The sequence below is a fragment of the Heterodontus francisci genome, chromosome 1, assembly GCF_036365525.1.
Source record: "Heterodontus francisci isolate sHetFra1 chromosome 1, sHetFra1.hap1, whole genome shotgun sequence".
NCBI lineage: Eukaryota > Metazoa > Chordata > Chondrichthyes > Heterodontiformes > Heterodontidae > Heterodontus > Heterodontus francisci.
The window spans coordinates 134,298,256-134,370,344 of NC_090371.1; the positions used below are offsets into that span (position 1 = coordinate 134,298,256).

Sequence of the window (72,089 nt, forward strand, 5' to 3'; positions counted from 1 at the left end):
AGATCTCTGATGGTCTCGTGCTACTCAGAAATACAGTCGCCTATGTACAGGACAGGAGCGTGGACACCTGCCTCATCAGCTTGGACCAGGAGAAGGCTTTTGACAAGATATCGCACACGTACATGATGGACGTGCTCTCCAAAATGGGGTTTGGGGAGGGAATCTGCAATTGGATCAAACTGCTCTACACAAACATCAGTAGCGCAGTCTCAATCAATGGGTGGGAATCAAAAAGTTTCCCGATAAAATCTGGAGTTAAACAGGGCTGTCCTCTCTCCCCTGTCTTGTTTGTTTGCTGTATCAAACCTTTTGCTGAGTCCATTAGGAAGGATGTGGGCATAAGACGGGTGACAGTCCCAGGCACTGGAGGCACTCAGGTTAAAACCTCCCTGTACATGGACGACATCACCGTCTTCTGCTCAGATCCACTGTCCGTTCGCAGACTGATGATCATCTGCGACCAGTTCGAACTGGCCTCGGGAGCCAAAGTCAACCATGGCAAGAGTGAGGCCATGTTCTTTGGGAACTGGGCCGACCGATCCTTTGTCCTCTTCATCGTCAGGTCAGACTACCTGAAGGTGTTGAGGATATGGTTTGGAAGGGCCGGGGCATACGCCAAAACCTAGAAGGAGCGAGTAGCCAGGGTACATAATAAACTGAGCATGGGAGCAGCAAATTCTCTCCATTGTGGGTAAGAACCTGGTCATCAGGTGTGAGGTGCTCACGTTGTTGCTGTATGTGGCTCAAGTCTGGCCCATGCCCCACTCCTGCACCGTGGCGGTCACCCGAGCCATTTTTCGCTTTATCTGGAGATCCAAAATGGACCGGTCCGGAGGGACACGATGTTCAAACCTCAAGATAAGGCTGGGAAAAATGTACCCAATGTCGCCCTCATCCTGATGACCACTTTCGTGTGCTGCTGCATCAAGCTGCGCGTAGAGCCCCAGTACGCAAACTCCAAGTGTCACTATGTGCTGAGGTTTTATCTGTCCCCAGTGTTACGAAGGATGGGTCTGGTCACATTGCCGTGGAACACTCCATCCAGTTGGACCGTGCCGTACCACCTATCCTTCGTGGGAAAGTTTCTTTTTTTTAATTATTTTTTTTTTATTTTATAAAAAATAAAATTAAAAAAAAACCTTTGACCACCAATCCATCAGGCAGTGGTCTGCACGGAATGTCCTCAAGGCCTTATGGGAAAAGGAGAAGGTGGATCCTGTCGGATGGATCCCCGAGCAGACTGCCAAAGTCATTTGGCAGAATGGCTCATCACCAAAGCTTTCAAACAAGCACCAAGACGTAGCTTGGCTGGTGGTGAGAAGGGTCCTCCCCGTCAGATCCTTCCTGCACGCCCGGAGTCTCACCCCCTCCACCCGCTACCCTCGAGGTGGCTGCGGTGGGGAAGAGACAGTCGCCCACCTCCTTCTGGAATGTGTCTTTGCAAAGCAGGTGTGGAAAGAGATGCAGTGGTTTTTGTCGAGGTACATCCCAAGCAGCTCTGTAACACAGGAGTCTGTACTCTACGGGCTGTTCCCAGGGACGCACACCGAGATAAACATCAACTGCTGCTGGAGGACCATCAATTCGGTGAAAGATGCTCTTTGGTCTGCCCGAAACTTGCTGGTCTTCCAGCGCAAAGAGTTGTCCACGACCGAGTGTTGCAGACTGGCACATTCCAAGGTCCAGGACTACGTGCTGAGGGACGCACCAAAGCTTGGGGCAGCCGCTGCAAAGGTTCAATGGGGAAAGACCACTGTGTGAGGTCCTCCCACCAAAGTGAACTGAGGGGCAGAATCCATGGGAAACCCCTCAGGCTGTAGACATCAGATATGTGTTTGCTGTAACATGTACATGGCATGTAAAATGCAATGGAAGGGTTGTGAGGCAACTCACTCCTGTAACGAAGAAAACTGATTTCCTTTGCACTTTTTGGAATGTCAACTTGGTGCTGTTTTGAACTGTTTTCTAATGCATTTTTTTTTACAGTTTTTTATGAATAAAGTATATTTTTGGGAAAAAAAAGGCCTTGACAGTGATGCCCACATCCCATGATTTCTTTTAACAAAAGCAAGCTGGCTGTACCAGAAAACAATGCTGCTGGGGCCCCCTGCTGTGTGCTGAGGCTGCAGGCAACTTGGAGGACACAGAAGCAGCGCTGAAGCCCTTGGGCCTACAATCATGCAGATGAGGTGGGTATATGAAAATTGTGTGGTCACCAACTCCATCTGCATGGGCGCTGGCAGATCACAAATTGCAACCCCTGAGCCCTCAGTTATCTTTTACTCCAACAATTTAACATTTGCTTAAACCAGTGTTAAGAATCACCTAACCATTGTTTCTAGATTCATCTCATCTTCTCTCCCACCCATTATCAAACTAACGCTGTTTTGCACTATGGACCTTGGCCCTTCTGATAGGGTTTTAATATTTTAAACTGGAAAAGGTAGAGGAATTGCTAAGACCAATAATGCATGACTGAAATCAAAGCAGAGAAGACTAGATAAATGCTGAATAATTACTTCGTGTCAGTATTTACAGTGGAGAGAAGTCAGCATGCCAGACATCCAATGGAACTATTATTGAATCAGCAACTGGGACTCAACAAAATTAACACAAGCAAGATAAGGATGGAGAAATAACAGCACCAAAGAGTGACAAATCCCCAGGACTAGATGGTTTCCATCCTGTGGTTTTAAAAGAAGCAGGCGAAAACATGGCAGATGCCCTAAAATCTTTGAAAATTCTCTCAATTTGGAACCATTCCTTTAGATTGGAAAGTTGTGCCTGTCACTCCGCTAGTTAAGAAGGGTGAGAGAGGGAGACCAGGGAATTATAGACCAGTTAACCTAACATTTGTTTGTCTCCCTCTGTGTGTCTCCCTCTGTGTGTGTCCCTCTGTGTGTGTCCCTCTGTTGTCAGGAAATTACTAGAGTCTATAATAAAGGATAGGATGACTGAATGCAATGAAAATTTTCAGCTGAGCAGAGAGTCAGCATGATTTGTAAAGGGTAGATCATACCTGACAAACTTGATGAATTGTGTAGTGGACAGGAGAATGTCTATGGATGTTATTTATATAGATTTCTAGAATGCATCTGATAAAGAGACTGTTAGCTAAAGTTGAAGCTCCTAGACTTGAAGTTAAATTATTGACCTGGTTAGGAAATTGGTTGAATGGAAAGAGACAAAGGGCTGGATTTTACAGAGCCCCAGACGCAGGCTCTCTGGTAGGGGGATGGGGGGTGGATGATCATTCAAGCAGTGACCCGCCATGGAGCCCGATGCCAGGAAGGCTGGGCCCAATCTTCCTGGCGGCGGCAAGGCTCTGTGGTGGCCCCCTCCCCAACCAACGTCGCTGGGCAATGAGAACTGGATTAACATATGGTAATTAATTAAATGCATATATTTAAATACACTTACTTGCGATCAAACAGTTGGGCCATGTTCAGGGCAGCTGCCGGCACTCCCGTGCCTTCACTTTCCGTCGATGGAAAACAGGTGCTGCAGTGGTGGGGAAGGGGGCAATGTGAGATCTTTAGTGCAGGGGGTGGGGGGAACAGTGTTGTTATTAGGGTAGGGGATGGTGGGAAGGGGTGAACTGTGAACTTTGTTCAGTTTGGGGGCAGAGGGGAAGGTCACATTTGAAAGCTAAGTGTTTTGCGGGAGAAGGGCAGATACTTAAGTTTATTGTTATTGGGGGCTGAAAAAGGGGCAATGGAATTTTGATTTAAACAGTGTGGGGGGGGGGGGGGGGGGGGTAGTTCCCTTGAAAAATTTAAAATAGCCAGCAGGGCTGGCTGCCCTTTAAAAATGGCACCAGCACCTGTGCACAGGCAGCTGACGTCATTGCCAGTGTCAGAGAGCCCATCCCCTCCACATGATTGGGCGGGCAGGCCTACTGGGGTATTTAAATAGCTGCCACGTGGGACATTGCTGCAGCATGGTGCCATGCAGCTTGCGCGTGTAGGCCGCCATTTTATTCACCCTCCGCATTCCCAGTGGCAGGCGCTTAAAATCCAGCCTGGAGAATAGGGTTAAGGGACAAGTATTCGTATTGGCAGGATGTGGTGTCCTGCAAGCATCTGTGTTGGGGCCTCAACTATTCACTGCATTCATTAATGAACTAAATGATGGGCAAGAAAGCCACATTTTCAAATTTGCTGATGACACAAAGATAGGTGGCATTGTAAGCAGTGTAGATGGAAGTGTAACATTACAAAGAGATATTGATTAAATGAATTGGCAAAAATGTGGCAAACGGATTTCAATTTAGGTAAATATGAGATCATCCAATTTGGACCTAAATAGGAGAGAACAGATACTAAATAGTACAGAGCTCGAAACAGTGGAGGTCCAAAGAGACTTGAGGGTCCAGGTACATAGATCATTACATTGTCATGAACAGGTACAAAAAATAATCAAAAGGCTGATCGACTGCTGGCCTTCATATCTACTGTTGTTATGTTCATATATCAAGAATCTGGAGAACAATAATAAACAAGAGAACACTTTGGAAGTGATAGAACTCTCTGTTTAAACTTACTGGCTTATCGTCTCAATAGAGGGCTCTGAATATTGCCCGTGGGATAGGCCTGCTGACATAAGCTTTTCTTGCGTTCTCTCCTTCCAGTTAAAACAAAAAGTAAACAATTGCAAATCTAACAGGATGAGAGAAATAGAAAAAAGAGAATAAAAGAAAATATGCAGAGTGAGGAAAGGACAAAACATTAATTCTGCTCCTCATTCGGTGAAGCCCATGTGACGGTCACAGCTTGTCACTTTTTAGTCTTGTTTATATTTTTGGCAGAATTAATGCGTCATGTGATTGAAAATCTCACACCTGGAATTTGTTCAGCCTTGATAGCTCTGCTAACAATACTTGTGCAATCCAAGTAACTAAATAGCTCTGTTATTAAAAGCCAGTGTTGAACATTTTAAAATGCTTTCTCCATGAAATAATTTATTATAAAATTATGTTGCTCCCTTTCATTTAGTGGAGTAAGCACAGGTAATAAAAGAAACTGGTGCAATTCAACACAGCAGAAGGATAGTCCATTGAGAGCAGGGAGAACAATGCAAACTGGACATAGAATCAAAGATGTATTATCAGTATATTGCTTTGTAATCTGAATAAAGGATCCTTAACAGAAATTATAATTATCAACTGCAAGTGTATTGCTTGATATTTCTGTCCTAGAAGCTTAGCTTAAATATTACAGAAGTAGAACTACAAGCATATTTACAGTATGTTAAACATTAAGAGTTCTGCCTAAAAACCAGTTAATGCTGTGCTTAGATTTAGAGGAGCTTCGACACAATTATTTTCTAAATAGTTGCAGTTGTGGTTTTCAGTAATGAAGATTACACGGTTTCAGTATCGTGTCCGGCACAGGGCAGTATTTCCTGCCGCTGCTTTCAAACACACCGAAATTTAACAGGAAGCAGAGTTTGATAGAAAATTAACTTTTTCAATATTTTGCGAGATCCGCGTAAACTATTCAAAGCTGTTCGGCTTTAGTTCATCGCTTTGAGATGCCTTCTCCTATCTGTCGCCCCCACCCTTTCCATTGGCACAGATCTCGCAATCTTGCACGTCTGCGGCAACAGTGGAAATTGAAAGCTGGCTGGTTATTATTTTTTCGGCATTCGTTTGAACATTTCAATAATACAGTATACACTTGTTTTGCGATTAATCTGCAATTGTTTAAAGAACATTATGATATGAAGACAGACTTCCAATGTGTGTGCGTCTGTCATTGTTGAACTCTTGCTGACAGGCATTGTGTGTCAGTTTCAGCTTATTGGAAACACAGGGAGACAAGAGAGACATAATATAAAAGCAAAATACTGCGGATGCTGGAAATCTGAAACAAAAACAAGAAATGCTGGATTCACTCAGCAGGTCTGGCAGCATCTGTGGAAAGAGAAGCAGAGTTAACGTTTCGGGTCAGTGACCCGGTGACAAGAGAGACATACTGATACAGAGGGAGACACAGACACAGACACACAGAGGGAGACACACAGAGACACAGAGGGAGACGGACAGAGACACAAAAAGGAGACACAGACATAGACACAGAGATGGAGATGCCAGACACAGAGGGAGATGCCAGATACAGAGGGAGACACACAGACACAAAAAGGGAGACAGATACACACAGAGGGAGACACACAGAGACACAAAAAGGGAGACACAGACATGGACACACAGAGGGAGACACCAGACACAAAAAGGGAGACACACACAGACACAAAAAGGGAGACAGATACACACAGAGGGAGACACACAGACTCGAAAAGGGAGACAGATACACACAGAGGGAGACACACAGAGACACAAAAAGGGAGACACAGACATGGACACACAGAGGGAGACACCAGACACAAAAAGGGAGACACACAGAGGGAGACACACACAGACACAAAAAGGGAGACAGATACACACAGAGGGAGACACACAGAGACTCAAAAAGGGAGACAGATACACACAGAGGGAGACACACAGAGACACAAAAAGGGAGACACAGACATGGACACACAGAGGGAGACACCAGACACAAAAAGGGAGACACACAGAGGGAGACACAAACAGACACACAGAGGGAGACACACCGATACACAGGGGGAGACACACACAGATACACAGCCACACAGAGGGAGACACACAGAGGGAGACAAACAGACGCACGCACACACGCTGATATACTGAGGGACACAAAGACACGCTGAGACACACTACAACACAGACACATACTGGGTCACACACGCACAAACACACGCTGAGATACTGAGACACAGACATACGCTGAGACACCCAGAAACACAGCTGAGACATTGAGAATGAACTGAAACGGGCACACAGACACAAGCTTAGACACAGGGGCACACTGAGAAACACACAGAGGGACAGATCCATGCACCAACGTGCTGAGACAGACACTGAGACAAGTACATTGACAGCAGACTAAGCTGCAAGCAGAAGTTCCGCCCTTGCATCTTTCTTATTGGGTCGCTCTGGGGGTCTGCGTGTCATTTTCGCTGGGATGTCTCCTGGGTGTAGGTCAGCGGCGCTGTCAATCACCGGTGGCCCTTCCGACTGCAAGCTCGACTGAGTGGAAGCGTCAAACCAGAAGGGTAAGAAAAATCGCCCCCTCCCCCTCGCATAAGCGATCTGCAATGGAGGAGGAGATGAACCAGGCGGAAGACGAAGGACTGCGATCGGGCACCATCTCCAAACTCTGCAAACAACGGAACCCCTATAGTGTCCTCAAGCCATTCCCCGGCAAGAAAGTGATGACCAGAAGGTATGAGAGACCCACCATGGTCGAGATCCCGCAACTGGCCATTGGGACTGGAGGAGGAGGAGGAGGGGCTCATCATCAGAATCACCATCATCCGCCGGTTAACATCAACACCGAGCAACAGCAACAACAGCAACATCACTTCCACCATCAGCACCACCAACAGCAGCAGCATTATCCATACCAGAGTGTCTCTAACAACAGGATAGCCCTTGCAGCAACATCAGCATCAACATCTACGTTAGCTTCAGCATCGCAAAGCCACCTTGGAACAACGGCACAAGACCACCCTTCTGTCAGGTACAACAACATATCCGCAAACCAATCAGGAGCTGAAAACATCAACCTAAGTGCAGGTATTGGTATCCCTATTCACAGTGTCAATATGTTGTGTTATATTTAACACACTAACAGCGAAAAGTTACTCTTTGAATTCAGTAATTTTGTTCTTGGCAAGTTTTCCCAAGAATGGCTGAACTCCAAGTTAGTTTTTTTTACAACCTGTGTCTGCTTGTGGAAGTACCATAGACACAAGGCAGGAATGATTTTAATCCATGAGTTGGTAAATCTGCACTGCACCATGGAGATAGGATTTACTCACAATTTAAATTACATTATAAGTGGCATCAAAACATAGACGCAAATTGAAACTGAATACTCAAAACTTGAAATAAAAAGAGAAATACTGAGAATATATAAAGCAGATTTGTCAGCATCTGAAAGAAAAGACAGGGTAATATTGCAGGTGAGACATTTCATCAGAATAGCAGCTTGTGCATTTTATATAAAAGATACAGTGTTCATAATCATTGTTACTTTGTTCTTGTAGTTGATAATTGTACTGCATAATACAGTGCAATTACAACATTTCTACTCTCTATATAAATATAGATGATATGTTAAACAACAATTTATATTTATATAGAACTTTTAACATAATAAAACTGCCTAAGGCACTTCACAGGAGCATTGTAAAACATAAGGAGATATTGGGTCAGATGACCAAAAGCTTGGTTAAAGAGGGAGGTTTTAAGGAGGGTCTGAAAGGAGGAATGTGAGGTAGAGAGATGGAGAGATTTAGAGAGGGTATTCCAGAGCTTAGGGCCTAAGCAACTGAAGGTGCGGCCACCAATGGTGGAACCATTAAAATTGGGAATGCTCAAGAGGCCAGAATTAGAGGAGTTATAGAGTCAATTTCGGCACAGAAGGAGGCCATTTGGTCCATCAAGTCAATGCCAATTCTTTGCGGAATAATCCAGTCAGTCCCACACCCCTGCTCAATCCCCGTAGCCCTGCAGGTTTATGACTTTCAGGGGCCCATCCAGTTTCTTTCTGAAATCATTGATTGTCTCTGCTTCTACCACCCTCGTGGGCAGTGATTCCAGGTCATTACCACTCGCTGTGTCAAAAAGTTCTTCTCATATTCCCCCCTGCATCTCTTGCTCAAAATCTTCAATCTGTGTCCCCTGATCCTTGTACCATCAGTTAATGGGAACAGTTTTTCCTTGTCTAACTTATTTAAACCTGTCATAATCTTGAATACTTACATCAAATCTCCCCTCAATCTTCTTTGCTCCAAGGAGAACAACCCCAGCTTTTCCAACCTAACCTTGTAACTAAAATCCCCCATCCCTGGAACCATTCTGGTAATTCTCCTCTGCACCCTCTCAAGGATCCTCACTTCCTTCCTGAAGTGTGGTGACCAGAACTGGATGCAATACTCCAGTTGGGGCCTAACTATGGTTGAAAAAGGTTCAGCATAACTTCCCCGCTTTTGTACTCAATGCCTCTATTTATGAAGCCCAAATTCCCATATGCTTTGCTAACCACTCTCTCAATATGTCCTGGCACCTTCAAAGTTTGATGCACATGCACCCCCAGGTCCCTCTGTTCCTGCACACTCTTCAGAACTGTGCCATTATGTCTACATTGCGTCACCCGATCCTTTCTGCCAAAATGCATCATAAGAGCACAGATATCTTGGAAGGTTGTGGGGCTGGAGGAGATTGCACATATAGGGAGGGGCGAGGCTGTGGAGGAATTTGAAAACAAGAGTCAGAATGTTAAAATCAAGATATTGCTTAACTGGGAGACAATGTAGATCAGCGAGCACCGGTGTAATAGGGGAATGGGAGCTAAGACAGGGACACAGAGTTTTGGATGACCTCAAGTTTACGGAGGGTAGAATATTGGAGACCAGCCAGGAGTACGTTGGAATAGTCAAGTCTAGAGGTAACGAAAGCATGAATGAGAGTTTCAACAGCAGATGAGCTGAGACTGGGGTGAAGTTGGGCGATATTACAGAAGTGGAAATCGGCAGAGTAAGTGATGGTGCAAATATGTGGTCAGAAGCTCATCTTAGGATCAAATGCGACATCAAGGTTGCGAACAGACTCGCTTAATCTCAGACTGTTGCCAGGGAGAGGGATGGAGTCAGTAGCTAGGGAATGGAGTTTGGAGCAGGGACCGACAACAGTGGCTTCAGTCTTCCCAATATTTAATTGGAGGAAATTTCTGCTCATCCAGTAATGGATGTCAAATAAGCAGTCTGACAGTTTAGCAACAGTGACGGAGTCGAGAGAGGTGGTAGTGAGGTAGAGCTGAGTGTCATCAGCATACATGTGAAAACTACCGCGGTGCTTTCGGATGATGTAGCCGAGGGGCAGCATGTAGATGAGAAATAGGAGGGGGCCAGAGAGAGATCCTCGGGGGACACCAGAGGTAACGGTACAGAAGCAGGAAGAGAAGCCATTGCAAGTGATTCTTTGGTCGCGATTAGATAGATAAGAATGGAGTCAGGTGACTACAATCCCACCCAGCTGGACACATTGGAGAGGCGTTGGAGGAGGGTAGTGTGGTCAATGATGTCAAAGGCTGCAGACAGGTCAAGAAGGATGAGTAGGGAAAGTTTATCTTTGTCACAGTCACCTAGAGTTTATGGTGAGATTAAAACACAGGGTTCGCTTTTTCAACTGAATTAGCAAAACTGGTTGTGAATTGGGAATTCCTCACGAGAATGTCCTTATCTTTGTATTCTGCTGTTTCTTTCAGTTATTGATTGAAAGGTTGTAAACCAGATGCCTTGTATTAACAGACACTGAATTGCATATTATTACTGCTCAGCCAATAGCGAATACTAGAAATTAACAGCAGGTTCATCAGCACCTGAAAAAGAAAGGTAGCAGAATGATCTGGACACAACCCATCATCCAACTGACACTATTAAGTTGGAGAAATCCCATTTTGGATGTTCCAAGGCAAGTCAGGACATAGCAAAGAATATAAAGAGGGGACAGATGATTAACAGGTAGTGGTCAAGAGTCAAAATCTAACTACTTTCACAAAACAGCTGATCAATTTAGCACCTAGCTGCTGTCTATTAGTAAAAGTAATTTGATCTTAACTCTTTATCGTTGCCACTTTTTCCTGCTGTGGCTAAGTTGGTAGCACTCACACCTCTGAGTCAGAAGGTTTGTGAGTTCAAGTCCTGCTCCAGGACTTAAGCATAACAATCTAGTCTGTCATTCCAGTGCAGTACTACACTATCAAAGGTGCAGTCTTTCAGATGAGATGTTAAACTGAGGCTGTGTCTGACCTCACAGGTAGACATAAAAGATCTCATGGCACTATTTCAAAGAAGAACAGGGGAGTTATCCCCGGTGTCCTGGTCAATATTCATCCCTCAGTCAACATCACAAAAACAGATTATCTGGTCATTATACATTGCTGTTTGTGGGATTTTGCTGTGCACAAATTGGCTGCCATGTTTCCTACATTCCAACAGTGTCTACATTGCGAAAGTGCTTTGGGACACCCAGTGGTCATGAAAGATGCTATTTAAGTGCAAGCCTTTTTTCTTTCTCTGTCCCCTCTTTGATAAATAAGAGCAAACCCAGAACACAATCAGTGCCACAAGAGGGGCTTCTCTAGCTTAACTGTACCATATCAGATGAAAGGTTACACCTGAATCATTGACTAACTTTCTTTTTCAGATGTTAGTCAACCTTTCACTCCTGGACACTGGAGTGAGCACAATTAGTGGTATAATTTCAAACTTTATTTAATTCTATTCTTATCACCTCAGTATGATTTCATTACACTGGACTAGCTTATAGTCCTTTATGATTGCATCATAATAAATGTTTGTTACTGTATTAAGTGAAGAGTTAAATTACTCTATCATAACACACTAAGAGTAGTAATAAAGATGTTTTAAACCTGAGACTGTTTACAATATCCTGGATATTGAAGCTGCATGTTTGGGTTTCCCAACCCTATTTCCTTTTGTGGCCACCCTGAAAAAAGCTCTCTCCCAATTCACTTACAACTATACTTTCATAATCCCAAATGTCTAGCCTTTGGCCTTCCATTCACAACATTTCCGCACTTACCAATCGACTGAACCACATGCTCACCTCCACCTTCAATGCCACAGTCCCTATTAAAACCATTCCTCTCTCTCACCCTGGCTATTCCCCAGTTCTTCCTCAACACCCATCCCTTAATTCCAAAGCAAACTTGAACAAATATGGCAGACAACTGATTTAGCCATTCACTGCCAGACTGGTTGGACCACATAAAATATTATGCTCTCATCTGCTAAAGCTGCCCAATATTCCAGGATGATCCTGGAAAGCAAAGATAACCGGATTCTTTTGTCCATGGCTCTTTAATCAATAGTGCAATGCCACCTCCTCTTGTACCCCCTCCCTATCACGTCTGAAGATTCTATACCCTCGGATATTAAGCTGCCAGTCCTGCCCTTCATTCAACCATGTCTCAGTAATAGCAATAATATCATATTCCCATGTGTTAATCAACACCCCCAATTCATCTGCCTTACTAGTAAGACTCCTTGCATTAAAATAGATACATTCCAGCCTTGCATTATCTGCCTGAGCCTTAACAGGTCTACATTTACTCTGTCCCCTGGACTGACTTAGCTTCACATTAATATTTGATTGTACAACACCCCCTACTGTGCATCCACTCTGTATCCCATCCTCCTGCCAAATTAGTTTAAATCCCCCCCAACAACAGTAGCAAACCTCCCAGCAAGGATGCTGGTCCCGTTCTGGTTCAGGTGAAATACGTCCATCTTATACAGATCCCACCTACGCCAGAAACAGACCCAGTGATCCAAGAATCTAAAGCCCTCCCTCCTGCACCATCTCCCCAATCATGCGTTCATCTGCTCTAACCTCCTATTCATATATTCACTAGCCCGTGGCACCAGAAGAAACCCAAAGATTACAACCTTTGAGGTCCTACTTTTTAATCTGCTGTGTAGCTCCCTAAATTCTTTTTGCAGGACCTCATCCCTCTTTCTACCTATGTCATTGGTACCAACATGGACCACGAACTCCAGTTGTACACCCTCACCCTCCAGTATACTTTGTAGCCGCTCGGTGATGTCCAAGACCCTTGCACCAGGGAGGCAACATACCATCCTGGAATCACGTCTGTGACCACAGAAACGCCTATCTGTTCCTCTAACCATAGAATCCCCTACCACTATTGCCCTCTTGTCCCTTTTTCCCAACCCAGCACAACCAAGTCAGCCATGACATTCTGGTCATGATTCTTGGCTCATTTTCCAGAGGAACCCTCACTCCCATCGGTAGTCAGAAGTGAATACCGGTTAGAAAGTGGGATGTCCTCTGGGGACTCCTGAACTACCTGCCCTGACTTCTTTATTTCCTTGAGCTTGCATTTTGCTTCCTGTTGCAAGGAATATCACACTTATACCTGTAGCCATGAAGGTTAGGTAGTTTCTGGACTACCTACTTCTCCATGATCACCTTTATTTGTACTCCTTGATAGTTAAAGAGGAAAGTTTCAGATAGTGGGATAAAAGGAGCAAGGCAATTAAGACTGTTCCCCTCTTTTCTGTAAAATTTACATTATTGGGCTTACTGAGAACTAACAAAACTCACCCAGTTAAGGAAAGCCAATTTGGTTGGCAGCTAGCCTTGGGGTGAGAAAGTTTGGACAAGTCAAAAGCTCATCTATGTACACCAATTTTTAAAGGAGAAAATAAATCCAACAATTAAAAAGAATTTTGATTACCTTTGCTGATCATTTTTTGGCAGAACTGCATTAGAGGAAAAATTGAACCCAATGGCATGATATAGCTGAAGTTATATCAGTGGAGCTTCAATTATTAAGCAAGGGCTCTCTAGTGATATTTTTGTTTCAGTTGTGCTCAATTATATGTTAACTCAGTTACAATACGCTACTGGGAGGAAGGTTCCGCAGTTCATGTCATCAATACTCACTGTTAAAACTTTAGAAAAAATAATCCATAATGCCTAAAAGCTTTTCCAATCTTTTATTTTGTAAAGGTACATTTTTTGGTGAGAATCCCTTCAATTTATTCAATGTACTGGAGATGGCGAGGCTTAGATGTCACAGTGGATGTTAAATGTTCCCTTGTAATCTATGTAGAGCAAATTCAAACTAAAGCCCAGAGAATATTGTTCCTAATTCTTTGGTGATATTTTAGTTCTCAACTGAAATGAGTTGGTCAGCCTCCAGCTTGCAAATGGAGTCCAGAGTAAGGATAAGCAAAGTTGGCTTCAAACATGCATCAATTTTTCCATTTGAATTAGATCATAATCTGAGTAATGAAATAAACATGAATGTGCTTACTTTATTGAAAAACAAAATAATGATAGTAAGAACTGGGCTGCCATTTACCTATGGGGCCTGGGTTCAAATCCAGTTTGGGAATCATCGCATTTACATTACAGGTGCAGGCCATTCAATTCACTATTCCTGTGCCAATGCAGATCTTCAACTGAAGCTGTCTACTATATTCCCATTTTTCTGTCCTATCCCTGTACCTTCCACACTCTTCCTTTTCAAATATTTTTCCAACCCCATTTTAAAATTGATTCCTCAATAATTACTTGTGATACAGCATCCCATGTTATCATGACCTTTTGTGTGTTAGCATTTTTAAAAAAAAAATTCTCCTTTGTTCTTAACAGTAAAATTTAGTCGATGCCCCTTTTACTGATTTTCCAACCAGTGGAAAAAACTTACCTTCATAAATTTCTTTTCAGAATTTTGCAAGCCTCTATTTGATGTCAGTTACCTTTCATCATAACAGTAACCTCTCCTTCCTGCTGTCATTCCAGTGAATCAGCACTGTGCCCCTTCTGAGGTTCATTGCCCAAAACTGAACTCAATACTTTAGATGGGGTACAAAAGACTCTTTACAACTGAAACATCATCTCCTCACTTTTGTGTTCCAGGTGAACTGAGATAAAGGTCAACATTCCATTAGCCTGTTTCATTACTTTATCTACCTTTGGAGTAATGTTTAGTGATTTATGTAGGTGTAGCTCTGCCACAGCTCCTAGTATCTCACCATCAGGAAAATATTCCAATTTGCTTAACTCAGATCCAAAATGGATGGATTCACACTTCCCCACATTGAACTCCATCTGCCACAGTTTTGCCCACTTGGTTAGACACTCTGGGCTGGATATTTGCCAATGAGGCAGGAAACAGGAGCTGGGTTCATATTTGGGGAAATTGATTCAAGTTAAAATTTTCACGTGGGGAAGCCCTTAATTGGTATGGAGACAGGTTTCCTGTCCACTTAGAGCCAATAGAGGTGGGAAAGGAGGCGGGTCAGAAGAAGTAGGGAACTGCTGTAGACACCCCACAGCAGCCATCACTGAGGCTGCTGTTCGTCCTGAGAGAGAAATCTGCCATTTGTGCCAAACCCTTCCACTTCATCAGCGGGAACAGAGATGTCACGGGGAGCCAGAGGCCTGGCACCCAGCGCAGGTTGTGACAGAAATCTCCAAGCTTGTTTATGAAGAAGACACTGAGACTGGGATGCTTTGGTGGAGATTGTTTATTGCTTGCCACAGAGCTTAATTCTGCTCTCCAAACAACACCACCAGCCAATGCTGGGTGGCTCTTTATATATACTCACTTGAATTCTTCTTTCTTTTCTTTTGGGCCTCCTTATCTCGAGAGACAATGGATACGCGCCTGGAGGTGGTCAGTGGTTTGTGAAGCAGCGCCTGGAGTGGCTATAAAGGCCAATTCTGGAGTGACAGGCTCTTCCACAGGTGCTGCAGAGAAATTTGTTTGTCGGGGCTGTTGCACAGTTGGCTCTCCCCTTGCGCCTCTGTCTTTTTTCCTGCCAACTAAGTCTCTTCAACTCGCCACAATTTAGCCCTGTCTTTATGGCTGCCCGCCAGCTCTGGCGAATGCTGGCAACTGACTCCCACGACTTGTGATCAATGTCACACGATTTCATGTCGCGTTTGCAGACGTCTTTATAGCGGAGACATGGACGGCCGGTGGGTCTGATACCAGTGGCGAGCTCGCTGTACAATGTGTCTTTGGGGATCCTGCCATCTTCCATGCGGCTCACATGGCCAAGCCATCTCAAGCGCCGCTGACTCAGTAGTGTGTATAAGCTGTGGGTGTTGGCCGCTTCAAGGACTTCTGTGTTGGAGATATAGTCCTGCCACCTGCCACTTGAATACAATTAACTAATTAACACCCAACACCTGTTCACCCTATTATCTTGAACTACCAGGTATTTATCATCCATTAACAGAACTTCAGACCCTAACAGATTCCTCCTTTTTTCTTTAAATTAAATACACATATTTATAAATGCATATATACAAAAGAAATAAAAAACAAAATAATGACACATTTTTCTTTACATCATTTATCATTAACTTTCAACAGCAGCAGCCATTAACATTCTGTATATTTCCCCTTTAAAAAAAGTTGTTTAAAGAAAAAGTGATCTGATTGTAAAAAAAAAAGTTTTCCACGGTTTCCTAACTTATAACACAAGACGGCCCTCTTTGAGGACATCCAACGATTTTTTCGAACAAGCACCTTTCTTAGTAAAACAATCTGACAACTGATGACATTTTATTTTGAAATTTCTCTTCTTTCCAACATTTCTTTTATACTCGCGCGATCAATCCTCAGCCACTTTTCTGCGACACTTATTGTCAAATGGACATTGTCCCAGAGAGAATGGTTATGTAGCATTCTATAGGAAAACTTTTCTCCTATTGCCCCTTATACAAGAGTTCCTTAAAAAATACTCGATAAATACATACCCATATCTATCGCTTCTATCAGTGCAAGTGTCTCAGCAGCTAAGGTGCTTTTAACTATCCTCTTTATTTTCTTCGATTCCCAGGGCTAATGGACAACATTTATCATTTCTCCCCACCAAAAATATAATGAACCCTGCTGCGCTCGAATAACCATTGGGAAGATTAGAGTGTGAGGTGTCACTAATAATGACTAATTTCATTTCTTCTGGGTCACATAGTGCTGGAAACTTGAGTGTACATTTGCCAAAACTCAATCTCTTCAATGTCTTTTTTGCTTTCAGCACTTTCCCAACAGTAGCATGTTCCAGCATGGTGCTCAATTGTGATACATTATAGCAAGAATCCGGCTTAGTTTGTATGCACAACCAGTTCAACTGCCCGATTAAGCTCCTTAACTGGTCTACTTCTTCCTTGGTTGCAGAGTCTTCCTTTTGTAAGGATCTGGCTCGATTTATAGGGATGCTATTAACATTCTCTAGGTAAAACTGTTGATTTAGGTTTCCTCCAACTTAGTCTGCCTAATATTCAACCCTATATATTTAAAAGCTTCAGAAGCCTGACTTCCAATTTTAAATTCCTGCAGAACTTTATCTACAACAAATTTCTCAAATGCCTCAGATCCTCCCCACAGAAAATTGTCCACATACTACAAGAAAATGCCTGCTAGTTTTCCTTCATAGTACCAATAAAATTTTGCCGGATCCACCTTAAGTTGAATACAACCAGCTTTTAGTAGGACGGCCCTAACTGAAAAATACCACGCCCTGGATGCATCATTTGGCCCATAAACACACTTGTTCAGCTTCCATAATTTCCCTTCTATATCTCCAGCTTCTTTTGGTGGCTTTAAAAATACTTCCCTTTGAAATTTCTCCCCTTGCAAAAATGCTGCTTTGATGTCAATGGACTTACATTCCCATGTGTGTCGCTAAAAGGGCTAGGAAAATCCTCAAACTTGCTCCACTTGCTTATGGGGAGTCCACTGTAACTTCTTGGTCACCTAGTCATTCCTCAAATCCCCGAGCTACAAGTCTGGCCTTCACCTTATACGTACCATGAGTAAGTACTTTCTCTGTACAGTTCCATCTATAAGACAATGCTGGTTGTCCTCTATCTGACACCTCAGTGTATACGCCAAACTGTCTCCAACTGTCAAGCTCTTTTTGCTTGGCATCCTTTATCAATTTACCATCTAACTTGTTAGTAGTCACTAGAGTTTCTCTATCATAAGGGCTCCTACTTCTTGTGGTGCTGCTCGCCTGCTCTCTGGTCCTTGCTGTAGTGAAATCACGTCCACTATTGGAGTTCCTATCCCTTTCTGGACTACTACTCGACCTGTCCCTCCTACAACCGGACGTCCTTTCACAAGTTTGTGACTTTTTCCTTGGACTATAATCATCTTCAGGCCCACTGTCTGAACTTTTACTACGTTTTCTGGTCTTCCACATTTTCACTTCCTTCTGCCAATCTATAGGTTTGATATCCTGTCCCTTGACTTGCACATTCAGCCAATGTTTGTATTTCCCTGCGGCCTTTCCTGCCCTTCCTATAATGGTGGCTTCCCTCCATTCACTAGTCCCTTCTGGCATATATATCACTCTAGTCCCAACTTTGAGTAGTTGACCTTTGGGATAAATGGCCTTATCTGGATCTTCACTATCACTTGGTCCACTCTCAGTCAGCCTATTATCTGCCACAATCTGTTGCTCGCAAAGATCTGACATATGTGCATGCGAAGTACATGGTGCAATTTCAAGTGTCCATCATTTGTTCTGATTCTGTCTATGACCAATAAGCCATGAGGAATGTACTCCAATGGTTTGGTTGCTATGTTGCAAAATCGCTGTTTTGCCATCAGTGCCTCTAACTTTTCCTGGGCCTCTCCATTTTTTCTGCCCTCCTCTTTTGTAATACACCATATCCCCAGTATAGAAATTCTTTTCTGATGGCCTGATCCAATACCTCAAAGCTCTCCTGATTTTTTCTGAAACCTCCGCCTTAATAAATGCTCTTCTCCCTGCATGCATGGCATCCAAATCTACCACAAAAATTGAACTAATTATAGGCCCCTCTAAAGCTGGGGGACAATCCCACATTGCCAAAGGTATTTTCGGATTCCTGCCATAAACTAATTTATAGGGACTGCAGCCCCCAATCATTTGAAGCACGTTTTCCGCATGTACTGCCCACGCCAGAGCAGTAGTCAATTTACAATTTGGCTGGTTGGCTAAAATTTTTTCTGAGCATCTCGTCAATCACGGCATGATTTCTCTCACAAATTCATTACTAAAAGGACTTTCTGCTGCTGCACACATTGCTACAATATTTATATTTTCACACATACTCCTGAACTCATCATTGGCAAATTCTCCTCCGTTGTCAGTAAGAGTCATAGCCGGTGCTCCCAGTCCCGTTCCTGTCCACCTTTCCATTATCTTGTCCACTAGTACTTTTTTGTCTTTACTATAAATTATATTTGACAGATTGAATCGAGTTGCCATGTCTATAAAGTGTAGAATAAAAATGTTTTTTTCTTTATCCCATACCTTCAAGTCCATCACTACGGTTTCATTAAAGTCCCTTGCTAATGGAAGACTCACTATGGGTCGCGATGGCATCCTCCTTTACCTTTTACAGATATCACATTTTCCACTGATGTCTTCGATAAGTTTAATGTAGTCATCATCTATTACCCCTGCATCTTTTAACAGAATCTTCAACCTATGTCAAGATGGATGTGCAAACTGTCGATATAGTTTTGAAATAATTTGCCTTTTCTGCTTTAAATCCCTACCCCCGGATGCCATTAATAATTCCTTAACATCCTGCTTAGAGATGTTAGATCTCGCTAAAGGAATACAATAATGTCCCGACTGTGTAAACCGCAAAGCTTCCGATTTCCCAAAGACAATCACCGTATCATGTTCCATATCCAATTTCATCCGAGCCTTTTTCATAGACGGTTTACTTAACAGCAAAGATATTTCACTAGATACTACATCCATACTAATAAAATGGTTTACCCCTGCTATTTTACATGGAATTACCACTCTTTTTAGTGATTTCAATGTGTTGTCGTTCCCAAACCTGAAACAGGTAGAACTGTCGTATCTTTTGACCTTATTTCAGTCCTCCTTACTTAAAGAATCCATGTAACACCTTAACCAGTCCACTCCACATACTGTGGATGTACACCCACTGTCTAGTATTGCGCAATTGAACGAATCTGCAACTAGGACACTCATTACCGGACTGAAGCTTCTCGTCACCGGTACAATTCCTTCTGATTGATCAATAGTTTCATCCTCGCCTTCCACATCATGTGTCATCTCAAAAACCCTGTTATTCCTTTTTGGACAATGCAACGCATAGTGATACTTTGAGTCACATTGGAAACACCTGTTAACCACCCCTTGGTTATTCCTGGGGTTCATCTTTCTGCCATAATTGCCCAATTCCTGCCATCTGTTGTAGCTGCCAAAAGGGTCTCTATCTTAATTCATTTTGTGTGCGTTTCTCCTTTCATACTGATGTTTGGGCCCCACATTTGAATAGCCTCGAAATGCTGCTAGCATTGTATGCTCCATCTTCGGTGTCACCGCTGAAGAGCCCATCTGTGCCAAGAAAGCGGCCGGAAAGGAATTTTATCCCCCAAAACTTTTTAGGGCGTAAAAAAAGCATATCTCTTTCTTTGAATCCAATACCAAGAGCCTATCCATGTTCAATATCCTAGCACAATCCAACAATTTGAAAGCAAGTACTGATCTAGGAATTTCCAAGCAGAATCGCTGCAACTTTGCATATAGTTGGTTAAACTCCATCATATATTCTTCCATGGAATAACCATCCATTTTTCTAAATTTATCAAAGTCCTACCATGCCTCATAGGCACTCAGTAAGTCATCTTTCATATAAATTTTATCCATAAATTTCAAGAGTTTGTCCAAATCTTCTTCATCGTCCAAATGATGAGCCTCCAGCTCCAAGAACACTTTGCCCCTGATCTTGCTTCTGGCGGGAAGTGAAAGTGCAAGGGCCATTCCTTGCTTCCTCTTAGGTAAAGACGTAACCAGTGTCCATATATCAACTTCATTCTTCCATTGATCGTAAAGGTCGGCTTCACAAAACAGTGGTGGAAAATCATATCCCGACACCTTGCTCTTGGTTTCAGTCAGCTTTCTCAAAAAAACCCTCCAATTCTAATCTCCAGTCTGAAAGCAAATCTTGGTCTCCAATCTTCACTTTCACGCAACCATCCTCTGCTACCAATGTTAGAGAAATCTCCAAGCTTGTTTATGAAGAAGACACTAAGACTAGGATGCTTTGGTAGAGATTGTTTATTACTTGCCACAGAGCTTAATTCTATTCTCCAAGCAACAACACTGGCCAGTGCTGGCTGGCTCTTCTTTATAAATGCTCACTTGAATACAATTAACTAATTTACACCCAACACCTGTTCACCCTATTATCTTGAACTACCAGGTATTTATCATCCATTAACAGAACTTCAGACCTAACAAGGTCAGCCTGTTGCTTCATCAATGTCGATCTAATGCTAGAGGCCATGAGGGAGAGGAGGAAGGTTCTCTTCCTGGAGGGTGGCAGGAGGAGGCCACCTCATCATGCAGCAGATGCACCTCACTGTTCAGAGTCATATTCCTCCACTTTATCTTCCTCCTCCTTTCTCACCTCCTGCTCTTGCTCCTCCTCCAATGAGTTGTCTCTTCCAGGAACTCATTGTCCTCAAGGTCCACACCGCTGTGGAGGGCTATGTTATGGAGAGTGCAGCAGACCACCTCAGTGACCAAGACCCTTCCAGGAGGGTATTGAAGGGCAGCACCCGACTGTTCCAGCCGTGGGAATCTCATCTTCAGATGCCCGATGGCCTGCTCATTGGTTGTCCTGATGAGCAGGTGTCATTGGTTGTATCCCCTCTGTGCCTCTGTCTGGGGGTCTCGTAGAGGGGTCAGTAGCCTTCTCTTCAAGGGATATTCCTTGTCCCCTAGGATCTATCCACCAACTTTTGTGGTTGGAGTGAAGACCTGAGGCAGCCTGGACTGCCAGAGGATGATGGTGTCATGGCAGCTGCCAGGAAAGTGAGTGCACACATGGAGGAAGCTCTTTTTTATTTGGTTATTTTATTTTAGGTTTTTCAGTTTGTTTAGTTTGTTTCCACTGTGCTTACCCACTATTTTGGTTTTTAAATTTTTTTATTATGTTTGTGCTTGGAGTGCTCTGTGCTTTACAGTCAATTCACACCCTCTCTGTACTAATGATTTGTCTTTCAATACACTATTAACATACCGTTTGCCTTTGTTCCATGACCTTCTGGTCAGTTATTCTCTGTGACCCTGTCCTATCAACACCTTCACCTTTGATATCTCTTGCCCCACCCCCGCTTTACTTGCTTAAAAACCTTTTACATTTCTAATATTTGTCAGTTCTGAAGAAGGGTCCCTGACCTGAAATGTTAACTCTGCTTCTCTCTGCACAGATGCTGCCAGACCTGCTGAGTATTTCCAGCATTTCTTGTTTTTATTTCAGATTTCCAGCATCTGCAGTATTTTGCTTTTATTATATTGGAGGAAGCTCTTGTTGTGGTCGCAAACCAATTGGATGTTGAGGGAGTGAATTTCACTGGCTGGTCACTCGGTGCCTTGATGGCTACATGGGTGCAATAGATTATGTCCTGCACCGAAGGGAATCTAGCAATGGTGGCAAAACCCAATGGCCTCTGTCCCTTTGAGGCCATCTGTTGTTAAATGAAAGTGCTGTCCAGCTCTGGCAAAATGGTCATCAGTGACCAGCAAGATGCAATGGTGTGTAGCCATTTTTGAGATGTCGCTAAGGTCTGCAGCTTAGAAAGGTGCCAGAAGCAAAGAAGGTCAAGACCACAGTAACTTTGATGGTCACTGTCAGGGCATGGTGACCAGTGCTGCAAGGTACAATGTCTTTGACGACAAGGGTACAGATGTCTGTGCCCATCTGCCTGGAGAGTTGCAGTCTCCTGTGGCACTAGTTCTCCAGGTAGCTCCATCTTCAGTGGTAGGCCCTGTGCTGAGGGTTTGACTGTTGCTTTTCTGCCCCCTTTCCTCTCCTGTGTCTACCTGATGCCCGGGGCTCTGCCCTTCCTGCGGAGGGTGTTTCCCTCATCGTCACTGGGCCCATAATCTGACAATTGTGCCCCCATTGCCAGCTGGAGCCTTACTTCTGAGCAGGGGGCTACCAAATTGTCCTTGGCAGCAGCCCCCTGCTCTTCTGCCCCCCGCAATGCCAGGAGCAGTGCCAATCCCATTCAAAGTCCAGATCCTGAGTGCCCACTCTTCCTGCCACCTCTGCAGTGTCAAGGGCACCCCCTTACCAACTGGTGAGTCTCCTGTTGCCCCACTGACCCACTTATGGGGCTGTGGTGATACCCTGGGGCAGCCATGACTGGCTCCCCACTCTTTACCCGCCTGCTTCAGTGGGTCTGTTTCTGAAGGTGCGGGGTACCCCTTTAACAATATAAACCTCAAACCTTGACAAGCTCTTGTGTGATAGGCAGGACATCTTTTTGGCTTGACGGCAGCGTCCTGTTAATGGCAAACACCACACGTGTTGCTACCGCATAGTAGTCGTGTGAAACAGCCTAAGGCCATCATATTCGGCCCTAGAAAGTGCCCAGTCTACTTCAAATTACCATCATCTCACAAATGAGTAATGTGATAAATGAATTTCAATACCAGTGTGTTGCTAGATATATAGGCAGTATGTCCCAAAGACTGATGGATCATATCAAACAACATGTCCCTTCTGCTGTTTGCAGTGGGCAAGGTACAGGCAGTACCCAACCAGCCCATATTTGCAAAACCCAAAACACGGTGTCCAACATTAGATGTGATTCCACGATTGCTCAACATTTGCTAAATAATCTGCAGTGTACTAAGAATTACGGTGACAACCAATTTAGGATTGTCAGTAGGGCTCGCAATGTGGTTCATTTGCGCCTAATGGAAGTTACATGTATTAATACACAGGGCCCTGTTCTTTGCAGACAGAAAGAACATGTACACACATTGCACCTGTTTCATTGAACAAAATAAGTGACAGCCATTCGCTGGTTCATTCCGCAGGGCAGTGCCTGGACCAATCAGAGTCAAGCTTCCTGGTTTAAATTTCAAACAAAGCTTGGCAGTTAGCTGTCAGTCACCGTAAACTGATGCATTCTCCATGGCAACGCCTCTACCAATCAGAGTTCACTTGCCAACCAATCAGCACTCTCTTCTCATGCAGTATAAGTTGTTGTTTTCCCTTACATTGGTTATTCTTGTGTCTTGTCCTGATGAATGCAAAAAGAAAAGCTTTAACATGTCTCTATTTTCAGCAATTCTCTTTGCATTCTGTTAGCTCTGCTCTATCTATGCAGCCAGATTCCCTTTACTACCATGCGCCTTCATTTTCTAACAAGTCTCTTATATAGCACCTAATCACCTGCCTTTTGAAAATTTCTATATACAAACCTCCACTGCATTTCCTTTATCCTGCTTTCAATTTTGTCTGTAAGGACTAATGCAAAATGCCTATCAAACATTGCTACCATTCCCTAATATTCATCTCTAACCCTTTATGCTGACTGACTGTCTTCTTTCATACATCCTGTTTGTGTTTGCAGTCTCCCTTCTATACCTTTTATTTAATTTTGTTTTGTTCTGTATAATCCTCCTTTATTTCACAGGTCTCTTTTTAAAGTTTTTAAACTTTTCATGTGTTCTCACTTCTCTATTTATCATGGAATCCCCACCTTTGACAACCCACCTTTACTCCTAGTCAGAATATATTTAACTGGTACCTTATCAACCTCTTATTTAATTATCTCCAACTATTGGCACATTGTTTGATTGGACATTTTCCAACCAATTAATCGGGGTTAGGCTTTCGTTCATGCCACTGAAAAGAGCTCATTTCCAGTCCAAAGCCTTTATCTTCCACCTGTTTCTTTTGAAGAAATCTATTTTCAATCTGAATCTAATGAGTTCACAGTCACTCTTTTCCAAATGCTTCCCTGTCTTCATGTAATTTACTAGTCCTGCTTCATTATTCAGAACCATGATTCACACTGCATCCTTCCTTGCTGGATTTGCAATATACATATTAAAGAATAGTCCTTGATGCATTCTAAGAATCCCTTTCCCATTTTGCACATACTTCTATTTTATTCTACTTTATAATACTTTAGAATAATTAAAAATGAGATGAGATGACTATCTGCTGTCTGTAAGCGTCCTGTGTGGAATGAGTTGGACAGTATGAGTCCTAATGCACTAAACTGTTCCTAATATGGCACTAACTGGCACTAAATTGGTAATCTCCCTCAGACACAATGAAGGCTGGCTGGCTTAGGAAATGGAAAATTGTCACACTGTGTGACATGAGGTGATGTTGTATGGTTGGGGCTGAGGCACTTTGTTGGAGCAGAATAGAAGGATCTTTACTCTATTCCTAACCATGCTAGACTTATTGTGAGGGTGCTTGATTCTAATACTGAGTTCCCAAAATAGAAACTGTTTCATCAGTGACATCCCTCACCTTGAGGACTATAAAAAGTCGCATAATAAGAACCAAAACATAATTTTTTTCTATTGCTGCAAATCTAGTACACATAACCAGTCACTTAAAGGATAATGTGCGGATGTGCTCCTGAATCCTAATCTTCTTAATTTATTTAGAGCACCAATCTTCAATTGAATTGTGTTTTTAATTTGGTTTGCTTCTCATTTTGGCTCAGAATATGAATTTAACAATGCTTGCTATGCAAGACAATGGTAGAGAATGTTGTTTAGGGAGGATCGTGAGTCTTTTGAGGTTACAGTTAAAGCCACAGTATTAGTAAATAGTAAACTGTTGTTCTGTTTTTGTTGCCATTTTGAACACAGGCAAGCAAACCATGCAAAATGACGTTTAAGCAGGTTGCGAATGGATATAGTTTAATATTATCTTATGAGAATGTGGCCATTTTTATTGAGATTTTATTAGTCTCATCTGTATGCAAATCTCGCCCCAGTCTCAGACCTTTTGTATCATATCTATTTCAGCTGATGAAAGAATGTCAGACATGCCCGTACACTACCTTATACATATTTATGAATCATCACATCAATGACAGCCAATCAATGCAGAATGTTCCAAATATTTAAAGTATAATAACTGTAGCTAGGATACTCTATGCAACACTCTCTGTGGTGCTGTGCATTTGGCAAAAAAAAAATGTTTTTCAATCAGATATCCAAGCTAAAGAAGAAAAATAATTAAATGTCCAAAAGGTTTATGGGAATATCTGTATGTTATTAAAAATGTGACAACGGTAAAATTGTTTTTTGTGGGTAGGAATCTTACTGACATGGAATTTATTGTGTATTTGCTGTATATTTTGACATTGTGTAGTACATTTAGTGGGCCTGCAACCCGATTTAAAGAATTACCTAGTTATCCATGTCATTCTTTTATGCCTTGCTCTGCAAAATCGCAGCCACATTTGTTTATGTAGCAAAACTGACTGCGCTTCAAAATAATTTTCTATGAAACACTTTGGGATGTCCTGAGAGATATGATGCGATGTTATATCAATCCCAGACACTTCTCCATGAAGATGATGGCTTCTGCAATAAATGTCGACTAAGTGTAACAATGTTAAATATTGTTTAAAAGGAAATTAAAATCTTGCAGTATTGTCCGAAAAGACAGAAGACAAGAAAAATAAAACTATTGCTGAAGGCTTGAGCTGAACTGAGATTAAAGTCTAGGAACATTCTCGATAGAATTGATGGAGAGCTGCCAGTATTAAAGACAGTGTCGGAAATATTCAGTCATCTCTCTCAGCATAAAACAGACAACATCTGTCTATGATGGGGCCTGAACGCTCATACCTTTTGAACTAATTCTTGCAAATATCTTTGAACATAATAGAGCTTCTCTCTGAAACCAATAAGTTCCAGATATCGTTAGAATTGCAAACAGGAAATGATAATATGATAAGATGGAGAAAAGATAAAGCTGACTTGTCAAAGCACAGCCCTCTTGGACCAGAAATAAAAGTGCAATGACTTTAGAGAATAGCAAGTACAGTACTTACTAATGTGCTTTGGCTGCTTTCCTCCAGTTAGTGTATTAGCATAATGTACAGTGAAAAAAGGTTTCACTTTCATTTTTGCTAGCCGTATATTGAAATATGTTTGTGTTTAGTTTAATTGTACATAAGGAAATGTCTGCAGTTTGCGCTTTCATCCATGTTTTAGCACCTGAAAATGAATTAATGCTGTGAGTTGTAACAATTATGATCAAAGGTCCCAAAATGTTCTGCTGTCTTATTCCGTTTCATTATTACAGACAAGTGGTAAGTGGCTTTCACTTTTCACCTCCCAACTGACCGCAATCGTGTTTTGTTAAAAATGGTACATTAGTCCCTGAGTGTTTTAGGTTAAATAAACAGACAAATGACAGGTTTTCTCATATGTTAAAAAAGGAAGATGACTTTTTTTTAACAATCCCGAAATGGTTGCAACCTTCACCCACTCACACATTCACACACACATGCATACACAAGAATAGCTAGATAGAGAGAAAGTATAGGATACAATGAAAGTCCAAGGTGATGTAAGTGTTCGTGGTTTCCAGAATACTGTTGAATCTTCTTGGGAGGAAAGTCTTTTTTAAAGGTGCAGGCCTGGATGTTTGCAGTCTTGAACTTGCTGAGGTGTTGGAGAGTTCTAGTGTTAAAATGCAGCCCAAAGTTGATGGTGTGAAATTGGTTTAACTTCACAAATGGAGAGACTCAAAGTCACTTTGTAATTTCTCTGCTGCAGTGGTTGTTCAGTTCTTGTTCAGCAGGCTTCTTCTGCTTAACTGGATCTCTCTCACAGCCTCTGACTGGAACCTGGCTTTCTGTGATCTTGGCTTGATATTTCTCTGTCTCTCTCTCTCGCTCACCAGAGCGCTACCTTTTAAGGTAAAAATCCATCACATTGGAGTTTCTGTTAGGTGACATATGGCCCTCTCTGCTGGTGTAACCACACAATGGACCAGGATATGAAAATCATGTCTATCTGTTGATATCTGAATGGGACCATTCTGTTATAATGGTGCTACTGCACTCTTATTCAGTTTCATTTGGCCTGTGAGTCAGTCTGTTAGTTCATTCATGTAGATAGGAGTCATCAACATGGTGCTGCTTTTAATTTGAATGGACTCTCCCCAGAGCCATTTCAGATGAGGTTAACGAGTTTCATCCTCAACAGATGGAGGTGTGCATTGTCAATGCAGGAGGGATGACATGACCGCTACTCCATTTTGTCTGTGGTACAAGTGTCCATGTTCTTGTGGTTCAGTATAACAGTTGACTTTTTATTTTCATAATTCCTCCAATTCATTGTTTATTTTATCATCGCTCCTTCTGAGCAAGACATCGTATATTGATAGATTTGCTGAGTATCCCTATCACTTTCTATTTTAATTTCAAATATCCAGCATCTGCTGTTTGTCTTTATTTGTAAAGTTTACATTCGAGTTTCAGCTGACTGAGATGAGTAGAACCAAAGTTGGCATTCCTCACAGTGACAGTGAATCAAACGGTAGATGCTTCCTCCTTTTCATCTTGTCCAGTTCCAGGCTCACTTATCTTCCAGATTCCAGCTCTGACAAAGGGTTTATTATTCAAATTCAGATTCCTAGACTCCTCTTGACATCAAGAGGATGCTTCTGCTCTGGACTACTCGGGTTATACGACCCAACCTCTGTATCTGATTTGCTGCTGTTGTGCAATATTTAAAGTAACTTTCATCAGTTTGCTGCTCTTCCCCTGCTGCTGTGGCTCAAAGACTTCAGTCTCCTGCTGAGCCTGTGATTGGCTACTGGTTACACTAGTGTCATGCTCACGAGAAATGCAGTGATGAAAATACAGAAACAAACAGAAGCATTATAAAAAATTAGAACAATTTTTAAAAGACTGTACATTTGCTGTCAACAAAATGGAGGATAAGTCACATGCCCCATACCACCTCCTACACTAAAATGCACATCCATGTCTACTAGAACTAAAACCAATTAACCCCGTCTGTATGGAAATGAGACAGCTTATCACACATGGATGTGAACTATATACAAAACGAGCTAAAACAAAGGCACTCCCAGACTCTACATCTCCAGCTACCCTTCACCACAAATGAGTGTGAACAACCCTCATATTATCAAAATGGGGCCATCAAAAGCTATTGTACAGCTCATCAGGAACTGAAACCTAAAGTTACATGGGAAAAACTAACACTTAATGAGTTTACCTTTAAATGTAATCATTTTGAAGAGCAAAAGGGGACTTTCCAGTTCAGTCATCAAGTCATCAACATCAGTCTGGACCCTCCAGCCACATGGTCAACATCTTGAATTTCAGCACAAGGTTGAGAGAGAGAGAGATCAGTTCCAGCAAACATTTGAACCCTGCTGAGACAAGTTGAAAGCCAACTGCACAAGAGAAAAGAGAGTGTCTTTGAAATAACTCCTCCACCTGTGAAAACTGAGCTAAGAATATCAGCACCATCTTCAAACTGAAATGAACTACTAGAAGACTTCAGCAACCCAGCAAATACAATACAGCCAGCTAATAGGCCTGCAACTTTAAAACTCACCTTCCGAGAGGATCCCACAGGTTTTCCTGAAACAGCAGACATATACACCTTGAATCCTTAACACTTCTTATCCTTTTCCTCTATCTATCGTCCATTGTGTGTGCCTGTGAGAGTGAATACATGCGTGTGTGGTGTTGGGAACATTTTGAGTGATGATTATTGTTTAATAAATATGTAATCTTCTGTTTTAAACCTACAAGAAAACCTATCACTGTCTGTATATTTGGCCAGCAAAACATAGGGGCTGAAACACTAAACAAAAACACTATCTGTAGTCAGTTGGGAGTGAACAGTGGAAACCAGCCATGCCATCATCCACATGGTGATAACACTGGTTTTAGCTAAGTCTGTTCCTGGCCAGAATATCACCCACCTGGGCTGAAGAACAAACCTCTGCTGCCTCAGGATTTTATGGTGTGCTTCAACTTCGACATCATCTTTCAATTCTGCAAATGACTCTGTACATCACCTGGATCATCGTTCCTTTGAAAATACCTCCATCATTGCATCCTCTGAAACTTGGTGGATCTTGCTCTGTTTTTGCAACATTTTCTCTTTAACTTTCTGAAAGTATACTTGTGTGGTGTAACTTAGGTCTGCAACTTTACTTTCTAAATGCAGCTGCAAGACCTGTGCACCTGGAGCTAGCTTCACCTGTCAAGAGCTAGTGTCACTCCAACAGGAGCTGCTGTCACTCCAACTGGAGCTGGTCTCAGTCGATCAGGAGCTGGTGTCACTCTAATAGGAACTTGTGTCACTCCAATAGGGACTAGTGTCACTCCAACAGGGACTGGTGTCACTCCAACAGGAGCTGGTGTCACTCGATCAGGAACTGGTGTCACTCCAACAGGAGCTGATGTCACTCCAACAGGAGCTGGTGTCACTCGATCAGGAACTGGTGTCACTCCAACAGGAGCTGATGTCACTCCAACAGGAGCTGGTGTCACTCGATCAGGAACTGGTGTCACTCCAACAGGAGCTTATGTCACTCCAACAGGAGCTGATGTCACTCAATCAGGAGCTGATGTCACTCCAACAGGAGCTGATGTCACTCCAACAGGAGCTGCTGTCACTCAATCAGGAGCTGATGTCACTCCAACAGGAAGTGGTGTCACTCAATCAGGAGCTGATGTCACTCCAACAGGAGCTGATGTCACTCAATCAGGAGCTGATGTCACTCCAACAGGAGCTGATGTCACTCCAACAGGAGCTGCTGTCACTCAATCAGGAGCTGATGTCACTCCAACAGGAAGTGGTGTCACTCAATCAGGAGCTGATGTCACTCCAACAGGAGCTGATGTCACTCAATCAGGAGCTGATGTCACTCCAACAGGAGCTGATGTCACTCCAACAGGAGCTGCTGTCACTCAATCAGAAGCTGGTGTCACTCGATCAGGAGATGGTATCACTCAATCAGGAGCTGGCCTCACTGTAATTGCAATATAAAAATGGATTATGTTCTTGCTTAGTAATACATTTATAATTTAAGGAGCTAATTTCCATCTTTCGATATACAGTTAGCAAAAATGATTTCTTTACTGTACGTTATGAAAATAATCGAACCAAAACAGCCGAAGGCCGACCTGTCCATATCCGCTTGTGTGATATACAGCTTAAACACAATATAAAAGCAGCTACCATCTCCTGTTAATTTGAAGTTACTTTATGCACCAAAAGTGAATTTTAATTAGCAACTTTGAATGAGTGGACTGAATATGAGATTCTAAATGACGCCATTGGAGTAAATATGGAATCAGCAAAAGAGATGATATTTGCTATATCACAGCAGAGAAAACAGTGCCATAAGTTCAACAGTACAATAAACAATATGGTATCATAGACCACTGAAATGTATACAGATATCAATTTTCAATAGAAGTTATTCCCTGTGAGTGTTCCAAAATCCACTCTGACTAATCCGACAGCTGTTGACATTTGGAATGCTGTAACAGAGCTGTTACACGTTTGTCCATTTTCTCTAAAGGAGAGGCAGGAATTAAATTGGCAAGGCTTTTCAACTTGGGAAGGTTGAATATCTATTTTTTCTATCAGTTGTGAAGTGGTATCGATGATCATACTTTGCCTCCAAACTCTACCACTTCACCCTCTGTGGTGAAGAAATCTGCATTAAGGCGATTAACCATGTGGAGAAAATAGTGTGGGGTTTGGCAGAAGTGGGGGTGGGAAGTTTGGGGGGAGGTGAGCTGGCTGATTATGAGACCCAATTCTTGTTTACTCGTACAGTATTGTGTCTGTTTCTACTCCACTACAGAGAGCCGCTTAATACTTGATGCTTTTGCACAGCAATGCAGTCGAGTCCTGACTCTCCTAAAGGACAATGGAAAGCTTTTGGACACCAACCAACCTCAAGTCATTTCTTGTGTAAAAAAAGAGAGTGGATGTTATGATGAGCGCACAGGACAGTGTCAGCTAGTCAGAGGCGGTCCAATGCAGCCAAGGACATCAGACAATCCAGAAGTGGAATTGCAGCATGTGCAAAAGAGACATCAGACTTCAGCCTTGCTTCGTGTGTTTACTGATTCTCTTCAAAGTTACCTACTGGCCGGGGTGCGTCCTTCACAGAGTACTGTAGGAATGAGTGAGTGCAGTCATGTGACAGAAATAGATCCACTTTCCACATCTCCTACCCATACTTTGGGAGGATGGACATCCCCAGCAACATCAGAATCTCATGTTCATCCATCATCTACATTCCCTGAGGAGGAAGAAGAGGATGGCTACTGCCAGAGGTGCCAAGAATTGGAACAGGAAGTGGTTTTACTTCAGCAGGAAAATGAGGAGCTAAGGAAAACCTTGGATAGGATTCCAGGTGTGTGAAATCTGACTTAGTTATTCTAATATTGTTCCCTCATACCCTTAGTACTAGAGGTTAATTGATATTCATATTTATGCTGATTATTTTAGAGTCAGGATTGAAATTATGGCTTTGGACAATTCTACACAATATTCATAACCCCAGCTTTAGTTCTCACATTTGTTAAAATTTCAAAGCATTACATACAGAAGCAATTCCTACAATCCTCAGCCGAAGGTCCTTTGCTGCTATGAGTGAAAATTTCAGGATTGTGGTGACAGGAATTTTTTCCTGGATAGAAACACCTACATTAACACTTAAGTACATGAACACTCAGTGGTCAAGCACACACTAACTATTTATACACTGTGACAGTGATCTTCACAGTGGTTCACAGTGCAAGATAAAATAAGGGTGCGAGTCATTATTAGTCCGCATGGCTTAGTGTGTGCCTAACTTCTCCTTTCCTACTATATCAAGTAACGTTACTGTAAATGATGGTAGAACACAGCATTTGCTGACTGAATTCTGATGCATCCAGCCAACAGTGCATTCATACTCTCAGCAGTTTTATGGTAACCTGTTATGCAAAGAGCTTTTTCTTTGCTGAAAGTTCAATGTTTTTGGAATTCACAGTGAGAATGAGGAGATTCTTATGGTTGCCATACAATAATTATTGAGGTAAAAGGCACATAAAACAACTTTCATGAGTACTCTGCCTTCATGAATGCTAAATAGTGGCTCATTCTATTAAGATGCATGCTATGATTGTACTAGATGCTTATCTGAAATGATTTTCTTTCATGCAGTGCCCTGCCAGACTGTTCTTGATTATTACAAGTCTGTACTCCAGCATCACAATCAACTTGTTCAACCAATCTCAGAGGAGCAGCCAACAGAGGTACTTTTGAATAGAAGGAGTCCTTCGTGATAAGTTCTTGCGCTTTAGTGAGATGCAGCTCATTTGACATTGCTGCCTAGCATTGAGATTGCATCATTACTATTTCCTTTCTGTTGATTTTAATTTCCTTTTCACATTGGGTTAACTCGGTGTAAGCTTTGGGTGTCTAGTAACATAGCACTCCCTGTGTTTCTAGATTTTGTATGGAAGCTGAAATTGCGGTTATGAATATAGTAATTCTCTGATACATCTTGAATGACTAAAGAGGTGAAGTATTTGACTGTAAGGGTTTGCTTTTCTGAAGATTGCAGTACTGTACAATGATTTATTTTTTGGTGCAATATTTTGTACATTTGCATTAATTTAGGTCATTTGTTACACGCTGTACTCGGCAGCAACTTAACCGAGCAGTAGTTATGAGAAACTCTAGTCAAGCTCACTTAGATTTTCACACCAATCAAACAGTTGGAACTAAAAGTCTCATTTTTTGATTGGACAGGATGACATAAATTGCAGGTTAAATTGTTACAGGGTAGAACAGAAATGATAAACTGAAACATTTTATCTTAAAGATACACCATGTTCAGCTACATAACATAATAATCTTTGATTTATAGGCCCATACAGGCATGCAAAATTGACAGGCAGGAAAAGGCCAAGTGGTTCATCAAGATTGCCGCACACCATGATGGCCAGAGCACCATGACTAAATACTTTCTCCCACCCCTTCCCTCGCAGCCATGTAATCTCCTGGAAGATACAAAAAAAAGAGATAAAATCTAAGGCCAATTATTCCTCTCCGATCCCCTCGGGCAATCAAAACCAGTCCAGGAGAAAGTGATAGCTATAAAGATCTTCTTTAGAGTCCTTCTGTCTGATGCAATCTGCACCTCAGTCCGGAACTAGTTTAGCTCCCTCTTGAAGGCATAGAGAGAGTCTGCACCCAACACACCAGCCGGCAATGTATTCCAGAGGCTCATTACTCTCTGAGAAAAGAACATCCAATCTATTCCTACCCTTACATGGTTTAAACTCGTCATCTGGTCCGCCCCAATCTGTCAAGCTGGAATAATCTATTAATAGGGACACTATTTATTTATTTTTATTTAGAGATACAACACTGAAACAGGCCCTTCAGCCCACCGAGTCTGTGCCGACCATCAACCACCCATTTCTACTAATCCTACATTAATCCCATATTCCTACCACATCTCCAACTTCCCTCAATTCCCCTACCACCTACCTACACTAGGGGCAATTTATAATGGCCAATTTACCTATCAACCTGCAAGTCTTTGGCTGTGGGAGGAAACCGGAGCACCCGGCGAAAACCCACACAGTCACAGAACTTGCAAACTCCGCACAGGCAGTACCCAGAATTGAACCCGGGTCGCTGGAGCTGTGAGGCTGCGGTGCTAACCACTGCACCACTGTGCCACCCCTATCTAGCACTTTAATTATTTTATAGACCTCTAACAGGTCACCTCTTGGTCTATGCTACTCTAAAGTAAATGCACCAAGGTCCTTGAGTACTTGAGGTTCTTTAAAATAGGAATTATTCTTGAAGCTCCCCTCTGGACCTTTTCCAAGGCCACTATATCACCCACCATGTGTAGGAACTAATACAGGGCACAGTATTCCAGATGTGGTCTGACCAGCAACCTGTATAGTGTTAAAATGGTGTGCTTTGATTTCTGCTGAATGGTTCTATTAATACAACATTACACCTCTGACAGTAGCCGTTCTCTTCTTCCTGCTCTGGGAATGTAGATGATGGATGGCCATGAACAGAAAGCACTCCAAGATCCAACTGATTGATCCAAAAATGCAACACAACTTGAGAGAACCAAGTACCTTCAATATGATGTGTTTCTCTTTGATTCTTCTATGAGCTAAATAATTCAATAAGTGCTTCTGAAATTTTAAAAAAATGATGGAGTAATGTGCCTTCAGCTCATAATATATACTTAATCTTTTACTTTTTAAAATTCTCTTTTAGTTAATATTCTGTAGTAAATAGAGAATATTAGCAGTAGTTATGAGAAGCTGGTCAATTTTAGATTTTCACATCTGATCAAACAGTTGGAACAATTGGAAGTCAGTGGGAAGACTGAATCTAATTAAAGGGTTTAAATAATATCACAAACTGTAAGCATGGAACTCAAAGTTTTAAATGCAAGATCTGATTCTGCACTCCCAATGGGTGTAGCATGTGCATGGAGTGCATGTAGGAAAACATAGTTGCATATTATTTGTGAGTGCTTATTCCATTTTGAATTCTGTTTTTATTGGCAGTGTAAATTCTATGTGTCACACCTTATCAAACACATCGTTGTTTACAGGAAAGGATATCGGTGCCTGCTGATAGTGACAAAAGGATGAAGCAATTCTGAATCTACTGTTGATTATCTGTTTACCACAGTCACTATATATTGAAATCAAATGCAGTGAATCTTTAATACTTCCTCAGGGAGTCATGTGAGGCAGTTTTGTGCACATTCTTTATGTATCAAGGAACTGTAGCTGATCCCAATTGTGCTTTATTTTTCAAGGCACTCGTGCTGGATATCAGAGCTCCATCAATGAGTTGTTCAGTATATAATATAAATCTTAAATGAGATGAATGAAACTGTGATCTGTAAAGTGCCTGAGCACTGTTATGCAGATTCATATTTAATCACATTCATTTGATTAAACTGTCCTTGTCATTTCAAATGTTTTTCATCTTCAATTTTCAGGGAAACAAACAGTTGTTGAACAACTATCCAGTCTATATCACTAGTAAGCAGTGGGATGAGGCTGTCAATTCGTCCAAAAAGGATGGCCGTCGACTTCTCCGTTACCTCATCAGATTTGTGTTTACAACCGATGAACTGAAGTATTCATGTGGATTGGGGAAAAGGAAACGATCGATGCCACTAGGGGAGCCAGGCCCTGAGCGACGTCCTCTCGATCCGGTCAAAGTGACATGTCTCCGAGGTATGAATTAATGCTCAGTTTATATAGGACAATATGTATGTAGTTACAGGGTACATGTAAAAACAAGGTAGTACAATCAACCCAGTAGGCATTGTTAGGTGGCAGCTGTGCCTCAGTTGGTAGTACTCCAGCTTTTGAGTTAGAAGATTGTGGGTTCAAGTTTCACTCCAGAAACTTGAGTATAAAATCTAGGTTGACACTTTGGTGAAGTACTGAGGGAGTGCTCCATTATTGGAGGTGCTGTCTTTTGAGTGAGATGTTAAACTGTGACCCTGTCTGACCTCTCAGATGAACATAAAAGATCCCATGGCACTAATTCAAAGAAGAACAGGGGTGTTCTCTCCAAAATTTATTCTTCAATCAATGCGACTTAAAAATACATTATCAAGTCTTTTTTTATTATTCATTCACGGGTTGTGGATGTCGCTGGCAAGGCCAGTATTTATTCCCCATCCCACATTGCCCTTGAGAACGTGGTGGTGAGCTCCCTCTTGAACACAGCTGAGTAGTTTGCTAGGCATTTCAGAGGGCAGTTAAGAGTCAACCACATTGCTGTGGGTCTGGACTCACACATAGGCCAGATTGGGCAAAGATGACAGTTTTCCTTCCCTAGAGGAAATTAGTAAACCAGATGGATTTTTACAACAATCCAGTAGTTTCATGGTCACCATTACTGATGCTTAGCTATCGTAACTAAAGGTACTGAGTCATAGGGCTGAATTTTCCCAGTCCCACAGAGACAGGTTTGGGGGCAGGACCGGAAGCAAAATTAGAGAATCTCACATTGGGGCGGCTCCCTGACGCGATCTCTATTCCAAACATTCTAACTGGAGACGGGGTCTGACCAGCACGGGCTATCTGCCGGAAGCAGCACATAACTAATTAGGCTCAAAAATTAAGTGGCCACTTGGGGATAAATTGCTCATGCCGCCAGGATCTTACCAGCAGCGTACGGGCTCCCGCTGAGGCTAAAGCCCGGAAAGTGCCTGGAGCTGATCTCCCAGTGGCAGGCCCGAGGGCTATTGATGCCTCCTTCAATCCCCTTCCCCACCCCCTGGAGACATGGGTGCCAGAGGATCACAGCTGCAGCCACAGGTTATCCTGTGGAGGGGTTCCCCCTTTCATAATAAGGCTTTCTATAGGTATATCAGGAATAAAAGAATGATAAGAGTTAGAACAGGGCCAATCAAGGATAGTAGTGGGAAGTTGTGTGCGGAATCAGAGGAGATAGGGGAAGCGTTAAATGAATATTTTTCGTCAGTATTTACAGTAGAGAAAGAAAATGTTGCCGAGGAGATTACTGAGATACAGCCTACTAGGCTAGATGGGATTGAGATTCACAAGGAGGAGGTGTTAGCAATTTTGGAAAGAGTGAAAATAGATAAGTCCCCTGGGCCAGATGGGATTTATCCTAGGATTCTCTGGGAAGCCAGGGAGGAGATTGCAGAGCCGTTGTTGTTGATCTTTATGTCGTCATTGTCGACAGGAGTAGTGCCGGAAGACTGGAGGATAGCAAATGTTGTCCCCCTTGTTCAAGAAGGGGAGTAGAGACAGCCCTGGTAATTATAGACCTGTGAGCCTTACTTCGGTTGTGGGTAAAATGTTGGAAAAGGTTATAAGAGATAGGATTTATAAGCATCTTGAAAAGAATAAGTTCATTTGCGATAGTCAGCATGGTTTTGTGAAAGGTAGGTCGTGCCTCACAAACCTTATTGAGTTTTTCGAGAAGGTGACCAAACAGGTGGATGAGGGTAAAGCAGTGGATGTGGTGTATATGGATTTCAGTAAGGCGTTTGATAAGGTTCCCCACGGTAGGCTATTGCAGAAAATACGGAAGTATGGGGTTGAAGGTGATTTAGAGCTTTGGATCAGAAATTGGCTAGCTGAAAGAAGACAGAGGGTGGTGATTGATGGCAAATGTTCATCCTGGAGTTTAGTTACTAGTGGTGTACCGCAAGGTTCTGTTTTGGGGCCACTGCTGTTTGTCATTTTTATAAATGACCTGGATGAGGGTGTAGAAGGGTGGGTTAGTAAATTTGCGGATGACACGAAGGTCGGTGGAGTTGTGGATAGTGTCGAAGGGTGTTCTAGGGTACAGAGGGACATAGATAGGCTGCAGAGCTGGGCTGAGAGATGGCAAATGGAGTTTAATGCGGAGAAGTGTGAGGTGATTCACTTTGGAAGGAGTAACAGCAATGCAGAGTACTGGGCTAATGGGAAGATTCTTGGTCGTGTAGATGAGCAGAGAGATCTTGGTGTCCAGGTACATAAATCCCTGAAAGTTGCTACCCAGGTTAATAGGGCTGTTAAGAAGGCATATGGTGTGTTAGCTTTTATTAGTAGGGGGATCGAGTTTCGGAGCCACGAGGTCATGATGCAGCTGTACAAAACTCTGGTGAGGCCGCACCTTGAGTATTGCGTGCAGTTCTGGTCACCACATTATAGGAAGGATGTGGAAGCTTTGGAAAGGGTGCAGAGGAGATTTACTAGGATGTTGCCTGGTATGGAAGGAAGGTCTTACGAGGAAAGGCTGAGGGACTTGGGGTTGTTTTCGTTAGAGAGAAGGAGGAGGAGAGGTGACTTAATAGAGACATACAAGATAATCAGAGGGTTAGATAGGGTGGATAGTGAGAGTCTTTTTCCTCGGATGATGATGGCAAACACGAGGGGACATAGCTTTAAGTTGAGGGGTGAAAGATATAGGACAGATGTCAGAGGTAGTTTCTTTACGCAGAGAGTAGTAGGGGCGTGGAACGCCCTGCCTGCAACAGTAGTAGACTCGCCAACTTTAAGGGCATTTAAGTGGACATTGGATAGACATATGGATGAAAATGGAATAGTGTAGGTCAGATGGTTTCACAGGTCGGCGCAACATCGAGGGCCGAAGGGCCTGTACTGCGCTGTAATGTTCTAAATTCTAAATTCTAAATAATGATGGTCTGACAGCTGTGGCCACGCTTTTTTTTTACAATTTTATAATTCTTCACAGGGCGCCTCCATCTTGAGGCGCTGTCAGGCAGCATCATTGCGGGCCTTCTGATTGGGCCTCTGGGTTTCCTGGCCCAACCACCATCCTTAATTGGATGGGTCCCCAGGAGGCAGCTTCTTAATTGGCCGCCTCTGGGAAGATCGGGACCGATGTCCCACCAAAGCCACTTCCAGGTTCCCAACTCTGAATTGATGCTCGGGATTGCAAACCAATCAAGTTTGAAGTTCTTTTAGCTTGTATGGATGAGAGTGAGGGCTGCAGGGTGGATGAGCAAACTGACCATGGCAAGCTGGTACAGGAAGCCATTCAAATGGGGGGAGTAAACAGAAACGTAGTGGTAGAAGGAGATAGTATCGTCAGAGGGATAGACACAATTCTCTCTGGCCAAGAACGAGAGTCCAAAAGGCTGTGTTGCCTGCCCGGTGCCAGGGTTCAGGACATCTGTTCGGGGATGGAGAGGAACTTGCCAGAGACATGGATGCAGAGGGTCACAGCTGCCGCCACAGCTTCTGGTGGGGTGGGGGGGGGGGGGGGAGGGGAATCTAGTTGTCGTGGTCCATGTGGGTACCAACGACATAGATAGGACAATGAAAGAGGTTCTGCATAGGGAGTATGAACAGCTAGGGGCTAAATTAAAAAGCAGAACCTCAAAAGTAATTATCTCTGGATTATTATCTGAACCATAAGCAAATTGGCATAGGATAAATAAGATTAGAGAGTTAAACGCATGGCTCAAAAATTGGTGTGGGAGAAATGGGTTTCGATTCATGGGGCATTGGCACCAGTACTGGGGAAAGTGGGAGCTGTACCGTTGGGACAGTCTTCACCTGAACCATGCTGGGACCAGTGTTCTGGCGAGTCATATAACTAGGGCAGTGGAGAGGGCTTTTAACTAAATAGTGGGGGCAAGGGATCAAGTGAGAGAAGATATGATAAATGAAAAAGAGAGGACAAGGCAAGACAGCAAAGTAACAATAAGGGAAATAATAATCAGAATGTGGCAGGAAAGGACAGAATGTACAAAATTAAGAGTGTGCAAGCAGCTAAAGCTAGAGGTTGTGTAAATAGTAAAAAGGCAGAACTAAAGGCTTTGTATTTGAATGCGCGTAGCATTCGTTACAAAACAAATTAATTGATAGCTCAAATAGAAATAAATGTGCATGATCTAATAGCCATTACAGAGGCATGGCTGCAAGATGACAAAGGCTGGAACCTGAATATTCAAGGTTACATGACATTTCGGAAGGACAGGAAATGAGGAAAAGGTGGAGGGGTAGCTCTGTTAGTTAAGGATGACATTAGTACAATAGATAGAGGTGACTTTAGTTCTAAAGATCAAGTAAAATCAGTTTAGGTAGAGATAAGAAATAGTAAAGGTAGGAAGTCACTTATGAGATCAGTTTATAGGACCCCTAATAATAATCACACTGTAGGGGTACATAGGAAGAAATAATGGGGGCTTGTGAGAAAGGTACGGCGATAATCATGGGTGATTTTAATCTACGTATAGATTGGATGAATCAGATTGGCAAAGGATGATGAGTTCATGGAGTGTTTCAGGACAGTTTCTTAGAGCAGCACTTTCTAGAGCCAACCAGAGAGAAGACTATTCTAGATCTGGTAATGTGTAATGAGACAGGACTAATTAATGACCTCTTAGTAAAGGCGCCCCTAGATAGCAATGATCACAACAATGATTGAATTTCACATTCAGTTTGAGGGTGAGAGGAGTGGATCTAAGACTAGTGTTTTAAACTTAAATAAGGGAAATTATGAGGGTTTGAAGACAGAGCTGGCTAAAGTAAACTGGGAAATTTGATTAAGGGATAGGTCAGTAGAGATGCAGTGGTAGACATTTAAGGTGATATTTCATAACACTCAGCAAAGATACATTCCAGTGAGAAAGAAAGACTTAGGAGAAGGACGCACCATCAGTGGCTAACGAAGGAAGTTAAAGATAGGATCAAATTGAAAGAAAAAGCATACAATTCAGCAAAGAGTAGTGGCAGGTCAGAAGATTGGACAGAATATAAAAAAACAGCAAAGAATGACTAAAAAGATAATAAGGAGAGAAAAATTAGAGTACAAGAGAAAGCTAGCTAGAAATATAAAAATGGATAGTAAGAGTTTCTACAGGTATTTAAAGGGTAAAGTGAGTGTTGGTCCTCTAGAGAGAGAGTCTGGGGAGTTAATAATGGAAAATAAGGAAATGGCGGAGGAATTTGACCAGATTTTTTGCATCTGTCTTCACTGTAGAGGATACAAATAACATCACAGCAATAATTGCGATTCAAGAGTTGAAATGGAGGGAGGAACTTAAAACAATTACCATTACCAGGGAAAGGGTACTGAGAAAATTATTAGAGATAATTAGAAATAATTAGAAATAAAAGCTGACAAGTCCCCAGGTTGTGATGGAGTTCAACCTAGGGTCTTAAAAGAAGTGGCTGCTGAGATAGTGGATGCATTGGTTTTAATTTTCCAAAATTCCCTAGATTCTGGAAAGGTCCCATCAGATTGGAAAATAACGAATGTAACTTCACTATTCAAGAAAGGAGGGAGACAGAAAGCCGGAAACTGTAGGCCAGTCTTGGGAAATTTATTATTAAGGAGGTTGTAGCAGGTCATTTAGAAAATCTCAATGCAAGCAGGCAGAGTCAACATGGTTTTGTGAAAGGGAAATCGTGTTTGACCAATTTATTTGCGTTCTTTGAGGAAGTAACAAGTAATGCGGATAAAGAAGAACCTGTGGATGTGGTGTACTTAGATTTCCAGAAGGCATTTGACAAGGTGCCGCATCAAAGCTTACTAAAGAAAATAAGAGACCATGGTATAGTGGGTAAGATATTAGCATGGATAGCGGATTAGTTAGCTAACAGGAAACAGAGAGTAAGCATAAATAGGTCATTTTTGGGTTGGTATGCTGTAACTGGTGGAGTGCCACAGGGATCAGTGCTGAGCCCTCAACTATTTACAATCTATATCAATGACTTGGATGAGAGGGCAGAATGTATGGTTACTAAATTTGTTGATGACACAAAGATAGGTAGGAGAGTAAGTTGTGAAGAAGACATAAGGAGTCTGCAAAGGGATATAGATAGGTTAAGTGAGTGGGCAAAGATTTGACAGATGGAGTATAATGTGGGGAAGTGTGAACTTGTCCACTTTGGCTGGTAAAATAGATAAGCAATATATTATATAAATGGAGAGAGATTGCAGAATTCTGAGATGCAGAGGGATCTGGGTCTCCTAGTAGATGATTCACAAAAAGTTAGTACGTAGGTACAGCAAGTGATTAAGAAGGCAAATGCAATGTTGTCGTTTATTGCAAGGGGAATGGAATATAAAAGTAGAGATGTATTGCTACAGTTGTACAGGACATTGGTGAGACCACATCTAGAGTATTGTGTACAGTTTTGGTCTCCTTACTTAAGAAGGGATGTAATTGCATTGAAAGCAGTTCAGAGAAGGTTCATTCGACTGATTCCTGGGATGCGAGGGTAATCTTATGAGGAGTTGGACAGGTTGGGTTTGTATTCATTAGAGTTTAGAAGGATGAGAGGTGATTTGATTGAAACATATAAGATCCCGATGGGACTTAACAGGGTGGATGCGGAAAGGATGTTTCCCCTTGTGGGAGAAACTAAAACTAGGGGGCACAGTTTAAAAATAAGGGGTCTCCCATTTAGGACAGAGGTGAGAAGAAGTTTTTTCTCTCAGAGGGTCGTACGTCTGCCGAACTCTCTTCCCCGGAAATGGTTGGAGGCAGGGTCATTGAATGTTTTTAAGGCAGAGCTAGATTCTTGACAAACAAGGGAGTCAAAGGGTATCAGAGATAGGCAGGAAAGTAGAATTGAGTCCACAAACAGATCAGCCATGATCTTATGGAATGGTGGAGCAAGCTCGAGGAGCCGAATGGCCTACTCCTGCTCCTAGTTCGTATGTTTGTATGTATGTTCATAAAATTCATCCCATATAAACTAGAAAGCTCAGTTCTTGATCTGTTGTGAGTTAGCTGATTTAATTACGCCAGCAGCTGAGTATACAGTTAGTCTTCGTGTCCGTAAGTGCTAGGCGGGAACAACATAGGTATTGCTCCCGCTTCCATGAATGTTGATGGAAAGGACATGTACAAACATTATGTGAGGATATGATTGGGCTCAGTTCTGATGACACTTACAATGAAGTAGCCTGGCAATGCTTGCATAAGCTCACACTTAAAGAACTGTTACTTGGGCAAAGTACTGGAGGGAACTTGTCTACTACAGAACTATACCAAAAAAAGTGTTCTAGGAAGTGGCAACCAGTATTTCTTTAGAAACACAAATATTTTCTGCCTTCAATTGAAACTACTAGTCTCACTTAGGTCTGGAAGGCTCTCTCATTTGAATCCTGCTCTGTTGTTTCCTGTAGCATTTAAAAAAAACATCAAGCCTTTGAGTTCTGTGCTGGTTAAGCATACAGCCGCTAATGGCATTTAACATATATTTTACGAGCCTTAGTAGCTTTCTAAGCAGTCTGGTCTGGCCGATGTATACTTACCTGCTGTGAGTCAGGCTGGACTGTCTTTGGTAAGACTTACTAAAAGCAAAACAGGAAATGTCAGGCAGCATCGATGAAGAGAACAGGTATGTTGAAGTTTCAGGTGTGGACCTTTCTTGAAACCTGGAAGATATACAGCATTTAAAAAGGAACTTAACTAAGGGAAGAGGGAGGGAAAACACACACACAGGGCTGAATTTTCTGGTCCCGCGGAGACGGGTGCGGGACTGGGAACAACATTAGAGAATCTCAAGGCGGGGTGGCTCTCCGCCAAAATCCCTCTCTAAGCAATTTTGCTGGAGGCGTGTCTGACTGGTACTGGCTACCTGCTGGGATCTTCCTGATGGCGAATGAGCCCCCACTGAGGCCGAAGCCTAGCAGGTGCCTGGAGGCAGCCCTGTGCCGCAGATGGGATGGGGGGGAAGCAAGACCTCCTTTAATCGCCCCCTCCCCCTGCTGGAGCCGTGGGTGGCATAGGGCCACAGCTCTGTGGCCACAGGCCATCCTGAGGCCACACTGAGGTTACAGATCTCTCCACAATGATGGCCTGACAGCTGAGGCCACACTTTGTTTTACAATTTTATAATTCTTTAGAGGCTGCCTCCATCTTGAGGCGCCCTCACGTTCTCCTGCCTACATCTGCAGCACCCACCTCTCCCATGGAGGCTGCCAGGCAGACATTGCTGGGGCCTTCCTATTGAGTCTCCTGCTTTCCTGGTCCGCCAGCCGTCCCTAATTGGTCGGGTCTCCCAAAGGCCGCACCCGATGTCCCGCCATGGCCACTTCCTTGGTCCCAACCCAGAATTTAGCCGGACATCGGAGTCCCAATGGTCTTGGCAAAGTCCAGCCCACACATTCATAAACACATGAGCAGAGAAATAGAATGGCTTGTAAAATGTGGTTACTTTAAAATACAAGCAGGACTCTCTGTAAAGAACTTCTAACCATTAGCTAATTATAAATAAATGATCTGAAATGGTGCATGTTAATTAAAATTACTATTGATTACTATGTATTAAATTTTGTTTGAATTTAAATTCTCTGGAGTTTACCAGGAAAGAGGGGCCTGATATACATTGAGGCAACTCAACACATTATTAAACTAATATTAGACTACATGCTTTGAACACTGAACCACTATTTCATCTTTCAAGATACTCTCATGTTCAGCATCAATAGAAATTCTGCTGTGCAAACTGCAAAGCAGGAGAATTGTACAGAATCACAGGCTTCATTTTCGGTCACCGGACTAAAAATATTAATCTTGTTATATTATGTTACAAAAATGCTACAGCATCCTAGTCCTCAAAGGATTTATAAAACATGAAGCATGCTACCTACTATTATATTAGAGGTTATCCGACACAAAATGATTCTCAATATCTCTGCACTACAAGCAATTGGCAATGCATTTTACCAGTAAAATGGAGAGCTTTTTGCCTCCAGACATCATTACTAGCCTGCAGCTGTAGGCTATTGCACATGAGGGCAGATGTGCTCCCATCAAGGAATCAACACTGAAAAGGTTTTTCTTACCATAGTGAACATCATTTCATGTGTTAATCACATTGTCACCTCTGCAGCTTCTTTAAGAATATTGCTGCCGTGCTGAATTGTGTTCTGAGAGATTTCACTATATTTATATGCAGGGTAGTAGATGATGATATGATTGGCACACAATTAATTACTGGCACAAGTTAATCTTTTAATTTAACTTCCATCTTTCTTTCCTCACTGATACATTGGCTCATGCTGGAACACAGTTTCAGTGGCACTAACTGCCCACCAGGACCTCACCCAGGTAAACCTGCTTTGTGTCTGAGTCTAGGAAGCAGTGCTGTTTGACTGTGGGAGTCAGCAGAGCCAATTCTGATCCTGCCCCCACCCAGTGTCAACACATACATACTTTCAACAACAAAACAACTTATATGTATATAGTGTCTTTAATGTAATAAAACATCCCAAGGTGCTTCACAGGAGCATGATAAAACAAAATGGCACTGAGCCACAAAAGGAGATATTAGGTCAGAAGACCAAAAGCAGAGTCATAGAGGTAGATTTTTAAGGAGTGTCATAAAGGAGGAAAGTGAGGTAGAGAAGTGGAGAAGTATAGGGAGGGTATTCCAGAGCTTGGGGTCTAGGCAACTGAAGGCGGGACCACCAATGGTGGAGCGATTAAAATTAGGGATGCACAAGAGGTCAGAATTAGAGGAGCACAGATATCTCTGAGGGTCGTGGGGCTGGAGGAGATTACAGAGGTAGGGAGGGGCAAGGCCATGGAGGGATTTGAAAACAAGGAAGAGAATTTTAAAATCAAGATGTTACTTCACCAGGAGCCAATGTAGGTCAGCAAGCACAGGGATGATAGATGAGACTTGGTGAGAGTTAAGACATGGGCAGCAGAGTTTTGGATGATCTCAATGTAGAATTTAGGAGACCAGCCAGGAGTGCGTTGGAATAGTCAAGTCTAGAGGTAACAAAGGCGTAAATGAGGATTTCAGCAACAGGTGAGCTGAGAGGGGTTGAAGCCATGCGATATTACGGAGGTGGAAGTAGGCGGTCTTAGTAATGGTGCGAATATAAAGTCAGAAGCTCATCTCAGGGTCAAATGTGACATCAAGATTGCAAACAAACTGGCTTAATCTCAGACTGTTGCCAGGGAGACGGATGGAGTTGGTAGCTAGGGAACAGAGTTTGGAGTGGGGACTGAAAGCAAAAGCTTCAGTCTTCCCCGTATTTAATTGGAGGGAATTTCTTCTCATCCAGTACTGGATGTCCGATAAGCGCTCTGATAATTCAAGTAAAGATTCCGAATATAGTCATGAATGGAAAGGCTGGCTGATTTTGTCCCCCTGTATAACCCACAGAGCATTGAAGCAAATTGTGGCATCCTCATATAGTTCATCTGCCCATAAAACAAGGTTTTGCTACCACAGTAACTCACAGCTTCAAAATATTTTGCATCTGACAGCTGAATTAACCATTGTTCATTCACCAGATTTAACCAGAGTCCATAGTGACTTTCCAGTCATGAGACTCAAGGATTTCTTTTGAAAAAGAACACATTTGAACCAGCTCAATGTCCTGTTGTGCATCTTTAAGTAGCAATACCTTACCTGAATAAAGTGATAAGCTCCTAATTTAATTTTCACCATCTTATGGATTTGAAGGAAGGGCAGTGGATGTTATCTATATGGACTTCAGTAAAGCCTTTGACAAGGTCCCTCATGGCAGACTGGTACAAAAGGTGAAGTCACACGGGATCAGAAGTGAGCTGGCAAGATGGATACAGAACTGGCTCTGTCATAGAAGACAGAGGGTAGCAGTGGAAGGGTGCTTTTCTGAATGGAGGGATGTGACTAGTGGTGTTCCGCAGGGATCAGTGCTGTGACCTTTGCTCTTTGTAGTATATATAATTGATTTGGAGGAAAATGTAGCCGGTCTGATTCGTAAGTTTGCGGACGACACAAAGGTTGGAGAAGTTGCGGATAGTGATGGAGATTGTCAGAGGATACAGCAGGATATAGATCGGTTGGAGAATTGGGCGGAGAAATGGCAGATGGAGTTTAATCCGGACAAATGTGAGGTAATGCATTTTGGAAGGTCTAATGCAGGTGGGAAGTATACAGTAAATGGCAGAACCCTTAGGAGTATTGACAGGCAGAGAGATCTGGGCGTACAGGTCCACAGGTCACTGAAAGTGGCAACGCAGGTGGATAAGGTAGTCAAGAAGGCATATGGCATGCTTGCCTTCATCGGTCGGGGCATAGAGTATAAAAATTGGCAAGTCATGCTGCAGCTGTACAGAACTTTAGTTAGGCCACACTTAGAATATTGCATGCAATTCTGGTCACCACACTACCAGAAGGACGTGGAGGCTTTGGAGAGGGTACAGAAGAGGTTTACCAGGATGTTGCCTGGTCTGGAGGGCATTAGCTATGAGGAGAGGTTGTATAAACTCGGATTGTTTTCACTGGAACGACGGAGGTGGAGGGGCGACATGATAGAGGTTTACAAAGTTATGAGCGGCATGGACAGAGTGGATAGTCAGAAGCTTTTTCTCAGGGTGGAAGAGTCAGTTACTAGGGGACATAGGTTTAAGGTGAGAGGGGCAAAGTTTAGAGGGGATGTGCGAGGCAAGTTCTTTACACAGAGGGTGGTGAGTGCCTGGAACTTGCTGCTGGGGGAGCTGGTGGAAGCAGGTACGATAGCGACGTTTAAGATGCATCTTGACAAATACATGAATAGGAAGGGAATAGAGAGATACGGTCCCTGGAAGTTTTAGTTTAGACAGGCATCAAGATCGGCGCAGGCTTGGAGGGCCAAATGTCCTGTTCCTGTGCTGTACTGTTCTTTGTTCTTTGTTCTAATACTGGCATGGCAATTCTGTTATTCTATATATTGGCAGTTCTGAAAGGCCAATGATGTAATGGGAGCATACACGATTGGTACATGCTGGCACACTTCATTAACACAGTAAAAGCAACACACATGTTAGTGAAGAAGATTTAGTTTAGTTTAGAGATACAGCACTGAAACAGGCCCTTCGGCCCACCGAGTCTGTGCCGACCATCAACCACCCATTTATACTAATCCTACACTAATCCCATATTCCTACCACATCCCCACCTGTCCCTATATTTCCCTACCACCTACCTATTCTAGGGGCAATTTATAATGGCCAATTTACCTACCAACCTGCAAGTCTTTTGGCTTGTGGGAGGAAACCGGAGCACCCGGAGGAAACCCACGCAGACACAGGGAGAACTTGCAAACTCCACACAGGCAGTACCCAGAATTGAACCCGGGTCGCTGGAGCCGTGAGGCTGCAGTGCTAACCATTGCACCACTGTTTAGATTTAGAGATTGAACTTTTTACAGTGTAGTGTTACCCGTGCAGACCCATTTGTGTCACGGTGTATTTTTTTAACATTTGCGAGTACTCCTTCTCAGTGCAACCTCTGCGCTAGCAGCCTGACTGCAGGAAGGCTGCTGATTAGGTTGCCCTTCGGTTGTCGATGACTTTGGTGGTCGTCCTCTGTGCGCATGAGGCCTGGAGGGCCCCGGCTGGCTGCAGAAATCCTGCATCAGTGCAGAACTCTCATCAGATTCACTGGCGGAGGGACCGGTGGCCACAATGGATGCACCTTGAGGGTGGCCCCCAGATATGGCAGACAGGCTCGCCTCCTCCAGCTCAAGTCTTGTTTGAACCTCTCTGCTCTCCCGGGAAGGACCAGGGCAGGGACAAGGGACAGTCTCCATGCCCCCTGGTTCCTCTCTCGACTTATCACTGCTGTGTGGATCTGATGGCCTCGGTGAGGGATTGCAGCTCAGCGCCTATTAATGGAATGTGGCTCACCAGGAGGGCCACCGCCCTCTCCATGTGTGACGCCATGTACTCAAATGCCTGGGGCATGGCAGGTGACATGGCTTGGAAGGACTCCCCCATCATCCACTCAAGGCTGCGCATGGCCTGTGGCATCTCCACCAGATGTTGCCATGACTGCTGCAGCAGCTCCAGCATGCCCTGTGCTGTCAACAACAGAGGGTCAACAGTAGCCTGGGGCTCAGCCTGGGCCTGGCCACTCACAGCTATCCGACTGTCAGGGGCCTCGGCTGTCTCTGCCTCCGTCAGCTGCTCGGGTGCGTGTGCAGTGCTCTCACCAGCTTGTGACCTAGACTGTAAGGGCGATCAGATTCCCACCGAGGTGAGTGTATCTGCGCTGGTAGAAGGTGCATTAGTGTCATGGGACGCTGCTTCCTCGGAGGATGTCTCTTCCTCTGAGGTGTGGGAGATGGCCTGGGCCGCCATTGCTGACTTAGCGTCCATTATCAAAGATTTTATAGCAGAGCACTTGGAGAACAGTGGTAGAATCAGGCAGAATCAGCATGGATTTACGAAAGGGAAATCACGCTTGACAAATCTACTCGAATTCTTCGATGATGTAACTAGTAGAGTTGATGAGGGGAAGCCAATGGATGTGGTTTATTTGGACTTTCAGCAGGCTTTCAACAAAGACCTACATAAGAGAATGGCCGAATGGCCTACCCTTCTCCTATTTTCTATGTTTCTATGGTTCTATGTTGACCTGCAAGATACAATGAGAAGAGCACACTGTCAGTCTTCATGGTGAGCATGTAACGATTATGACAGCATTGTGCCGAACAGCACGATTTTAAGAGTGATCATTGTGTATTTCAAATGGATGCATGTTCACCCAGGAGCCCGAGCTCAACATCACCAACTGCATGGTCCACATATGTTGCAGCCAATTCGAGGGCTTCTCCTCAGCCCGTGTCAGCATCTGCATATCTGGCACATCTCCACCAGTTCGACTCGCCTCATGAACATTGTGGGCTCTCTTTGCCCGGAGGAACAAGGGGGCAGAGATTAAGGATGGCAAGGCAACAACCCGACACATTTCACAAGAGGTGTGCTGGGTCCAAAGGTGGGGAAGGCTCGATGTGCACTACTGAGTGAGCCACTCATGTAGGTACCATGTTCTGAGCTGCAGAGAAGGGTCGGTTCTTTCATACTTTCATCCATTCATGTCACGTCATTCATCCCTGCCCAACCTTCCTGTCTTTGCCATGGCAGTGGCACACATGTGCCACTCTGTGTGGGGATACCCAGGTTCAGTGGGGCCATGATACAGATTGCCACTAACGTTTGCAGTGCAAAGCAGATCGTTCATCCTCTTCTGGCCTAATCAGACCAGATGGCCCCATGGCCACTTCCCTCCTCTGGCACCTCCAGCCAGGCAGCCTTGGTCAGGAGGGAGGGCCTCTTCTTATCATCATTGGGGAAAAGGACCTCCTGCCTTGCCCGCACAGCCTGGAGAAGAGCGAGCAGGGAGGCATTGCTGAACTGTGGGGCCAACCTGGAGCGCCCCTCTGCCATCTTCGGATTTTTATATGACTGATGTAGATGTTCACGTGCACTTTGCTTCTGCACCAGTTGATCATAATTATTGATATAATATTTCAAGTTTGCAATGCAGCTACAAGAGAAACATATTTTCCTGGTTCTTTGAGAAATAGTTTTAATTCCAATTACATGTCTTTTCACATAACAGATAAATTAAAAATGAATACAGATTCCAAATGCATATTAGTCTGTGGCTTTTCACATTCAGGAAACAAAAAGCCCATAGTTTGTAAATATTACTAAATGATGCTTTCATTTCCGATAGAGTATTTTTCTTTTATGATAGAATTCAATTTCACATTCATGTATGTGCAAAATTAAGATTATTCACCCAGGTGCAGCAAGCCTACAAGAAAAAATGTTACACTTGCATGGAAGAAGAGGATCTCAACTGCACAGGACACTGGAACAAAGCAGAGTAAGAATTTGGCATAAAATTTAAAGTGCTGGAAATAGTCAGCAGGTCTGGCAGCATCTGTGGAGAGGGAAGCCGAGTCTCCACAGATGCTGCCAGACCTGTGGAGTATTTCCAGCACTTTCAGTTTTCTGCCAGATTTCCAGCATCTGCAGTATTCTGTTTTAGGTAAGTATTTGGCAGCTGTCAGGAAGCAGGTTCCGGGGACCTTTAAATAGTGCCCCAGTACCTGCTTGTCAGCTGAGCAGACGCCGATACCGGTGCCAGATGTCCCGCCCACCGTCACGTCATTTGGGGGGGAGGTGCGGCGCATCACGTCAATGTTACTGAGCCGCCACACTGAATATCGCAGCAGCTCCGCAACGGGCAGTCCACCGTCTTTATAGTGCGCTGCGGAGATCTCAAACTCTTGGGTATTTTTCCTTCACTCTGCTGTTCCATCTTGATAACCTTTAATTTGCTGTATAAGACTATTGCATGCACTCACTGTAAAACTGAAACCTACACACTACAACCAAATGTACCTTTAATATTATACAGTGGAGTGTTGCATACAGCATGCATTTGCTGCACTACCAGGAAATAACACCTAAAATTCCTCCTGCTGAATGTCTAAATATGATCCCTACCAGAACCCAGGATCTCGCATTATGCCTGCCTACTCCAAACTCTGCCAGTAGCCTGGACCTCCCAATTAAGGCCACAGTCTCATTGCCCCTCTTAATAATATAATTAATTGAAACCTTTGATAAGTAAGGGTGTGAAAGATTATTGGGGGTAGGCAGGAATGTGGATTTGAGGTTACAATCAGATCAGCCATAATCTCATTGAATGGGGGAGTAGGCTCGAGGTCCGAATGGCCTACACCTGCTCCTAATTTGTATGTTCGTACAATGATTTTTATTATAAAGTATTTCCCTTCACACACCACTTTTACTATTTTTACACTTTTTCACAGGTGGGGCCAGAGTGTAACAATACTCCTTCCATAAAAATCAAAATCTTAGGTAACATTCCTTAAGGGAAAGAAGGAAGCTACATTTATATAGTGCCTTATCATGTCCTTAGGGTATCCCAAAGCACTTCACCATCAATGGATAACTTCTGATGTGTAGTCACTGTTGTCTTGTAAGCAAATGTATCAGCCAATGTGTATGGTTTGGGTCCACAAACAGCAAATTAAATGAACAAGCAGTTAATCTGCTGTTGCTTGAATGAAGCATCATGACCAGAATATCAGAACACTTAGCTCTTCTTCAGAAAGGCCCATGAGATAATTTATGTCTATCTAAGCACCCAGACAGCATTCAATTTAACATCTCATCCAAATGACAGCAGTCCATTGTACTGCACTAAGTATCAGCCTAAATAATGCACTAAAGTGGGGCTTAAACCTGTGATCTTCTAACTCAGAGTGCTACCACTGAGCCAAGGCTGACAATTGGAAATAGTGACATCTTATTGTTATTTCAATAATGAATTAATTGGAAGTTGCATTATTAGAATGTAAAATCATAATTGATGTCCCTTTCTGAGGTATGGCACAAAATTAATGCTACGCTATTATGCTATGGCAACTATGGAATAAAAAATTGGAATGCGCTGCTCTTTCCTGCAAAGACTTAGACTGTTGCCAGCAAAATGAGAAGCTGTAAAAATATTTCCATATTGTTGCCAGAACTCTCAAACGGTATGCCAGTGGGAAAAAGAACTTGAGCATTCTTGATGCGGCTGCTAAAAAAGCATTTGGGAACATTGGCTTTATAAATAGTGGCATAGAGTACAAAAGCAAGGTAATTATGGTGAACATTTATAGATCACGGGGTAGCTCTCAGCTAGATTCTGGACACCACACTTCAAGAAGGATGTCAAAGTCTTGGAGAGATGTACCAGAATGGTACCAGGATGAAGGACTTCAATTATGTCAAGAGACTAGAGAAACTGGGGTTATAAAAGCAAAATACTGTGATGCTAGAAATCTGAAATAAAAACAGGAACTGCTGGAAATACTCAGCAGGTCTGGCAGCATCTGTGGAGAGAGAAGTAGAGTCTGTGACTTTTCATCAGAACTGGGAAACTGGGGTGGTTCTCCTTAGAGCAGAGAAGCCTCTGGGAAGATTTGATAGAAGTGTTCAACATTATTAGGGGTTTTGATGGAGTAAATAAGGAGAAACTGGTTCCACTGGCAGCATGGTTGGTAACCAGAGGATATAGACTTAGGATAATTGTCAAAAAATATAGAGGGGGATTGAGGGGAAAAGTTTTTGCATGGTGCATTGTTATGATCTGGAATGCACTGCCTGAAAGGTAGTGGAAGCAGATTCAATGGTAACTTTCAAAAGAAAATTGGACGTATACTTGAAAACGAGAAGTTTGCAGAGCTATGAGCAAAGAACAAGAAAGTGGAACAAATTGAACAACTCTTTCAAAGAGCCAGCATACACATGGTGGGCTGAATGGGCTTCCTTTTGTGCTGTATTATTCTATATATTTTCAGAACTATAACAAAATATTTGTGCTGCAGACGTTATAATGAAATATATAGGTACTCATTTTACAGTTGGGAATTACTGTCCTGGAGGTTAATCTACAAAGCTCCCATAAGTTAAAAAACTCTAACTTGGCATTTTCATTAATTTTCAAAATTTCTTTGCACTATTCTTGGTTTATGTACTTGCTCTGTGTCACTTACAGAGTTCATTCGGATGCATTGCACCTCGAACCCAGATTGGTGGATGCCTTCAGAAGAACAAATTAACAAAGTGTTCAGTGATGCTGTTGGGCATGCTCGCCAAGGACGTGCTGTGGGAACTTTCCTTGGTGGCAACGGTGGCTCCTATTATGAAGGCTTTGACCATCAGATGTCGCAAGATGAAATGTATAACAAGGGCTGCCATGAGGGATCTGGAGACTAAGGAATAATAGCATCCATACACTATGACATAACTGCCACGTTGGTGTAAAAAATGAATGTATATTAATCTATAGTTGTACTGGTGTTGACACCAACTAGATATGATGCAAATCAATTTTAAATTAGAACATTTGATTAAAATAACATTTCCTGCAGAAGATATACCAAAAGTGACCTCAGAGGTTAACCTGCTGTGACTGTGATTAATTTGGTTAATATCCATTTTTCTGAACACCTGAAGTGCTATTCTAGGCCTCGAACTGAGGAATTTTATTTAATTTGTCCAAATTAAAACAAGATAATTTAAAATATTTTTATATATATGTATATATAAAATATATAAATATATATAAAATGTTCACAACCTGCAACCCAGGTAAGGCAAAAACTACCTTTGAACTAAAATTCTAAAACATTTTATTTTACTTATTTTTCTACAAGGACTAAAATCAATACTGTAATAACATAAAATTCAAAATGACCAGAGTGTTGAAATTCATCAGAGCCTAACCATGGGCATCTGAGCTTTAGTCAACTCATGGAATAATAGAAAAGCTTTTCCATTATAATCTGGAACCGTCCTTTTACCTGTTCCAACTGAATTGTATTACTGACAATATCTAAGAGATGTCAAAACAGGAGTTCGACCTGTAGTCTCAAAAGCACTTTAGGTATGTGGTAATATAGTTTACTGAATATCGAATTTTACCCTATTTATCATTGTAAGAATTTGATCCTTGCCACAGTTTCAGTTACAAACTTTATTGTTTAGTGGTTAACTGGGAGCACTTCAGAAATGTAGCACTCTTGTCAAGGGAATCAAGAAGAGATATAATTGTCTTCTGTCAATTGTATGGGTGGATAAAAAGAAACTAAGAACAGGTAGGTAGCATTCTCTACAAAAATGCTGATCTGCCAAGTATCGCAGACACAGGCCATGGTTATATTGCACTTTGCTTGAATACCTTCTGTCCACGTATACAAGTGCATTAATGATGAATATTGTAGTATTTGTATTACTTGTATTAAAAGTAATTTTATCAAGGAAATGAATTTTAAAAGGTAGATAGTAATTATTTTATCCCATGGGAGGTGTTTCTTATACACTTACAGATTGACTGATGTAGTGGCAAATTGCCCCATTTTGTGTCCATAAAAAGTCAGTTGTACTTGCTGATTATATGACTCAATAAATATCCTGCTCTTATCAATAACCTTTAATAAACAGCTAACTCACAACATTTTTCATATATAAATACAGATTAAAACAGTTGGCCAGTAACTCAGAAGGTGCGTCATTCTGGCTGGTGTTACAGCTGAGGTGGGAGGAGTGCACTGTTAATTCAGTTCCACTTCTCCACGGGCAACAGCATATCAATAATTTTTCACACCTACCAAAATGCAGCCAATTACATACTCTATTGGTCCCCCTGAATAAAGCACACCAATCAGGTTTCTTTAATCAACAACATTAACTATTTATTATAAAAACAAGTCTTAACCAACCAAGATAACTCCATATACAAAAAGCTTCTTATTTCCTGAGCCCTCGTGCATTCACACATACATTCAAAAAAGAAACGGTTAACTGGGGAGAAAGGATTTTTCGTTTACAGCTGTTTCATACGAATAGAGGAGTAATAAAATAACTTAGTTTGTCACAGGCTGGTGGGAAGTTCTTCAGTTTGGTGAGGTGTCCCAGAGTCAAAAGTCGGATGCCACTCAAAGTCTCTCCAGGTGACGTTGATGAACAGTCTGTGATGTGTAGACGGTCAAGGCAATTCAACTGCAGCAGGCTTCACATAGGTCTTTCAGCAGGGGTGTAGCAACAGGTCTGCTTAGGTCTTACAGCAACAGTATAGCAATAGAGGATTTCTTCAGATTCCAGGATTTCTTAAAACACAGGAAGCCAACAAGAATCACACTTGATGCAGGGATTCTTCAGAGACAGGAGACAATAGGAATCTGCTACTCTGAAATACAGGGTTTTGTCTCAAGAGATGCAGGATTCCTTTACAGAGAGAGGTAACACATTTTCTGGGTCTTCCTCTCTGATCTCCAGGCAGCTCAAAGCCAAATTTCAAATGCCAGATCTTTGTACAACTCACTGGCTTTTTAAAAGGTCCAAAGTTAAAGCAAAAACCTTCCTGAATAGGTCACATGTCCAGACATAGGGCTGAATTTTACCAGCCTCTCGACGCCATGGATCGCGGTCAGGAGGCCCGTAAAATTCTGTGGGGAGAGGCCCGCCTCGACCCCTGGCGTCGAGAAGGGCCAGCCGCACATTACCAATGACGGGGTGGGGGGGGGGGGGGGGGACCTCGGTGCGGACCCCCCCCCCCAACCCCGGCCCCCGCCGCTTGGTGGTAGGGCCCTCATCTAAATATTCAAATGAACAGTAATAAGATGCAAATGAACTTACCTGCTGGCGGCGGCCGTCCCATGCCGATTTTATGACCGCCGAACACAACTTGCGTGCTTTTGGAACTGCGTGTGGTGTTCCAAGTAGAGAAGCTGGTGGGGAGGAGCAGGACTAAAATTATCAAGGCAGGCGGGGGGAGCAGCAAAAACAAATGTGATTGGGTGAGGGGATGGTGGGAAGGGGTTGAAGGTTAAAGGAAAGAAAGTTCGGGGAAGAAAGGTTGTAATGGAAAATTTAATGCTTTTGGGGGGGGGGGGCAGGTAGGATAAATAATTCACGGAATATTAATTGAGGGCGTGGGAGAGGGGATTGGAAGTGTGCATAAAATGTTATTGCAATTTATGTAAAAATCTGCCACTTTAAAAATTTAAATGTAAGTGAAGTAAAGGCCTGCTCGGGTCTGCAAAAAAAACCCGATCCAAGCCTGACAGAACCACATCCAACCCGAGCCTGACCCGGCCCGAGTCCTTCCATTTTTTCCCGTGCCTGACCTGACCCGACCCGACCATCAGTTATCTTACCTTCCATTTTTCACTTTGTTGCACAAGCTTAAAATAATTGTAGCAAAACCACCTTTCTAGTCCAAAAATTAAATTAACATTGGAGCCACTTACCTGCGACAGAGCGTGTCTGACCCGGCCCGATCCGAGCCTGAATGCCGGACCCGGAAGTGCAACCTGACCTGACCCGAGCCCAATACATGTCGTTGGGTACAGTCGGGTTCATGTTGGGTAGCCAGTCTTTAAATTGAAGGGCTTGAATCCCTTTAAAAATGGCGCTGGCGCCTGCGCCTGCACAGTGGCGCCAGATGCTGTTGCCAAGGACACAGCTGCCGCCCCTCCACATCATCGAGGGCAGCCGCTCCGCCCCCTCTATTTAAATGAGCCCCAGTGCATAATATCATGGGGGCTCGGCAGCGGCACTCCCGAGTTGGAAGGCCGCTGCTTTCACAGCATGCTGTCGCGGAGCGCGGCGCGCTGATAAAATTCAGCCCATACAGTCTCCCTTGTCATTCAACGTGTTGCTCTGAGGAGGTCAAACCCCTTGCTGGTTTCCTTGAAATTGCCTGCTTTGTATACAAGTCCAGTTTCCTTTCAAAACATCCAAAAATTTCAGCTACTTGCAGGTGTCAATGTCTACTGAAAAATTCTTTTTCAGTTTTTTAAAACACACAGAATTCTTAGTTTTCAGTACAAAAATAAAAACTTTGTAATACTGGAATAATTTATAGTTTAAAGTGAAAAAGAAATAAAATAAAGGCGAGGTTGTGAAGATCAAAATTTCTTCACAGATGGTTTTCACAGTGACAATCAACACAGTGTATATCACCTACTATATATATAATATATCTACGTGTGTATTTCTATGAAATGTTCAGCCCAGGTAAGGCAAAATTTAAAAAATTGGTGATTAAAAAAAAAAAATGTGTTATTTCTGAGCATTATATTGTTTCCTTGTAGAGAGGACACGATGAAAATCTTTTCTGATGGATGGTAAATATATAAGTTTTGTTTTAGGGATGTGCTGATACTTACGACATAAAGATAAACAGAAAGACAGTGAAAGCTGGAAATCTGTAATAAAAGCAGAATACTGGAAAAGTCTCATCTGTATCCAAAGGTGAAAGATAGGTCAATGCTTTGGATGCAATGCCTTATGAGAACTGGCACCATAAGTTGGAGAAGCCCTTTTATAGGACTGGCCAAAACAAAGAGGGCAAAACAGGTAAAGGTTGAGTTCAATTCTACTACGTGTTTTCACAAAAAACAGCTAATTTATCTAATAATCTACTAACACATTATAAAACTCTGGAAAATGTTGTAAAGTGCTGCCCACTGTAAGATAATTTCAAACCCACCATGTATTGGGGATGTTCTTATAATGTACACCAAGGTGGTAGCCATAGCTCAGTGATAGCACTAGTGCTTCTGAGTTTGAAAGTTGTGGGCTTAGGACCAACTCCAGAGACTTGAGCACAAATCCGAGGCTGCCATTTTTGAAATGAAATGTTGAACTGAGGCCCCATCTGCTCTCTAAGGTAAAAGATCCCATGGCACAATTTTGAATAAGAGCAGGGTAGTTCTCCCCACTGCTCTGGCCAACAATTATCATTCAACCAACATCACTAAGTCAGATTATTTGGTCATTACCTCATTGATGTTTGTGGGACCCTGCTGTGTGCAAATTAACTACCGTGTTTCCTACATTGTAGCAGTGACTACACTTCGAAAGGACTTCACATTTTCTGTAAGATGCTTTGGTACATCTTAAGGTTGTGAATGGCACTATCTTAAATGTAAGTCTTTCTTTCTCTCTGACCTCCATTGCAGATGACCTTTGTATGGGCAACAATACTTTATTGCAGTTTTCTATTTTAAATTAATTCACCGTCTCTGAAAGTAGTTAACGTAATTCCTTTTTTGCTCCTTTTATGGTGTGGTCATTTCTACAGAAACATCTCCAGCCTAGTTGTACCAGTTTTGTAGGCTAAATTTCTGTGCATTCCAGCATTGTCTGTTAAAGTGAAGAGAAATATTGACCAAGGACACAAGACACTGATGCCAGAGCAGTATAACGTTATTAAGATTTTACAAGGTGAAAATAATGTAATCATAAATAGAAAACCTAACTGTGCCACTGTATTGTAATTGACAATAAGTCAAATCACTACTTATTATTTCTACAATTAGCTCATTGAGATAATATATCTAGGAGCAGAGTTAAACTGTGGGTCAAATTTTCAGCCATTGATGATGAATGGATAGGAAAATCTATCCCACTGAAGATAATTTTATCGAATTTTTCCTCCCATAAATACTTTATTTGTTTGCCCTTTCTTTTCTTTCAATTCTGATACCCACCAGGTGCTGTTGCCTGGACACTGGCAGTGGATTTTCCAAGATGGCAATCCTTCTCATGTGAAATTTGGGCTTTCCTTGCCCTATAATGATGGGGGGAGAGGAGGAGGCCAGGAAAATAGTGGAGGAGCTGCTTTGGAATGACTCCCAGATGCATTCCTGCTGTCAGGAAAGGTTCCCATGGGTGGTCGGGGACCAGGATCAGCTGTCTGCCAATGGTGGGCAGCCAATTAAGCTGATTACAGATTCAATTAGGTCTGATTTTGCAGGGGTGCTGTCATTTTGGCGCCACCACGTGCGGAAGCTGTCATCTCCATGGAGGTGGTCTCCCTGTGGCAGGCTGGGGGGTGGGGGGGTGGTGGGCATCAGAACCAGAGGCTCCATGCCCCAAAGAGGGGACTGTTGGCTGAAAAGGCCGCAGCCCAAACAATGCGCCCGGAGGAGTTTCCCCTTAACGTTGACGAGCCTAACAGCTTCATCCTTAATAATTTTAACATTAAATACACGTCTCCGTGGGCACCTCCATGTTGAAGTGCCATCGCTGTCTCCTATCTTCCTCACCAGCGCCCACCTCTCTTAGTGGGGCTGCCAAGGCTCCGGAGCTGCTGGCCTTCTGATTGGGCCAGCAGCATTGAGAATCCGCCCTGCATCCTTATTAGGGCACGCTGCCAGTAAGTGCGGGTTTGGGACATCGGAGTCTGGAAACCTGTGGGAAAATCCAGCCCTTTGAGTGAGTGTTTGAACAGTGAATGTGGATAGGCTACTTGGCTATAGTTTCAGTCAAGCTGTGCCATTCACATAATACACTTTCAGCTGGGGTTACTATATAGTAATTATGAGTGGGAACCCTGGCCAATTTTGTCTCCATCCTACTGCAGGAGAACCAAAGCAAACTGTAGCATCTCGATTGGGATCCCTGCAGAAGTCAACTAATTCAGCACAGACCAAGGATTGAACCCAGACTTCAGTATATTATACAGTGTGTATAAACATCAAAGTACATTCACTGATGGCATGTTTTCAGTGGGGACTCACATTCAAAGGGAGCACAGGTCAGTGAACTGGGGCAATATTGTTGCAGCTAAAAGTCTGACTCATACGCTCTTTGATTGGGGCTCCCTGCTGAGAACACGAAATCAGTGAATTTACTCTAAGGAATGAAATCACAAAGACAATGTTTAAATTCTTAATTTAAAAAGTGCTTCAATTTATAGTATTAACTTTACTCTGCTCCTGATCTGTGATAGTTTATGCAGTACCAATGCCAAAACACGTTCTGACAGGCCCTGTCATTGACACCCCACACCCTCCCATTATCATCAGAAAACGCTACATAAATAACCATGAAATAATATCACTCTTCCTGCCTCAGAGTGAGACATATTCACTCTTCAATCCCCAGTTGATGAGAAATATCATCCATGGGATAATTTCTAAGCATTGAGGTTGAGCACTTTTCCCGTGTTTTTTGCGCCGTTAAAGTGACTGGTCAGTGCAGTGAAAAGTAAACGTATGTACCTGTTTTGTTAATTGTGAAAGATTAGTAATGTTAGCATTCTCACACAAGTGTACTTCTCTCTGTCTTAATTAAAAGTGTGCACTGATTTGGAACAGAGACTTTTTGTTACATGTTGACTGTCTTTTTTTTATTTTGATAATGTGTGTAGGTCCCAATGTAGCTTCTACTTTGTCAAGTTGTTGGTTTCAACACCAGCAACACAATAAATAGCATACCTACAGGTACATTACTGTATTTTCTCAGATCTCTGTATTTCATTTGATGTTTTAGAATCTTCCAGTTTTGTGGTTATGACCATTTTTTTTTTAAAGTGAACAGCAGGGGGAAGAAATTGTACACATTTGTGATTTTGTATGTAGCAATTAAATCAGTAGCATGTGCTAGGGCAATATCTGCCTTAGTAACAACTGTGACATTTCAAAAGGCAGGCAATCAGAGTGACTTCATTATGAAGTTTTGTCTAATAAAGACATTGAAAAAGCAAGTTTTGTTTTCTCTTTGTTGTTGTCATCTCATTGCTTTTACTTTATTGCAACTTTCTCTACATCTGCCTTAAGAAATGTAATCAGTTGTGTAATCTTGTACAGGTGGCTTGGTGAAATGGTAGAACTGTTGATAACATCAGCACCATTCAATGCCTCTGCTTACACAAAAGAAGCATTTTTGGACCCAATTAGAAACTACCTTTTTAGATAATTAGACACTTTACAGATGACTTTGCTCAATGCTATAATACAGGATTAGAACAATTTACTGAACTATAAAACATATAGTTCTTGGGATATATGGGTAACATTGGAAAGGCAGTATTTATTAGCAATGTGAAGGCAGTGGCCCTGACTTTGCATTAGGAATACCAGTGAAGCGATCAGTGCCCTCCATTATTATGGAGTGAATCGGACAGCCACTTCTGGCATCCATACATGTGCAGCAAAACACGGAAATCCAGAAGTTACTGTCCGCTTTGACCTGTTTCACCACAAGTTGTATTAACACCAATACCTCACTGAGGAACACAGCATTGAAATACATGTAAGGATGTGAATTTGTGGTACTTACTCACTAGATAACCACTAAACACGGCTTAGAACAGTTAGGGCTTGTCCATTCAAGTCTAAATGAGTTTTTAATAGCATGATGAATATTAATTACTGACAAACAACTTCTCCGGCACTAAAAGCTAACTTTTACAAGTGTGGAGCTCATTCCCTCAGATTTTAATTATTTTTCTTTGCCTCTTTTATTTCTTTCTGAATCCCATCTTTCCCTTTATTTAGCTTTCTGTATATTATTTAATTCTTCTAGCTTACACTTCTTTGTTTAGACTTTGCATCCTGATCTTGACAGGGGAAGGTTTTCCAAGGGGGTTGGCAGAAGTTTCGGTTGAGAAACTCAGAAGTCCAGTTTTCCCTGCATGCTGTGTGGCCTTTGGAGGGGGAGTGTGGTGACAGGGAAGCAGGTAAGCTAGGGGCAGAGAGAAGCACTTCTGCTCCTCCTGTCCTACAGCATTGCTGTCAGGACACTTACTTTTTCCCTGATGCTGTCTTTGCCTCACTTGAGCTGCTGGCTTTCCAAGGCTGGGAAACCCAGCTGCAGCTGGCCAGAGTTAAACCTGTTAAAACAGGTTAAATGCGAGGCTTCCAGCTGCATCATAATATTTAATTGGCCACCAGCGAATTGGTTGCTCACTCCATCCCACCTCCATTAAAACCAGGAGTGGGGACATTGGTAACATTTTGGGGTCAGATTTAAGATTCACCGTAGATCTGGCCAGACCACCCAAAGCAATATTGGGTCCTGCTCTCATCTGCTGAAACTTCTCAGTATTCCAGGATATTCCTGGCATGCGTAGATAACCCTGGCATCTCTACTGCAAACTCTTCTTCAACCCCTCTCCCCTGTCTCCTCCACCCTCATCTCCAACAATAACTGCAAGGAGCTCATGGATTTTTTTGTCGCTGATTGACACCATCTAATCAGCTGCCACTGCCGCTTCCCTCCCTTCTCCTAGCCCACTGGGCCAAACCTCCTCTAAAATGTTCTCTTTTCCTCGACATGCACTCACATTGTTCTCTAGTTTCCTATCATCCCTCATGCCTTTCCGAACTCATCTTCTCCATGAAACTGACCTCCTGCTCCCTTGACCTTATTCCCACAGAACCGCTGACTGCCTATTTCCCTTCCTAGCTCCCATGTTAGCTGATGTTGTTAATGGTTCTCTCTCCTCAGATACTGTTCCTCTCTCCTTCAAATCTGCCTTCATCCTCCCTCTCCTCAAAGAAACAAGCATTGACGCCACAGTTCTTGTAAACTACCATCCCATCTCCAACCACCCTTTCCTCTCCAATGTCCTTCAATGTGTTGTCGGCTTCCGTATTTGTGCCCATCTTTCCCAGAACTTCATATTTGAATCCCTCCAATCAGGTTTCCACCTCTGCCATAGTACCGAAACAGCTGTTATCAACGACACAAATTACATCTTACGTGACTTTGAAAACTAAACTATAATGCCTTGTCCTTGTCGACCTGTCTGGAACCTTTGACACAGTTGACCACACCATCCTCATCCAATGCCGCTCCACCATCATTCAGCTGGTGGGACTGCTCTCACCTAGTTCCATTCTTATCGATCCAATCGTAGCCTGCAATGGTTTCACCTTTGTATCACCTGCAATGGTTTCTCTGCCCATTCCTGCACCATTACCCCTGGTGTCATCCAAGGATCTATCCTTGGCCCCCTCTTACTTTCATCTGCTCCTAGGTGGCATCATCCAAAATACAGCGTTAGTTTTCACATGTACGCTGACGACATCCAGTGCTGTGTTGCCACCACCTCTCTCAACACTTCCACTGTTGCTAAATTATCAGACATGTCTTATATGCAGTACTGGATGAGCAGCAATTTCATCCAGTTAAATAATGAAAAGACCGAAGGCATTGTCTTCAGTCCCTGCCACAAACTCTGTTCCTTAGCTATTGACTCCATCCCTCTTCCTGGCAACTGTCTGATGATGAACAGACTGTTATATTCTGCCCCAACTTAAGCTATTGACCACATATTTGTGCCATCATTAAGACGGCCTATTTCCACCTCTGTGGCATTGCCCGACACTGCCCCTGCCTCGTCTCACCTGCTGCTGAACCCTCATTCATGCATTTGTTATCTCTAGGCGTGTCTATTCTAACACATTCCTGGCTGGTCTCCCATGTTCTACCCTCCATAAACTTAAGGTCATTCAAAACTCTGCTGCCCATGTCCTAACTTGCATCAAGGCCCATTCACCCATTACCCCTGTGCACCCTGACCTACATTGGCCCCTGATTAAGCAATGCCTCAATTTTAAAATTTTCATTCTTGTTTTCAAATCCTTCCATGGTCTCGCCCCTCCCTATCTCTGTAATCTCCTCCAGCCCCACAATCCTCCAAGGTGTCTGCACTCCTCTAATTCTGATTTCTTGAGCATCCCCAATTTTAATTGCCCTACCATTGGTGGCCTGGGCCCTAAGCTCTGACTTCCCTCCCTAAACTTTTCCTGCTCTCTACCTCACTTTCCTCCTGTAAGACAGTCCTTAAAACTTATCTCATTGACCAAACTTTTAGCCATACACCGTAATATCGCCGTGTCATGATTGTGTGTGTGGGCTTGAGTATTAGAGAATATATGGTACTTGGAAGGGAAACTGAAAGTAGCTTTTGTGAATTTCATATTTGTTTCCTCTACCAACCTCTTGGTAAAGCCTGGCTACCCGACCCAAACCTGACTAGACCCGACTACATGTATCGGGTTCGGGTCGGGTCGGTCGGGTCGAAATTCCAAGTCCAGAATTTGGGCTTGGGTCGGGTTAGGTTGGACAGTGCTGCTTCCGGGAAGTCACGGGATCAGGCTTACCCACAACTCCAGCCGCAGGAATAGCCTGCTGCTGGAACGGATGAAGGAGATTCGTGTCAGGTCGGGTGCAAAAAAAATTAAAGGACTCAGGCCCGGGTCGGGTTTGGGTTGGCTGTGGTCGGGTCGGGTTTTAATTTTATACCGAGCCAGGCTTTACCTCTTGGGTTAAAACTTGGTTTGGCTCATTTTGCAGGTGCGGGAATTGCAATTGGTGAACTGCCTGTACGGTTCCTATGAAGGTGGGAAGCACACAAATTTGGTCCTGCCATCTCATTTACATGATAGTGGCATTGAGCTGAGTGACTCCCATGCTGCTGGCTGCTTGAGTGCTCAGCAGGGTTTCAAGTTGCGGTGTTGATCGCACATGGTGCAGCCAGCCTTCTGTTCTTAAAGGCAGGCTGTCCCTCTTAAAGAGAAGTTGCAACAAAATGCTGCTGAATACTATTGCTGCAATTCTAAACAAGGGAAATGGAACACCAGGGCAAAGAAAGGGTACCATGCATACTGGAGACTTTAGAAATGGGCAGGAGGAGAGACACCATAGTTCTGCAGGGGGCAGTGCGCAGGCAGGAGGCCTTCAAGGACAACCCTCAGAAAGAATTGGGGACAGGTGGCTAGGAAGGTCAATTCCCAACATACAGACCAGAGGACCAGGCAGCAGTGCCACAAGAAATCTAATGACCTCACATGGGCGCTCAAGATCAGTGAATGCGTCTTCACATAATACCACACCACTAACCTCTCATGATGCTGTGATGGAGTCCTTGTGTGCAGACTGCGTTCTGTGCAGCTGATTTGGTGGGTCCTTTAACTTTGGATTCAAAAGTTTTTTTGAGACAAACACTGATTTGAAACTGAAACTAAAATGCCTTAATACTCTGAGAGGTCAGAATCAGGTTAAACAAACAAGCAGTTTTGTTTACCAGCAACATGTGTGTGAAGGTTAGGTTTCAGTTTCACAAAAGACTTTGGAGGGTGGTTGTTTAAAAAGACTGAAAAAGCAGCAGGCTGGAATGGTAGTTTGATCTGTGTGAGAGAGCCATTTTGAACAGTAGAATGCCTGTACTAAAAATGTAAATTAACAAGTGGATTAAGAAAAGATTGTCCAATGGTACAAGACCTTCTGAGTGAACTAGCCACTGAGTTTGGAACCTGCTTTCTGGTCTGCTGTGGGGAATCAAGCAGCAGGTTTTTGATGCTCCCAGAGAGGCTGCTTGTATTAAACAGTCTACAAAGCAGCTGTTTGAAGCACTTGTTTTGGCTGCAGGCAGAGGAACCTGGTCTGAGGACTGACCATTAGTGAATACGAATTGCAGCAGATGTCTTCCATGTCTTAAAGAGTTATGTAAGGCAAGAACAGTGAAGCTACACCACCAGAGCTGTTGTGAGCAAAACCATGGAAATTCCAGAAGGGTGCAAGTTTTGGTGGAGACAATATCGGTGGGGTTTGGATTGCAGAGAAACTGCCATCAAGTGGAAGCCGGCGTTTGCATCTTTGGGAGATGGGATCTGGAAATCTACTTGAAATGTTCAAAGAGCTGAAAGACATTGGGACATTTTGGTGCCATCTTGCTGAAAGGATTGTCAAAGGATTGGTGAGATATATTCGTGTTGCGTCTGATAGCTAATATGTAACCTTTAATATATATATCTTTTTCTTTGGCCTCCTTATCTTGAGAGACAATGGGTAAGCGCCTGGAGGTGGTCAGTGGTGTGTGGAGCAGCGCCTGGACTGGCTATAAAGGCCAATTCTAGAGTGACAGGCTCTTCCACAGGTGCTGCAGAGAAATTTGTTTGTCAGGGCTGTTACACAGTTGGCTCTCCCCTTGTGCCTCTGTCTTTTTTCCTGCCAACTGCTAAGTCTCTTCGACTCGCCACACTTTAGCCCCGTCTTTATGGCTGCCCGCCAGTTCTGGCAATCGCTGGCAACTGACTCCCACGACTTGTGATCAATGTCACAGGACTTCATGTCGCGTTTGCAGACGTCTTTAAAGCGGAGACATGGACGGCCGGTGGGTCTGATACCAGTGGCGAGCTCGCTGTACAATGTGTCTTTGGGGATCCTGCCATCTTCCGTGCGGCTCACGTGGCCAAGCCATCTCAAGCGCCGCTGACTCAGTAGTGTGTACAAGCTGGGGATGTTGGCCGCCTCGAGGACTTCTGTGTTGGAGATACGGTCCTGCCACCTGATGCCAAGTACTCTCCGGAGGCAGCGTAGATGGAATGAATTGAGACGTCGCTCTTGGCTGACATACGTTGTCCAGGCCTCGCTGCCATAGAGCAAGGTACTGAGGACACTGAGCTACGAGGAGGCAGCGAGAGGTGGGTGTGAGTCTGGCAGTACTGGTAGGTGTGTGAGGGTGAGGTGAATATCTGGATGTTAGGCCTGAGTCCTAAGTGCCAGGGACTACTGATGGCAGAGTGAGAACAACCGTAATCTAACTGTGAGTTCATATCAAATTTATGTTCGTTTTGGCTTGCATGTTAAAGTAAAATTTATAAAAGTGAAATCTTGTCCATTTGGTTTATGTTTCCTTATCTGGGGTGTGTCAGTGGATTTGATTCTTTTGTTTGTTGGTGGTCTCCACAGGGCTCATGACACTGCTCAATGCACCACGCCCCCATCACTCAGCCATCAGTAGTCCCTGGCACTTAGGACTCAGGCCTAACATCCAGATATTCACCTCACCCTCACACACCTGCCAGTACTGCCAGACTCACACCCACCTCTCGCTGCCTCCTCGTACCTCCAACTATCCAGGTATGGCACGCACATCACACAAACACAATGATACATAGTCACTGACATTCTTCTCTCTCTCGCAGGACAAGGAGCCACACAATAGAAAGGAGTATAGCAGAACCAACAGGGAACAATGTTGTCTGCATCTCCAGAGCTCTACCGAGGAGATGGCTCTCCGCATCATGGAACTGGCTACAACAGAGCCAGTAGCATCTAGCATTGCTGAGAACATTGAGCATGGTGGTATATTCCTGCCTTATACCCTTTCTCAAACCCCATTTCATCTTATTCTGCTATCTAGTGTGATGAGCAAGCTGCACATGGTGTAACTATGGACGACAACAAAACGTCTTGTATTTATATGGCGCTGTTAATGTAATAAAACATTCCAAGGTGCTTCACAGAGGCATTATAAAACAAAATGTGACATCGAGGAGATATTAGGTCAGATGGCCAAAAGCTTGGTCAAAGAGGTAGGTTTTAAGGAGTTTTTTAAAGGACGAAAGAAGTAGTGAGCTGGAGAAGTATGGGGAGGGAATTCAAAAGGTCAGAATTAGAAGAGTGCAGATATCTTGGAGGGTTATGGACTGGAGAAGATTGCAGAGATAGGGAGCGGCAAGGCCATGGAGGGATTTGAAAACAAGGATGCGAATTTTAAAATCGAGGCATTTTTTAAATGGGAGCCAATGTAGGTCAGTGAGCACTGGGCAGATGGGTGAATGGGATTTGGTGTGAGTTAAGACACGAAGAACAGAGTTTTGGAACACCTCAAGTTTACGGAGGGTAGAATGTGGGAGGCCAGACAGGAATGTGTTAGAATAGTCAGGTCTAGAGGTAACTAATTCATGGATGAGGGTTTCAGCAGTAGAAGAGCTAAGATGGGGTGGAGTTGGGCAGTTACGGAGGTGGAAATAGGCAGTTGTAGTGACAGCGCGGCTGTGAGGTTGAGAGCTCCTGTTGAGGTCCAATATGACACCAAGGTTACAAACAGTCTGCTTTATTCTCAGACATTTGCCAGGGAGAGGGACGGAATCTGTAGTGAGGGAGTGAAGTTTGTGGCAGGGACCGAAGACAATGGCTTCAGTCTTCCCAATATTTAATCGGAGGAAATGTCTGCTCATGCAGGACTGAATGTCAGCTAAGCAGTCTAACAATTTAGAGACAGCAGAGCGGTCAAGAGAGGTGGTGGTGATGTAGAGCTGGGTTCATCAATGTACATGTGGAAATTGACATGTTTTCAGATGATGTTGCCGAGGGGCAGCATGTAAATGAGAGATAGGAGGGGGCCAAAGATAGATCCTTGGGGGGACACGTAAGGTACTGGAATGGGAACAGAAGCCATTGATTCTTCAATTCTCTGGCTCCGATTGGATAGATAAGAAAGGAACCAGGTGAGTGCAGTCCCATCCAGCCAGACCTCTTACTTCTCCGAAGAAGGGTCACTGACCCGAAACGTTAACTCTGCTTCTCTTTCCACAGATGCTGCCAGACCTGCTGAGTGAATCCAGCATTTCTTGTTTTTGTCTCTTACTTCTCACCTTGCTTCCCTCACCCCAACCTTCTCCTTCTGATTTTCTCCTTTCAGACACTTAAGAACTGCTACCTTCTCTGCCACAACAGCCCCAGGAGGAAAAAGGAGAGTACAGTACAGTTGTGATGAAGAGGCCGTCACTTGACCTGACACTTGCAGCCGCTAACTCAAATACCAGCACTACACGTACCCTGGAGGCTAGCTTAGAGTTGGGATCTGAATGTGGTGAGTCACCAGGCATGAGTGGGCTGCAGCCAAGCCAGGGATAAAGAAATATTAGTTTGCCAGCTCACCAGAGGGAGAGGTTGCAGTTGAGTTCTGCTGCAGGCGAGTCAGATGAGGACTTTGATGGGGCGACATACAGGAGAATGTGAATGAGGATGCATGCCAAGATGCTTGGTGCATTGGCTGGCCTGCCAACGAGCCTCCTGTCACTGTCAAAGAGCACGGAGGCATGCGGCTCCTACTTGGCAGAGGTCATTGCACAGAATTTGTCCACTCCGCAGCCTCTGCTCTAACTCCATGTCATCCTGCAGACCTAGACATATTGCCACTGCTGCCTTCCATACCTGTTGCAGCCTTTGTGTGGACAGGTCACCTAGTCCTCTGCCATCCATGTAACGATACAGCAATATCCCCTGCCAAAAGGGTGGCACAGTGGCGCAGTGGTTAGCACCGCAGCCTCAAAGCTCCAGGGACCTGGGTTCAATTCTGGGTACTGCCTGTACGGAGTTTGCAAGTTCTCCCTGTGACCGCGTGGGTTTTCGCCGGGTGCTCCAGTTTCCTCCCACCGCCAAAGACTTGCAGGTGATAGGTAAATTGGCCATTGTAAATTGCCCCTAGTGTAGGTAGGGAATATGGGATTACTGTAGGGTTAGTATAAATGGGTGGTTCTTGGTCAGCACAGACTCGGTGGGCCGAAGGGCCTGTTTCAGTGCTGTATCTCTAAAAAATAAATCCAGGAACACAGCAGAACACTCCATGGGCTGGATTTTATCAGCCCCCCGACGTCGGGGGTGGTGGCAGAGGGGCCCAGAAAATGCTTCCGGGCCCACCAAGGGCCTTGATGGCAGGAAGGACCTGTCCCAATTTACCGGCGGTGGTGAGGCCTCGGGGTGGCACCCCCCCCACCCCCACTGCCGCTTGACAAAAAAAAATCATTAACATAATTAAATAAATTATAATTGCAGAGTAATGACTTACCTTGAAGCAATGGCCATCCCACACCATTATTCCGGCTGATGGCCAGAAGTCACGCGCCTTCGGATCTCCGTTCGGAGATCCGAAGCGGAATACTGGTGGGGAGTGCGGAGGACTGAATTTTTCAGGGTGGGGAGGGGTGCGGAGTGGCAAAATGAACGTGATTGGCTGAGAGGATGGTGGGAAGGGGGTTGAATGTCAAAGTACAGAAAGTTCGGGGTGAAAGGTCAGGATCGAGAATTTAAATTTTTGGGGGACATGATAAACAATTAAGTGATTATTTATTGGGGGGTGGATGGGAGAAGGGATTGGAAGTGTGACTAAATTTTTTTCTCATTGTTTTACAAACCTATGCCTTTAAAAATGTAAATACAACGGAATGTCCTGAAGCCCTTTAAAAATGGCGCTGGACACCGTTGCCGGGGACGGAGCGCCTGCCCCCTCTACATCATCGGGGGTGGGCATTCCGCCCCCTCCATGTCAATGAACTGCTGCGCGAAATATTGCAGTGGCTTTGCAGCGCGCGTCTCGCGCCTACGCCACGCACTTTTTGAAGCTCGCCACCGTTCTCGGCAGTGAGCTGTCAAAATTCAGCCCAAGAAGTGCAATGATGCAACAATCATGAACAAAATCTGAAGAGATATAAAAATTGACTTTGTCTTTTAAAAAATGAACCTTTCTTTTAAAAAGTGAACAATACTCCAATCGAAAAAGGCTTGGGCTTTGTTTATTCAAACTGTCCAACAAATCTTCAAAACTAAGAGGTGCCAATTGAACTCATCCTACATCCATCCTAAAAGAAGTCAGAATTGAATGTCTACTTCTGAAACAGAGAAGGTGTGAAATAGTCACGTCCTGGGCAATTGTACGATCACCATTGAGAAGAGACCAGAGTGTCTGCTACCAGGAGTTGAAAAGTCACACAGCTTGGCCTTAAAAAAGGAGCATAGAGAGACTCCAGAGAAAGAGAGAGAAGACAAAGCAACATCCAGCAGCTTGTTTTCCAGCAAACCAGAAGGTACATGCCCTGCTGTAGAATCCTACATCTACACTAGATGCTGGCTCTCTGCAAGAGCAACTTAGCTAGTCCCACTCGCCTGCCCTTTCCCAATACTCCTTCAATTGTTTTCTCTTCAGGTGCTTATCCAAATCCATTTGAAAAGCCATGATTACCTCTGCCTCCACCACATTCTCAGGCAATGCATTCCAGATCCTAACCACTCACTCCGTAAAAACATTTTCTTCCTGTCACTGTTGGTTCTTTTGCCATTCACTTTAAATCGGTGTCCACTGGTTCTCGACTTTTCTCCCAATGGGGACAGTTTCCCTCTATCTACTCTGCTCAGACCCCTGATGATATTGAATACCTCTATTAAATCTCCTCTCAACCTTCTTTAAGGAGAACAATCCCAATGTCTCCAATCTATTCATATAACTGAAGTCCATCATCCCTGGAACCATTCTTGTAAATCTTTTTTGCACCCTCTCTAAAGCCATCACATGCTTCCTAAAGTGTGCTGCCCAAAATTGGACACAATAGTCCAGTTGAGGTCAAACCAGTGTCTTTTAAAGGTTCATCATTACTTCCTTGCTTTTGTACTCTATGCCTCTATTGATAAAGCCCAGGATCCCATATGCCTTTTTAACCAATTTCTCAACCTGCCCTGTAACCGTCAACGATTTGTGCAGTTATACCCCCAGGACTCTCTGTTCCTGCACCCACTTTAGGATTGTATCCTTTTATATTGCCTCTCCTTGTTCTTCCGGCCAAAGTGTATCACATTGCCCATTCCACCAGCCTACGTCCTCTTGAAGTCTTTCACTATAATCCGCACAGTTTGAAATACTTCTAAGTTTTGTGTCATCTGCAAAATTTGAAGTTGTGTCTTGTACTAAGTCTAGGTCCTAGTAGCAAACCCTAGGAAACCCCACTCTATGGGCAGAAATTAATGAGCACCCTCCACCCCGGAGACAGGCTAGGAGGCGGGAACGGGGGGTGGTGGTGGGTGGTGGTATAGAATTGCAATGGAAGGCAGTGGGGCAGAGGTCCAGTCGCCTTCCTGTCACACTGCAATTAAGCTGAGGGTGGGAAAGGCCAAAGATGGCCTTCCCACCCAGAGGCCAGTTGAGGGACTTAAGTGGCAAATCAGTAGCCTCTTAAGGGCATCTTTTCGCCGCTGCTGGAATTAAACCAGGGGTGGCCTGCGACATGTGGTGAGGTCACCCAGTAAAACAAGGCATCCTCCCTGCGGGCTTTGGGGAGGGGGTCTCCTCTGTGGGCAATCTGTGACCCACTAGGGCACCCCATTGTCAAAGGCCACACCTCTGTTAACACCCTCCCGTACCCACTGCCCACACTACCCCATCCATCACAGGGGC

At 43.4% G+C, this 72,089-nt stretch overlaps 2 protein-coding genes across 6 annotated transcripts in view; both read left to right on the forward strand.

Annotated features, from left to right (window-relative positions):
* Positions 1-7,104: 7,104 nt before the first annotated feature.
* Positions 7,105-55,833, forward strand: LOC137385007 (BEN domain-containing protein 4). 2 transcript variants are annotated; one of them, XM_068059777.1, is made up of 5 exons: positions 7,105-7,657; positions 31,337-31,894; positions 32,689-32,780; positions 35,519-35,759; positions 53,328-55,833. In XM_068059777.1, the coding sequence occupies exons 1-5, from the start codon at positions 7,177-7,179 to the stop codon at positions 53,546-53,548; spliced, it is 1,593 nt and encodes a 530-aa protein (XP_067915878.1). In that variant the 5' UTR covers positions 7,105-7,176; the 3' UTR covers positions 53,549-55,833. The 2 variants fall into 2 exon arrangements, with proteins under 2 accessions (XP_067915878.1, XP_067915945.1); XM_068059844.1 differs by lacking the exon at positions 31,337-31,894.
* A 9,399-nt stretch (positions 55,834-65,232) lies between these two features.
* The window catches only part of ervk-19 (endogenous retrovirus group K member 19, envelope), a 17,390-nt gene continuing 10,533 nt past the window's right edge, over positions 65,233-72,089 (forward strand). For 2 of the 4 annotated variants that reach the window (XM_068036184.1, XM_068036211.1), the window contains exons 1-4: positions 65,233-65,831; positions 67,063-67,222; positions 68,565-68,735; positions 70,401-70,728. The gene's annotated coding sequence lies outside the window, so the exon portion shown is untranslated. Of the gene's footprint in view, positions 65,832-66,924; positions 66,998-67,062; positions 67,223-68,564; positions 68,736-70,400; positions 70,729-72,089 lie in introns of those variants that run through there. The other 2 variants (XM_068036202.1, XM_068036193.1) reach the window with 2 other exon arrangements.

Coding starts and splice junctions, on each gene's coding strand:
- LOC137385007 (XM_068059777.1), top strand. CDS start 7,177: ATGGAGGAGGAGATGAACCAGGCGGAAGACGAAGGACTGCGATCGGGC. Junction 31,895..32,688: donor AACCTTGGATAGGATTCCAG/GTGTGTGAAATC, acceptor TCTTTCATGCAG/TGCCCTGCCAGACTGTTCTT. Junction 35,760..53,327: donor CAAAGTGACATGTCTCCGAG/GTATGAATTAAT, acceptor TGTCACTTACAG/AGTTCATTCGGATGCATTGC.